Here is a 72,089-nt window from a genome sequence, read left to right as displayed (position 1 = left end):
GAATTTGTTATGTGGGACATGGAAGAGCAGAATAACTCTGTGGCATCTTCCTGCCTAATCCAAGTTGGCATCTAAAATCATTCATGGCCTCTTCCTGTCTCTGAGAAATTAACTTGCGGGAACTATTTCCCACCAGAAACTGGTCTGAGATCAAATCTGTTCATCGTCCAGCTCAGTCGAGAGGATTAATATAGGCTACCATCAATGGTCCACATAGTTGCCCAGGATGAGTCGCAAATTGCTCCGATCCATTCGTTTTCCCTAACCGCTATTGGAGATGTCACACAGGTTGGAATTGGGAATGTCAGAGCTTCCAATCCTTTTCCACATTGGACTGGAACTGAATGAAGCCAGATCCAAATGCGGTTTCCTGCATTCTCCTCACTCCATAACACTGCCACTGTAGCAGCAGCTTTTTTTAAAAAAATTAACCCAACATGAAATGAGGCATCCTGTACCTTGCATACAGGTGGGAGTATTTCACAGAAGTACCGAGCTAGTATCTCTCCTGTGCGCTACGTATAAATTAGTTCTCAATCTGGCTGTAAAGAAACAACATACGATGTTATTAGTAGTAGTACACAGATGAAATCTTCCCCCATTGTACACTGATTTAAGAGGGGGAAATTAATTAGTAGTTGGGAACATCAATGTTTTGTAAACTGCCTTAAGCAAAGTAATGTTGGATTTGTATAATAAGTCCTCGCAGGAAGAGAAGTATAAAAGGGTAGAGTTTCAAAATTTGAAGATGAAAGGAAAGGATCCAGTGCATGAAAGATTGATCTTCAAAGGAGTTTCATATTTTGCTGCCTCACTGAAGCAAATTGAAATTCCTAACTTATGATCTTTTGATTTTTGAACTAGAGCCTCTGGATAAAGAGATATCTGATCCCAAGCTCAGTATTGCATCATGCTATTCCCATTGTGCATGGCTTGGTGATCGCCAGATATTAGCGGTGGCTCAGTTAGGAGCTTTCTTGCCTCAGAATTAATAGGTGAAAATCACGTCCAAGACTTGAACGTGTGGCATTATCACACATGAAGGTAATGTAAGGGTTAATGAACTGGATGCAGATAGCCACTAGAGGGATCAATCCTCGAAGTATATAAGGGATGATGCTGAGCCTTCTAGGACAGAAGATTGGAGGAGGTGGTAGGAGCAGGAGCTGGCTAGGAGCACTCAAGATAGTGAGAGACCAAGAGAGCAGTGAATGAGTTAGTGAGTTAGTTGTTCGATGAGTATAGTTTAATGTGTGTTTAATCAACTGTTAGCTCTTAGGGATAAGTGTTGAATCTAATTGTAGCGTTAAATCAATAGTTTTGTTAGTTTACAAGACTCATTGTTCTCTGATCAACACTACACATCAAAGCCATCTAGTTAGAGCAAGGCAGAGAACAACACAGAACGCAGATTACAATTTTGTCAAGTATTGAGGAAATGCTGCACTGTTCAAGTTGCCCTCTTTCAAGTGAGATGTCTGCCTTCTCAGGTGGGCATAAAAGAACCAATGGCACTATTCGAAAGAAGAGTTGGGAGCACCTCGTCAATAACTAGTCCTTAAACAACACTGCTGAAATAAATTACCGAGTCATCGTCACATTGCTGTTGCGGCAGCTCATGTGCAAATGGACTGTTGTGTTTTCTACATTAGGACAACAACTTTGTACTCCAAAAAAAAATCTTCATTGGCTGGAAAGTGCTTCGGGACACCTAAATGCCACAAAAGACATTTTTCAAAATGTCGACTAGAAACTGAAAATGCTGGAAAATTTCAGCAGGTCCAGCAGAGTCCGTGCAGAGAAAAGGATCATTAATGTTTCGAGTCCAATAGGGCTCTTCATCAGAACTGCAGAGAGGTAGAAATGTGATGATTTTCATGTTTATGAAAAAGGACGGAGGCGCAGGTGGAGCAAAGTAGAAGGTCAGGGATAGGTTGGTCAAGAGAGATTATGGGCGGGATCCTCTAGTCCCCCAGCCGCTTGTTTCCAAGCAATGCGCCATTCGCGGGAGGCACGCCTCTCTACTTCTGCCACTTGTCAATGGGATTTCCCAGTGAAGCCACCCTACGCTGCGTGGAAACCCACAGGGAACTCTGTTCTTATGTGAGAAAGGCTTTTGGTCAATCTGGTGGAGTTGGATGCAAATGACAATTATACAGGCCTGATGCTGTGAGGGAATGCTACAGCTGAGAGGTCTGACTGAATATCTCTGCCAGAAGATCCTGCAAAGCTGTGAGAGAATGCTACAGCTGAGAGGTCTGACTGAATATCTGTGCCACAAGATCCTGCGATGCTGTGAGATAATGCTACAGCTGAGAGGTCTGACTGACTATGACTGCCAGAAGATCCTGTTGGCAATCTAACCAGTGGTTCTAACCACTCTGCACCCTGGGAGGACAGCCTGCTGCTGCAAAGACTTCAACATCCGAAGCGAGGACACTCATTTTTCCATCTTCTATTAATCCTCTTATTATTTTTCCTCTCCCCCTCCCTCTGTGTGTGTCTGTCTTGTGTGTGTTTGGGTAAAGTGTGGGGGACGGTAAAAGAGGGGAGTAGTAGATTTGCTGGCCGTTATTCGATTACAAGTATTGCACGTCTTATCTCCATTTTTGTTATAAAATAAACAGTTGTTGTGTTTCACTTACAAATCTGGTGCCTGTAAGTCATTGGAGCAATCAAGGGCCAAAGATCTCAGAAACGTTATACAAATTATTGGCTAATTCCCTTGTGTTGTGACTCTGGGGTCTGTGGGGCTCGAATTGACCGTGCACTAATCCAGGGCGTTGTAACAAGAGCATATGTATTTCAATTTGTTTAACCTTTCCAACATTTGCGGCTTGTGCTGTACTTTTCTTTGTTCTTTTTTGTTCTTTACATGTCAACCAGGTGTTTATTCTTCCACCAAACCACAAGATTAGGAGGCTAAGTACCCAATGTTTCCTTATGTCCTTAATAAATCTGATAATGAACAGTGCAAGGCAAATAAAATTTGTAAGAACAAATTGCATTGAAGTGCAAAGTAATTTCAAAATATTGTTTGCTGCAGAATATGTTAAGTAAGCAGCCAGTAATTCTCATGCTAAAATGAAATGTCAAATCTCTGTTTTTTATAAATTATGCATCAGGATATGGATAGAAGGAACAAGAAAATCAGAACACAAATTACCTTAGGAAACGAATTGGTGTTTTGCCTGGGGTCCCAGACACACTTTGTTGCGTTGCTAAATTAAATCATGAATGAATGCCTCCTTGCTGAAATGATTATCACAGGAGAGAAATTTGGTTTAGTATTCAGTTCATATCTCACATCTGAACTGTGACATAGTCGGTGTGGTTTTGCACTCTCAATGAAAAGAAAGCCTGATGCAAGCCTTCTGCCATCATATGAGTTAATCCTGAGACAAGTTCTCAGCCCATGTCTACAGTGTCGGCTCTCAGCCTTTCCACACAACAGATTGAAAATTGGCTTGACAGTGACGTTTCAATTTATTATTGAAGGCAAAATACTGCAGTCGCAAATGGTTCCTTCCTTCATGAGTTGGCACAAAACATCATGGTGGGTACGCTTCCTTAATGACAAGAATCAAATAAGAGCATCAGTCAAATCTTTGCAATGCACCTTGCACAGCTACAAGAATAATGGTCAATTCTGTTGTACAGCTGATCTGAATAGTAAATTGGAAAAAATCCTAACCAACACTTACAGAGTCACAAACAGATTACATAAAGGAAACCTACTTTTCAGTCGGATTACTGAAATGTGTACAGGAGCACTCCCGCAATACTGCTGAAGGAGCTCAGGCCGACATCAAAACAGATCATGGAGGTTTTAGTAGATCTGACACTCAACATGTCCGACCACTGCAAAGCAAAAGAACAATGAACAAAGCAAATGGAATGATGGACTATGTACGTAAAACTAGAGAGTGCACGACTGAGGAATTCATGTTCAGACTGTGACTAGTGCTATGACTAGTTCTACTCACTGAAACAAAGGAAATAGAGAGTTTGCCTATGCATGCAGCAAGCAATTCAGAAGGAAAGTGGTGTGGTATGTTTTGTAAGACTTGCTGCAATTATGTAGGGATTTGCAGGGACTGTACTGGATGTAATGGCCACAGTTTTGGTTTCCTTACTTAAGGAAGGGTATATGTGCCATAGAAAGGGTGCAAGCAAACATTTTCACTTGATTTATTCCTTTGATGAGAAGGTTGCCCTTTGAGGAGATATTAAGTAGAATGGGTCTCTTCTCTGGAGTATAAAAGAATGTATGGTGATCTCTTCTAAAAATATAAAACAACGAAGGAGCTTGACAGGTATGGTGTTCTTTGTGTTACTAATATTCAGGATGGATTTGAAGTGCACACAAAGACCACTAAAAGCTAAGTCAAATAAACATAACTAAAATGTATTACACTACTTATTATACAGTTTGATCACTATTTCTAAAACAAGCAATATTATAACTAAACTACAATCTGATGTGTTGGGTATTCTTGATCTGTGGAGACTGCGTTTACCTTAGCAGTAACATAGACAGGCTACCAACACTTCTAATAGTACAACTCTATTTTATTTAACTAAGAGCTGTTAAACATACTTGCACTGTGGATCGACACTATGTTAGATTGACTGAAGACCTATGCCTAACCTGACCAGCCTATACTGCTAGCACATGGTGGATGTTTGTGCTACTGACTGTGGGCTCTGTCTGTCTCAGAGGCTGCATCCCGAATGAACGGGAAAACTAGTGCCCTCTGGCTTTATAGTGTCCGTGCCCTAACTGGTGATTGGCTGCTGTGTTGTGTGTGTTGATTGGTCTTGCAGTGTGTCAGTCAATGTGTGCCTCTGCACCATCATATACTGATGTGTATATTATGCACAATCTATACTATACGAATACCTGTCTCATACACACTATCTTAAATTGTTCTCTACCCTGCTCCTAGTCTCTCTCGCCTTCTCCTGCCTTCTCTACACACTCTCCAGAAGCCTGAGAGGCATTCCTTTTTGTAGGTCTGCTCCAAACTCCAACCAGTGGTTGCCTAGAGTATTACGTTAACCCTTAATGTGCTCGACATTATACATAATGTCACGACTGGGTACATGCTCTTTCCCACATCTGTAGAATCTACACCGAGGCCTCATAGGCTCAGGATAAGGGGTTTGTGATTTAGGATTATGGGGAGGGGAAATGTCTTTGCTCATGGAGTTCTGGAAGGCTGTTCAAGTGCACTCAATCAGGATAAAGACTAAGACCAATTGCTTTTTAGGCACAACAGAAATGAAGGAGTATGAGGCTGAATATGACAGGTGTGGACAGATGGCTGTGGGTGGCCTAACCAACGGCTGAGTGGGGTTTCTGCCGCTCACTGGGGAGGAAGTGGAGAAGGAAGAAGGCCCGGGAACCCCCAGAATTCTTGGATATTAGGTACGGAGAGTTTAGGCAAGTTGTGGGGGTGGGTATGGGCTTGAGATTTTGGTGGATAGGAAGAAAGGATAGCTCCATCCTAGAGGGCCCCAATCGGCAGCGGAAAGTCCCTGAAGATAGAACCCACTCCCCTTCCTTCCTGACCATTGAAAAGATTATTTTAAAAATCTGCCTGCCTACTCCTACCTGACATGTTATAGCATAGGCATGATGTGGAGATGCCAGTGCTGGACTGGGTTGAGCACAGTAAGAAATCTCACAACACCAGGTTAAAGTCCAACAGGTTTGTTTGAAATCACTAGCTTTCGGAGCGCTGCTCCTTCTTCAGGTAAAGTGTAGGCAGGTTCACAATCACAGCATATATAGGAGAGGCACAATTGCAAGATAATTACAGATTGGAATGTGAGGAATGGTTGGGATATGTGTCTCTACAGGTAAACAAGTCTTTACAGGAACAAACGGTGTGAATGGAGTGAGTGACAATCACAGTTAATTGAGGTGTGAATCCTACTAACTGGCTGAAGACAATTCATGCCTCGTGACCTTGATAGCCACCGTGAGTGGGAATCCTCCCCCATATCCTGCAGATATGCTGTACCGTCCCCCTGCTCAGCCAGAGTCTTCGGTGGCATGCCCAATCTGACAGGTCCTCGAAGGGCAGTCGCTGCCTGTACACATGAGGCCTCATGTAGCCTTCCCACCTCCTCCTTGACCTGTTGGGGACTGGCTCCCCATTCTCACTGGCTGGCTCCTGTTCCTCTGGAGCAGGCTCTGCTGCTACAGGGTCTGCCTGAGCAGCTCCTGCTTGTACAGCTTCAGGGCACCCCCCCCCCCCCCAGAGCTGCAGAGACCAGGATGAAGGCCACGGTTGGATTCTGATAGCCATTGCCTGCAGGGGGTGAAAGGCAGACATGTTAGCATGGTGTGTGCCCCCGTGCCCAACCAGGTGAAACGGGCTACACGGCGGACCCGACCGCCGCAGCAGCCCCGACCGCCACAGTAGTCCCAGCCCCTGTGTAACCACCCTCCCCCCCCACAAAAACCCTGCTTCCCTGCTTCCCCCATCCCAACACCAACCACTGCTCGCTCCCTCTGGCACTCTGCCATCCGCACTGCACCCCTGGCCCCGGCGCCCATCCCTGCTGACAGGCACGCATCCCTGCCAGCAGGGTACTGGTGGCTGGTCCTAACCATGCCAATGGTATATTCTGTACCGCATCTGCCGCCCGCCTGGAGGGGCTACTGTGGGAATTGTCATTAGGTGAGCCGGGTGATGCTGTGCCTGCGGGTGGCACCCTGTTTGGAGGGTGTGGAAGGGAAATTAAAGAGTTGCCAACTTAGAAGCATGCTGGGAAATCTTTGACGATAGTTCAACACTGCTTTTGAACTAAAATAAGTAGGTCAGGTAACATAAACGAAATACTGCTTAATATTTTGGTCTTGGTCTTATTACAAAAACACATTGTCCTCCAAAAGATAACAAAATGTGTACTCGAGTTGTTTTTAGCCAAGGGCAAGAACATATGTACTACGTATTTCATCTTACATACTTTCCAAGGTGTATTTAATATAAACATGGCTATTTATTTCAAGCTGTTATTTCAGACTATAAAAAGATGCTTTCTTCAATCAAATCTCAGAGTGCGGTGCCCTGGTTATGCAGCCGGAACACTCTCCGGAACAATTTTCTTATATCGAACTTCAAGGAATTTGTCTTTATTACAATTTCCACGACAGAGGGGTAGGTGTTGGTGTGGCGGTGCAGGGGTGGTGGGGTGCAGGGTGGGGGGGTGGAATGTGGGGGTTGTGGGTGCAGGGTGGGGGGTGAAGTGCAGGATGGTGGGGCGAGGGCACCCACATGGCCGGTGTCACTCTGTGCAAGCTCGGGCCACGGTGGGCAGTCAGTGGGGTGCGCAGCAAAATAGCTGCGTTGCAGGCCACGGCCATTGCGGTCCATCCCTGGACACATTGTTTCAGACGAGTCACCCGACCCCATGCCCTATCCCCTGATCACCCCTTTCTGCCCCGGCTACTGCCCCTGGCCCTGTTGGAACCCAAACTGAATCTCCATGAGCAGGTTATTGCTGAGTAAGTGTCGTTTGATAGCACACTTGATGACTCCTTCCATCACTTTGCTAATGATGGAGAGTAGACTAATAGGGTGGTAATTGGCTGGGTTGCATTTGACCTGTTTCTTGTGTACAGGACACATTGTTGGGTATATGCCAATGTGAAATGAAATGAAAATCGCTTATTGTCACGAGTAGGCTTCAATGAAGTTACTGTGAAAAGCCCCTAGTCGCCACATTCCGGCGCCTGTCCGGGGAGGCTGGTACGGGAATCGAACCGTGCTGCTGGCCTGCTTGGTCTGCTTTAAAAGCCAGCGATTTAGCCTGGTGAGCTAAACCAGCCCCTGTAGTAACTATACTGAAAGAGCTTGGCCAGGGCATGGCAAGTTCTGGAGCACAAGTCTTCAGGACTATTGCCGGGATATTGTCTTTGCAGTATCTAATGCCTTCAGCCATTTCTTGATATCATGTGAAGTGAATCATATTGGCTGAAGGCTGACATCTATGATGTTGGGGACCTCTGGAGGAGACCGAGATGGATCATCCACTCGGCAGTTCTGGCTCAAGATTGTTGCGAATGCTTCAGCCTTGTCTTTTGCTCAGATGTTCTGGGCACCTCCATCATTGAGGATGGGGATATTTGTGGAGCCTCCTCCTCCAGTGAGTTAGAACAAAGAACAAAGAAAAGTTCAGCAAAGGAACAGGCCCATTTGTCCTCCAAGCCTGCGCCAAACATGCTGCCCATCTAACCTAAAAACTTCTGCACTTCCGGGGTCCGTATCCCTCTATTCCCATTCTATTCATCTATTTGTCAAGAAGCCCCTTCAATATCACTGTCATACCTGCTCCCGCCACCTCCTCCAGCAGCGAGTTCCAAGCACCCATTACTCTCTGTGTTTAAAAAAAACTTGCCTCGCACATCTCCTCTAAACTTTGCCCTGCACACCTTAAACGAATGTCCCCGAGTAATTGACTCTTCCATCCTGTGAAAACGTTTCTGAACAACTCTGTCCATGCCCCTCATAATTTTGTAGACTTCTATCAGGTCGCCCCTCAACATCCATCGTTCCAGTGAGAACAAACCAAGATCACCCAACCTCTCCTCATAGTTAATGCCTTCCATACCAGGCAACATCCTGGTAAAACTTTTCTGTACTCTCTCCAAAGTCTCCAGCTCCAGAATTAAACATGATTATCCAAGTGTGGCCTAACTAAGGTTCTGTACAGCTGCAGCATGTTTTATATACTCAATGCCCCGGCTGATGAAGGCAATCCTGCCGTATGCCTTCTTGACTACCTTCTCCACTTGCATTGCCACTTTCAGTAACCTGTGGACCTGTTCACCCAGATCCCTTTTCCTGTCGGTACTCTTAAGGGCTCTGCCATTCACAGTATATTTCCCACCTGTATTAGACCTTTCAAATTGCAAGACCTCATATTTGTCCGGATTAAACTCCATCTTCCATCTCTCTGCCCAATTCTCCAACCGATCAATATCCTGCTGTATCCTCTGATAGTCCTCATCGCTATCTGCAATCCCACGAACCATAGGGCATCACAGTAGCACACGTGGCTAGCACTGTGGCTTCACAACGCCAGGGCCCTAGGTTCGATTCCCGGCTTGGGTCATTGTCTGTGTGGAGTCTGCATGTTCTCCCCGTGTCTGCGTGGGTTTCCTCCCGGTGCTCCGGTTTCCACCCACAGTCCAAAGACATGCAGGTTGGGTGGTTTGCCATGCTAAATTGCCCTCAGTGTTCAAAAAGGTTAGGAGGGGTTATTGGGTTTTGGGGATAGGGTGGAAATGAGGGCTTAAGTGGGTTGGTGCAGACTCGATGGGCCGAATGGCCTCCTTCTGCACTGTATGTTCTATGTATCTATGAACCCTTGTGTTATCCACAAACTTACTAATCAGACCAGTTACGTTTTCCTCTGAATCACCTATAAATACTATGAACAGCAAAGATCCCAGGACCGATCACCGTGGAACATGTTGTGGGAGCGGCGTTTTCAGAACCTCAAAACGTATCATGGAGTTCAACCAACCTCTCCCTTTAATGGATTGTTGCTTTTGAAGCACACGGCTTGGTCTCCAGGTGTAGTATTACAAGTATGGACACGTGGGTTTTTAAACATAAAACAATGTTTATTCCATGAATTCAACTTAACCTTTTTAAATAAACATTGGATCCCTTAACACCCCTTACTTCAAAGATAACCCCGAAAATAATACAACACTAAATAATCTCTCAAAATGTTCCTTCAAACCTCCAAAAGACTTAACACCTTTAAACAGAAATACATCAGGTTAAAGACATTACTATTTTCATAGAATTTACAGTGCAGAAGGAGGTCATTCGGCCCATCGAGTCTGAACCGGCTCTTGGAAAGAGCACCCTACCCAGGGTCAACACCTCCACCCTATCCCCATAACCCAGTAACACCACCCAACGCTAAGGGCAATTTTGGACACTATGGGCAATTTATCATGGCCAATCCACCTAACCTGCACATCTTTGGACTGTGGGAGGAAACCGGAGCACCCGGAGGAAACCTACGCACACACGGGGAGAACGTGCAGACTCCACACAGACAGTGACCCAAGCCGGGATTCGAACCTGGGACCCTGGAGCTGTGAAGCATTTGTGCTATCCACAATGCTACCGTGCTGCCCACAATTATGAGTTTAAATCACCCAAATGATTCAGAGATAGTCTTTCCTGGCATAGACCACAGCAGATCCAGCTTACTGCAAACACAGACACAACAAAGCTCTTTTCCTCAAAACTGGCTTTCTCCTTTTAAACAACTCACAGCGAACCAGCCAGGCACTTTTTAGCTGTTCTCTCAAACTCAAACCAAAAGCCCCAAAAAGCAGAAGTGAGCTCAGCTCAGCTACCCCCACCCTCTGACATCACTTCAGTAATATGAGCTGCTGCATTTCTTAAAGGTACATTGCTTAAACATCTATTTCTTAAAGGTACTCTCACATGACAAACACCACTAGTCACAGCCCTCCATTCAGCCCTTCATAGCCTCTCCAGTATTAGTGACTACTTTTACTGTTGAGGTCAGCAACTTTAGGGGTTGGTACATTTGTTTATACCTAACTGACACCCCCCACCCCCAGCCACCTTTATTTTTAGTGACCGGCCATTTACTACCACCACGATGGGGCTACCTTTCCCTCTTCCACATTGTTTAAGGCAGTGTTTTTAAAACTTTTTTTTCCCGGGACTCACTTTTGCCAACCGGCCAATCTTCGCGACCCACGCCGACCAACCTTTGCAACACGCCACCTTCACTTACCTTTAAGGCGAAAGGGGAGCCTACTTGGTTCTCATGATCTCACTCCGAATCAAGCAGGTTCACAGGAGGAGAGGGCACTCCACATCGCAGGTCTAGACTTCAACCAGTTCCTTTGTGCCATCTTCATTTTTGTGAAAATGGAAAATCCAACCTTCCACATGGAGGTCATCATGAAGGACAATAGAAATGAAATATTTGTTTTACTCATCACTGGATACTCCTGGGACATGCTACTCCAGAATACTGACAGCTCATGGACCGTTGGTGCGTTTTTAATGTGGCGTTACAGTTCAGGTACTGTAGCGTAGACTTTTCATTCGGAGTCAACTGTAAGTGAATAACTGACTGCGGGGTCTTAACCTCAAACGGAATTTTTCACCCACCACTTCTCTTTCAAAATCTGAAACTTCTCTCATTTGCCAGTGCTTCCCTGCATATAACACACATGGGCTTTGCATCCTTATTTGCATTGGCACAATTGATAAAACCATAACTCAACAAATTATTTTTACACTGCATTCTTCCCAAGTTAGGTTTCTTCTTTGTAGGCTGTTAACCAAAGGCCCTGGAGCTCTGTACAGAGATAATATTAGCACTGCCCTGTCATTCCCTGGACTCTCTTGAGCAGCGCTCTCCAGCAAATTCAGTTGTGAGATCCTGCCCAGTAGGTATACTGCCTATTTGTGTCTCTGTCCATCTCCTCCTTGTAAGGAAACCATTCATCTTCACAGTCCTCTTACCTTGCTTGCCAACAGCTAGAAAATGGAAGAGGTTCTGCTCCGTGATTTGATGCCAAAAGCAGATACATAGAGGGCCATTGATGTCTTGTGTACATGCAGGGCGCGTGACCTGCTCATAGCTGCTGCTTCAGGCCGGAAGACTGCATACAACCTAATTTCTTCTCATTTAAAAGGCAATAGCAGCTGCCATTCTCAATAAAAATGCCGGTTAACAGCCGTAGGGTGCTTCCCCCGCAATCGGGACCACCGCGGTAACGCTGCGACCAATCGCTCCGCGAACCTCTCAACACCTGCCTGCGGTGGGTCACAACCTGCACTTTGAAAAACAGGACTCACTTTTGCCAACCGGCCAACCTTCGCGACCCATGCCAACCAATCTTCGCGACCCAGGAACAATTGGCAACTACTAGTCAGTATGTATAACAAATTATAATGGTTTATTTCCAAACGATATTTCCAGAGTCTTTCATGATGTTATTTTAGCCATCTAAGATGGCCACCTGCAGAGGACCATGGGAATTATGGCCAACCCAGGACTCAGACAGATACAGAGCCCGTGTGTATTTGAAACACGAAACACAGGTAACCAGACCTGATTGAAACCCCCTGCTCATTTGCATTTTAATGACCCATTTTTCCAGGACAATAGCACTCCAATCAAGCAATCTGTAAAGGCACAGACTAATCGGCGCCACTCCCCTTACTCAGAAAGCCCAACTGCCAAGGTCAATGACCACTAAGGACCCGCCCAGCTACCAAGGCACCCACCACTTTATTGGCCGAAATCAAAGATAGTGATCAGAGCCCTGTCGAACTATTGGGTCCAAGGTTAAGGACCGCCCCAAAGAGTGCAAAATCCCAGAGGGATAAAAGGGGACAGAGCCATGTGTTGTTTCTCTTTTGAATCCAGCCTGTGCCAACTCAATCATAGCAGGAACAGCCAGCCAGGTTCAAGAACAATGATCGCTACCTGACGGATGAGCCCAGCAGAGACAGAGCCACTTTCTTCGAACCAGCCAAGTGAAATCCAGACAAAGACCTTTATCCATTTACACAGTGCCGGTCGCCCTGAAGTTAAGTACAGGTTATTGTAGCTGATAGGTGTAGTTTAACTGGTAGTAGATATTATGTTTGCATGTCGAGATAACTCTTGTGTATGTAAATAAACCATCTTTTGAAGTAACTAACTGGTTGTGTGGTCATTTGATCGATATAAGGGAAGGCTTGTGGTTCAGCAACATTATTAATAGAGCAACATTATCACTACTCGCTCTAGGACCGACTCTGCTTGCAAAAGCCCTGGCAACAGCCTCTGCTCTGCAACAAGACTCCCGCGCTCATTTCCTATTGGGTGATTATGATGTACACCCCTTAAGGGGGCCGGCTACTACAGTCATTCAGGCTCTTGTGGCACTACATCCAACTCTTCCAGCACTGACTTCCTTTGCCACTTCAATCCAGACTTTCATACTCCGGTGAAGGTGTCTCCTCTTCCCATTCTATGGTATGAGAATCTCCCAACATTTGGTCACTGTCTGGAGCAAGACACACAGAGTTATAGTCAAACTGTGGGGCTGCCCGGCTTCTCGCCTCCTTCATTGCTCCTGGCGGGGGGGGGGGGGGGGGGGGGGGGTTGCCCTCGAGGAGCTGTTGTTGGTTCTACTCTCCTTACCTGGAGATGCCAGAGATTGCAGCAGAAGAATGAGTTGCCAAACCAACGCTGCATGATCTGCCCTAGACCTTCCACCTCCCACTCATCGCTTTGAATTCATCCCCCACCATCTGGCCTGGGCTTGCAAAATCCTGCCAACTGTCCTGGCTTGAGACAATTCACACCTTTTTAACCTGGGGTTACCCCTATCTCTGGATCTGTAAAGACTCAATTACCTGCAAATGCTTGCATTCTAAGCATTGTCTGGCATCTTTGACTTTGTCTATATATATGTTTCTGGAACATACCTCTTCATTCACTGAGGAAGGAGCAGTGCTCCGAAAGCTAGTGTGAACATTAGTGTGACGGCAGAACAGTCTGGAATCCAACTGGCATCCCAAGGTTGACACCAGGCGAGCTCAGGCGAGTGCATCACTCAAAGCGGGAGAGGGTCATCCATAGGCAGTGCTCCCTGGGGAAAGTGGGGTTAGTAAAAAGGTTCCAACTTTGAACATAGAACATAGACATTACAGTGCAGTACAGGCCCTTCGTCCCTCGATGTTGCGGCGACATGTGAAACCACTCTAAAGCCCATCTACACTATTCCCTTATCGTCCATATGCCTATCCAATGACCATTTGAATGCCCTTAGTGTTGGCGAGTCCACTACTGTTGCAGGCAGGGCATTCCACGCCCTTACTACTCTCTGAGTAAAGAACCTACCTCTGACATCTGTCCTATATCTATCTCCCCTCAATTTAAAACTATGTCCCCTCGTGCTAGACATCACCATCCGAGGAAAAAGGCTCTCACTGTCCACCCTATCTAATCCTCTGATCATCTTGTATGTCACCTCTTAACCTTCTTCTCTCTAACGAAAACAGCCTCAAGTCCCTCAGTCTTCCCTCATAAGATCTTCCCTCCATACCAGGCAACATTCTGGTAAATCTCCTCTGTACCCTTTCCAATGCTTCCACATCCTTCCTGTAATGCGGCGACCAGAATTGCACGCAATACTCCAAATGCGGCTGCACCAGAATTTTGTACAGCTGCAACATGACCTCATGACTTCGAAACTCAATCCCTCTACCAATAAAAGCTAACACACCATACACCTTCTTAATAACCCTCTCAACCTGGGTAGCAGCTTTCAGGGATCTATGTACATGGACACCGAGATCTCACTGCTCATCCACACTACCAAGAATCTTACCATTAGCCCAGTACTCTGTCTTCCTGTTATTTCTTCCAAAATTAATCACCTCACACTTTTCTGCATTGAACTCCATTTGCCACCTCTCAGCCCAGCTCTGCAGCTTATCTATGTCCCTCTGTAACTTGTAACATCCTTCCGCACTGTCCACAACTCCACCGACCTTAGTGTCATCTGCAAGTTTACTCACCCATCCTTCCACGACCTCCTCCAGGTCATTTATAAAAATGACAAACAGCAGTGGCCCCAAAACAAATCCTTGTGGTACACCACTAGTAACTGGACTCCAGTCTGACCATTTCCCATCAACCACCGCCCTTTGTCTTCTTCCAGCTAGCCAATTTCTGATCCAAACGGCTAAATCACCCTGAATCCCATGCCTCCGTATTTTCTGCAATAGCCTACCGTGGGGAACCTTATCAAACGCTTTACTGAAATCCATATACACCACATCAACTACTTTACCCTCATCCACCTGTGCGGTCACCTTCTCAAAGAACTCAATAAGGTTTGTGAGGCACGACTTACCCTTCACAAAACCGTGTTGACTATCACTAATCAAATTATTACTTCTTTGCACTGGGTTGGCCTCCAGTTGCTGGTGAGGCAGGTGATTCAGAGGCCACCCTGACAGAGATACGCCATGGGACCCGCCCCTTGATCTCTTTTTCCCAAGTCCTGCACCATACAGCAGAGAAAGCTGCCATTGATTGAACGCCATTTACCTGCTTGCTATCGGCCTTTGCCGATTTCTGGAAAAGTCTTTCCCCAAGTATCCTTTAAACAGAACCTGAACGCCTGTGTATCTTGTCACAGAGAAGGCATTCCATTGGATCAACCATTACCCCTGCAATGCTATACGTTGCACTGGGGAATGTAAAATTCCCAGTGTATACTCCTGTTGTCTCCAACATGAGAATTATTATTCTGTCAGTCTTATATTGAAAATCAAATCTCCTGTTTCATGATTCAAGGTGCCGGCAAAAACCTCAATACATCCCATTGCCAGGACTGATACTGCCATAAGAATGGGTAGTTGGCAATCATGCCAGTAAGGTGGACTGTTTCTCTGGGGTTACCACAGATTTTCCAGTAGTTTTACCCACTTGAATAAGTTGGGCAGAGAGGCGCAAAAATAAGGTACCGCTTCAGCAATTAGTTTCATGCATTGCCAGCTCAGTCACTACTTCTCCTTCACAATTTTCCATGGCCAGAAATGGACATTTCACCCCCAACCCCCCGCCCTGACTTCATCATGATTTACTTTGGGAGTAGGCAGGGCCTCAGAAGGGAAGTCTGCCTTTGTCCCAAGTAAGACTTTACCTTTCCTCCGTTTCCGGGTACTTAGTTCCAGGCAGATGCCTGCAATTCCTCTTCCGGCCACTGCAGCGCCGTCCCTGGAATGAGTGGTGAGCGACCAGCTGATCTAATCTCCTGCTGGAGGACAGAAGTCCTGCCTTCTGCTAATCAATGCTCATTATCATGTGAAACGGCATCCGGCTTACTGGAGTCAGGGGGAATGTAGTTGTACGGTGGGGGCCGAGCTCCCACCATCCTGAAAACTCTGGCCTACATTGATGAACAGAGCATTTGCATTCACTCTTTGGCAATCAGCAGAAGTCAAATTTCTGCCCTACTGATTAAAGTAAAGTCTAAAAGAATTAAAGTTTAAAAATTGACGAGCGGAAAGGAGTGAAATTCGGCTCGCACCATTAGAAGGGAGCATCAGTAGAAAGCCAACCAACCTTCCAGAAATGAATCTTGACCTTTTTTTGCAGCCTTGACAGCAGCTGTAAATGTTGTAAACCTAATGGTTTCAGAACACCAGAGAGAGAAGTTTGTTTCTCCTGCAGTAAAATTGCAAAATCTGTGATTATTGTCTTAATTTGGCCAAAATATAAGAAAGCATCCAGACTTAAGTCAAAAATAGGTGAAGCAACATAACTATACCGCCGTCAGCTGGTGGTAAATATCAGAATATTGCCATTATCAAAATAAAGGATGTGGAGATGCTGGCGTTGGACTGGGGTGAGCACTGTAAGAAGTCTTACAACACCAGGTTAAAGATGTTGGACTTTAACCTGGTGCTGTAAGACTTCTTACCAAAATAAAGGAATTCATATTGGGTGGCAAGGTAGCACAGTGGTTAGCACAGTTGCTTCACAGCTCCAGGGTCCCAGGTTCGATTCCCAGCTTGGGTCACTGTCTGTGCGGAGTCTGTGCACTTTCTCCCCGTGTCTACCTGGGGTTCCTCTAGGTGCTCCGGTTTCCTCCCACAGTCCAAAGGTGTGCAGGTTAGGTGGATTGTCCATGCTAAATTGCCCTTAGTGTCCAAAAGAAAAAGGTTAAGTGGGGTTACTGACTTGCGGGGATAGAGTGGAGGTGTGGGCTTGGGTGGGATGCTTTCTAAGACTTGATGGGCCGAATGGCCTCCTGCACTGTAAATTCTATGATCTAAAAGAACAGGGATTATAACATGCCAGTGCAATATTGAGAGGCATTGTAGTGAATGGAAATGATTATCAGGCGCATCATTTAATAGGTGTTTGGTGCCAAACTCACTATATCTCATCACTGCCCAAGGTAAAGTTGTATCTGCACAAGTACTGCTCAGCATGTGCCATTAGATGGTGAATCAGTAAATAACCCGGTATCCAGTTTGGCAGGAAGGGACTGCTTACATGATTCAAACTGCAGCGAAAGGTTTTGTTTGATATTGGAATGTTACGAACGAAGAAATATAGACCCAGTCTTCTGGTCTCCAGGTGGTTGTATCATGGACATATCCGGAAATATGGGTTAGGGGATTTTCTTGTTATGCTCTAAGTGTAGCATAAGCGGCTTCCTTGTGGTGCACTTGACAAAGGAAGGATCAGACGTGGAGATAACTTCAACACGTTTATTAAACTATATACACTTCTATAACTTGGGTTCAACACTACTGTTAATCCTATTATAGCTACTCAGACTGACTAACCAGACTGCTACAATCCATGTGGTGGGAGTGATATCAAATCAACCCTGTGTCTCTACTCACTGACTGTCTCCACTGGAGACAAATCATGTGTGTGGTGTCCTTTATATATGGGTCGGTGTAATGCCCTCCTATGGTCGTGTCACCTCTGTGTGTATCGTGAATGCCCATTGGTCGTGTCCTATCTAACTGTTCTATTGGATGAGTGCCTGTGTGTCATGTCTCTGGTGCTCCCTCTAGTGTCTAGCTAGTCTGCATGTATCTGCATTAACCCCTTGTGTATTTACAGTGATGCACATCACCACAGGGATCTCATGGAACTTGCAGGGCAAGGACTCCATGGAAATCCAGGATGTTTCAACTTACAGTGGGAACTTCCCATTGCATTCAGAACCTCTGAAAATGTATTGATATGGTCACCCAGTCAGCAGTCACCTCCTGTTGGTTGCACACGTGCACTCCAAATCATTATTTCCAAAGATCTTTTCAATTTTCTTTCCAAGGTGGACATTCATTCATATGAATGTTCTATTGGGAGTTGTACTATCCTATCAAAATCCACATTATGCTACAATCGGCCAATTGGACATCTAATTATTCTTCAATTTGTAGAGTCCACCTTGAAATAGAACACCTTTATTAACTTATTTTCCTTTTATTCACAGATTCCCAACAGTGCAGAAACAGGCCATTCGGCCCATCAGGTCTGCACCAACCCTCCCAGAGATCACCCCACATAGATCCACGCCCTATCCCCGGAACCCCACCTAACCTTTTGGACATTAAGGAGCTATTTAACATGGCTAATCCACCTAACCTGCACATCTTTGGATTGTGGGAGGAAAACAGAGCACCCGGAGGAAACCCACACAGACACGGCGAGAGCATGAAAACTCCATGCAAATGGTCACCGAAGGTCAGAATCAAACTGGGGTCCCTGTCACTGTTAGGCAGCAGTGCTAACCACTGTGCCACCGTATCGCCCTGGTCACACATTCTAGGATCAGCAAAATATTTAAATATTCGGAATCCCGTAAATTGCCTACTTCTTAAAAATTGTTGCTCATTTGATACTTGGACAGGAAAAACAAATCTAACTGAACTTCTTTACATTTCAAAAGAAGATAATCTTGGCATCTTCAATTAATGTCCGCTTGTGTCGGTTTCATAGAACATAGAACATAGAACAGTACAGCACAGAACAGGCCCTTTGGCCCTCGATGTTGTGCCGAGCAATGATCACCCTACTCAAACCCACGTATCTACCCTATAACCGTAACCCAACAACCCCTCCTTAACCTTACTTTTAGGACACTACGGGCAATTTAGCATGGCCAATCCACCTAAACTGCACATCTTTGGACTGTGGGAGGAAACCGGAGCACCCGGAGGAAACCCACGCACGCACAGGGAGGACGTGCAGACTCCGCACAGAGTGACCCAGCCGGGAACCGAACCTGGGAACCTGGAGCTGTGAAGCATTTATGCTAACCACCATGCTACCGTGCTGCCCCAATCATTTGCCCTCAACTCCGTGGGCTTCCACCTTGGTTAACAGTCTCTTTTGTGGGACTTCATCTCACATCATTTGAGTTAACCATGGTTGGGCTTTATAACCCCTGGAACAATATTGTTCCACTATGGCCAGGGGTTTTTTTTTTTGGATTGCGGGGTTTCCCTTCCTGCCATTCAGAGAGTTTACTGCCAAAACTGTCTGCCCCACGGTGTTTTCACATTCCAACGAGCGTTAATTGGCTACAGGCTGGGCTTCTCCCCCCTCCCCCACGCCTCTCACTCAGGAGGAAATCCTGTTTCAGAAAGCAGCGACCAGTCTGATTGGCCAGCGGCTCTCTAGTCCTTGCAGGGCCAGAAGCCTCAGTGGACAAGACTGAGACTGTGTGCACTCTCCGGAGCCTAAGTCCTGGGGTTTCAGGAAGAGGTAGGTTTTGTTGGTCTCGGGGACTGCAAATCACAAGTAAATAAAATAAATAATACCAGAGAGTGTACCCAAAGGCTAAGGAACCCTCTGGACAATCATTACCAAGGCAGTGGGAGGAGATAGCCGTCATGGTCAATGCCACCACTTTAGCTCCGAGAACCTGGATCCCAAAATGTTCAATGGTGGTGCAGTCCACAGCTGAGCAATGTCCTAGAGCTTCTCAAGGGAATTCTGCAAGACCATCCACTCAAAGTCAGCAGCTTTTAGCCTGTAATACCTCTGGAGCAGCAATGCATTGGAACACAAGGCCAAGAAGACACACCAATAAGGTGGTTACTAAGGGAACTTTCCTTTGGAACATTGGATGGTTGGTTTGGAATGGTTGACTTGTGGTGGTTTTTACTGCAAGAGGGCAGTAGCTGAACATGCTGATGTGTTTGGCTGTCATACAAATTGGGGAGTTGGAATGGTGTTCATTGAAATCATAGAATCGAGAGGGCTAGAATACAAGACCAGTGATGTACTTCTGAGGCTGTATAAGGCTCTGGTCAGACCCCATCTGGAGTATTGTAAGCAGTTTTGGGCCCTGTATCTGAGGAAGGATGTGCTGGCCTTGGAAAGGGTCCAGAGGAAGTTCACAAGAATGATCCCTGGAATGAAGAACTTGTCGTATGAGGAACGATTGAGGACTCTGGATCTGTACTCGTTGGAGTTTAGAAGGGTGAGGGAGGATCTTATTGAAACTGACAGGACACTGCAAGGCCTGGATAGAGTGTACGTGGAGAGGATGTTTCCACTTGTAGGAAAAACTAGAAGCAGAGGACACAATCTCAGACTGAAGGGACGATCCTTTAAAACAGAGATGAGGAGGAATTTGTTCAGCCAGAGGATGGCAAACCTGTGGAACGCTTTGCCGCAGAAGGCTGTGGAGGCCAAATCACTGAGTGTCTTTAAGACAGAGATAGATAGGTTCTTGATTAATAAGGGGATCAGGGCTTATGGGGAGATGGCAGGAGAATGGGGATGAGAAAAATATCAACTATGATTGAATGACGGAGCAGACTCGATGGGCCGAGTGGCCTAATGCTGCTCTGATGTCTTATGGTAATACATCTACACTCCTCCAGTGCTGTTAGAAAGGGAGTTTCAATATTTTGATGAAGCAAAGGAATGGGTATATATTTCCAAATCAGGGCGTTGAGTGGAATGGAGGGGAACATCTAGGTGGTGGTGGTATTCCCATGCATCGGCTGCCCTGATCCTATGGATGGTAGCAGTCGTGAATTTGGAAGGAGATGTACAAGGAGCTTTGCTGAGATGCTGCAATGCATCTTGGAAATGGGACACACTGCTGCTACTGTGTGTCAGTGATGGAAGGAGTGAATGTTTAAGGTGGTCAATGAGGTGCCAATCATGGAGGTTGCTTTGTCCTGGTCGGTGTCGAGCTCCTTGAGTGCTGTTGGAGCTGCAGTCATCCAGGCAACTGAGGAGTATTCCATCAGACTCCTGACTTGAGCCTTGTAGATAATGGACAGTCTTTGGGAGCCAAGAGATGAGTTTACTCACTGCAGAATTCCCTTTGACCTGCCCTTGTCGCCACAGTATTAATATATCTGTTCCAGTTCTATTTCTGGTAACCCCCAGGATGTTGCTTTTGGTGACTTAAATGTTGGTAATGCCACTGAATGTCAAGGGAGATGGTTAGATTCTCTCTCATTGCACATGGTCATTGACTGGCACTTGTTTGGCGTGAATGTTACTCGCCACCAGACAGCCTAAGCCTGAATGTTGTCCAGGTCTTGCAGCATACGGACACAGACTGCGCAGTACCTGAGGAGTTACAGAGAGGAATGCCACACACATCTGTTGTCAGCTAATATTGTCAACAGTAATTTCCAGCCTTCTATATCATGTAGGGCAGCACGGTAGCATGGTGGTTAGCATAAATGCTTCACAGCTCCAGGGTCCCAGGTTCAGTTCCCGGCTGGGTCACTGTCTGTGCGGAGTCTGCACGTCCTCCCCGTGTGTGCGTGGGTTTCCTCCGGGTGCTCCGGTTTCCTCCCACAGTCCAAAGATGTGCGGGTTAGGTGGATTGGCCATGCTAAATTGCCCGTAGTGTCCTAAAAAGTAAGGTTAAGGGGGGGGTTTGTTGGGTTACGGGTATAGGGTGGATACGTGGGTTTGAGTAGGGTGATCATTGCTCGGCACAACATCGAGGGCCGGAGGGCCTGTTCTGTGCTGTACTGTTCTATGTTCTTCTATGTTCTATGTTTATGAATAGTAAAAAGAGAGAATGAAAACAGAAAATATTCATTGCTTCACTGAAATAAAACACACATACACCACACACACATTTTCTCAGCAGTGCAGTTCACTTCGCCACATAAGCATACGAGTTTCATCTGTCTTTCAAAAACATTGCTTGAGAAATTTGACACCAGTTCAGACTGCGTGTAAGGTTGGCAGCTCCCCCTGCTGATTAGTGCTGGTATGAGGCCCAAACCAAACACAAGTTGGGCTTTATTTGAATGTCGCCAGCAAGCAACAGACGCAAAATAGGCCAGTTCTCGGATGCCCAGGAAATCATCCGCTGCATTGGTTGGCACATTGGAATTGGGAATGCCATGGGAATGAGCCCGAGAGGGTCCCTGAATAGGGCCAAACAGCAGGCTGGAGATTTCCTGGGGTAGAAGATCTCTGGGCTCATAAAAATGGATGAGCATTTCCTGGCTGGCAATTTGGAGTGGCCTCTGGCAGTGCTTTTTTTTTAAATTTAGAGTACCCAATTCATTTTCTCCAATTAAGGGGCAATTTAGCATAGCCAATAAACCTACCCTGCTCATCTTTGGACAGTGGGGGGGGGGCAAAACCCACGCAAACACGGGGAGAACGTGCAAACTCCATACGGACAGTGACCCAAAGCTGGGATCTAACCTGGGATCTCGGCACCGTGAGGCAGGAGTGCTAGCCACTGTGCCACAGTGCTGCCCTCTGGCAGTCACTGATACACTGACGCAGAGCGACGCACCAGGCATTACTAATTTATACCTAAATTTTACAATCAGGAACCCAAAACTGACAGGGGGGAATCCATGATCTGCACACTTAAACAGCGTTACTCCTGTTTCAGTGAGTGGGCGGTACGCTCGCTTGCAGGTTGTTTGAATATTGTAATAATTGGGCCTTGGCATCGAAGTTGCCCTCTGATTTCCAACTGCTGACTGCTTATTTTCCAGGCAGCAAACAGGTAGTCATGAGGCGCTGAATATTACTGCGGGTTTTGGAGCACTTTGACACTCCAGTTGACTTACTTAGAATTCCGCTGGTTTTATTGCCTGCTATTAAAAAAATTCTCCAGGTAAATCCATGTAAAATCCAGGGTAGGGATAGGGCAAACTGGCCAAGTCTGCGCAGTTTTGGCCTACCATGCAGGAATCTGGGCAGGCGAAAGCCGAAAATCGGAAGTTTAAATTTCCCGCTTAAATACCGGGAATGTGCGTGCTGTCAAGACTTTGTTAGGTCCTGTGAGTATCTTTCAGGGTACCTCCATTCTCTGGCTATCCGCAGACCGGACGATCTGAGTCCCTAAATTCCGCAGAGGTTTCCTCAGTCTTCAATTGGAATATGAACTGGCCAGCCGACAGCGAGGTGTAAATGAACACTTTCGGCTGCTGGCATGTTTTCCCTCAGGATTCCTGCCAGTGTCCTGTGGAGGAGAGTGTATTTCAGGACCCACAAGTAAAGTGTTAACGTGCTCAACACCCCCCCCCCCCCCCCACCCACCCACCACCACCACCACCACCAAAGGATACATAAAACAGGTCAACATTAATTGAATTCTAAGCACAAGGGGAAGATTTTCACAATTGGATCAGGATTATCCTTAGTTTAGGATTTCTGAATAATGGAACCAGAATTGAAGTGACTTGGTAGATTGAAATGTTATGCCTGGATTAAGTCTGAAACTACTGTATTCTGCTTGTGTGTGGAAATTATCCATGGATTGAGTAACAGTAGAGCCGGCAGTGAGTAAGCAGATGGTTTGGAGAATTTACTGCTTTCTGTGCCTTTGTTCAATATCAGTGCAGACGAGACTCATCTTAACCCATAAACAATATCCCTCTGTCAAATTTCTCTTGAATAATTCAGAATTCAATGAGTCACACTGATATTTGGCAGTAACACAGGCAGGCAATATCTGCTGTCAGCTACCCTATCATACGGATCACACCATTTTCCTGTCAGTTCTGCCACTAGCAATACATCACCGGCGGAATATATTTAAGCATGTTGTAAGTAAATTCAGGTAGCACCAACAGGGACTTTCACGTCATACTTGCACAGACTGAGTCAGACTTAATTTTGATTCTAACCATCACGGTAAAAAGGTGATGGTCTGTGTCATTTGCCCAAATGCAACTTGCTTCAACGAAAGACAGGATTCTAGGCTACTCAGTTGTAAGTAAAAGACATGACTGATTTGTGCAAGGGATGTCTGCCTTTGGGTATAGTTTAAGCCTTCCTTACCTGTTGACTGATGGCTCTGATTAATTGACAGTTCCTGGTGTCTGTTGGAAATAAAGAGCCACATTCATTTTAGCCGATGACAGCTGTCCAATATTTTATGTGAAATCGCTGTTCCTCACATGCTCAGACAGTTTGCTGTCTGAAGCAATACTGTGAAATAGTTTGCTATTGCAAGTTGATTTCCTGCTGTCTCGGGAATTTTTGAGATGCGTGCATCCATGTGTATGTGATTTGTGTGTACAGGGGAAAGGTCTGAACTGCTGATGATTACTGAAGATATGGCAGTTTTCCTGAATATATGGCCAACCTTCAGTTCCTATCTCTGGTTGATGCTCTCCAGATCCAGAGATTTATACATTGGGTGATTTTCTGATTGACTGCTCAATCAGAGGGTAAATGTGCATCTGATGGACATACCTCTGTCCTATTTATGCCTTGAGCGCAAGAGATACATGGCCATTCTAAATGAATGCAATGTCCCAACATCGCTAGAAATATAGGGCGACTTTTACCCCCACACAGATTACCACAGGAACATAATCTACTTTTTCAATTATGCCGGAACAACATTAAAGGCCACCACACTCAGCATTTCTCCCTTTCTCTGTACAGACCTGAGTGAAGATGGCTGTTCTAGACTATACCCAACCAAAACAAGCCACATAAAAAGCAGGAAGTGAGGAACAACAACAGAAAGCTGGGTTTGAGCTCGTGTTCCGGTGCAGACTCGATGGGCCAAATTGCCTCCTTCTGCACTGTAGGGATTCTATGATTCTATGAAGATGCATGGTCATCTCATTAAGAATAAAATCTCTGAGTTGCAGATATTTGAAAAAGGGATATCAAATTGCTGGCATAGCTGCTCAACAGATCACTTGAAAGCGCCACTCAGATGGATTTTCACACTTGACAGACCCAGGCTTGAACGAACTGATGACTTTTAGCAGTATGTCTTGTTTAGGCAAAATGTCATTAAGTTCCTTTGAATTGTATCATTTTTCGTCTTGCTCTGTGGCTCATCTGATGAGCCTCGTGTAAGTTGGACTATCAGGTTAGGGATGGAGCATGTATGGAGCATACAAGAGAAAGAATCAGATGATTGTTTGCAAATAAATAAATCGTTTGTGGTTTTGCCTGCATAACTGTCTCTGTGTTGTGTTATTGAAACCTAATTATAATGCAGCCCTGCTTCAAAGGGTCACAATATAAAGGTCAAAACCCTGCAGATGTAAGCCTCATAACGTTTTGAAATATTCTACTACCTATTGTCCCCTTTTATCCTGCGCGTCCTCCACTTTCATAAATATATTCATGCAAAGGCTGACTTCTTAATTCCACTTCAAAACACAAATTTAATTTCATTGCAAAAATGTCACAAATGGCAGTTTATTTCAAGTCCACAGAGAGCATTTTGGAACTACGATACAATTCAAAGGAACTTACATGACGTTCAGCCTAATTAAGACATAGTGCTAAAAGTCATCAGTTCGTTCAAGGTTGGGTCTGTCAAGTGCGAAAATCCTATAATAATCAGCACTGTATGAGCATGGAGCACAGTCATTTAGCTGGAAGGGAGATCAAAATTAACTTCCGTTGTCTCTCCTATTCAGGGAAACACGGATTTCCCATCAGATCATAAGGACCATGGATTCAACACCTGGAGGGATAGAGATGTGTGTAGGCTAAGCCATATGTTTAGTGGTGCTTCCTTGTCATCTTTTGAGCACAGTAAGAAATCTTAAAACACCAGGTTAAAGTCCAACAGGTTTGTTTCGAAACACTAGCTTTCGGAGCACTGCTCCTTCCTCAGGTGAGCTGTGCTCCGAAAGCTAGTGATTCGAAACAAACATGTTGGACTTTAACCTGGTGTTGTAAGACGTCTTACTGTGGTCGCCCCAGTCCAATGCCAGCATCTCCACATCATCTTTTGAGCAGATATCTCAGCAATTTGCTATCCCGAGACACTCCTCTTTCAAGTATCTGCAACTCAGAGACTTATCCTTCATGAGACAGCTATGCATCTTCACAGAATCCTTACAGTGCAGAAGCAGGCCATTCGGCACATCGAGTCAGCACTGGCCCTTGAAAAGAGCAATTCTACTTAAGCCTATGGCTCTACTCTATCCCCGTAACCCAGTAGCCCCATCCAACTTTTTGGACACTAAGGGACAATTTAGCATGGCCAATCCACGTAACCTGCGCATCTTTGAACTGTGGGAGGAAACCAGAGCATCCGGAGGAAACCAACACAGACACGAGGAGAAAGTACAAACTCCACTCAGAAAGTCAACCGAGGCTGGAATTGAACCCAGGTCCCTGAAACTGCGAGGCAGCAGTGCTCACCACTATGCCACTGTGCTGCCATGTATCTTGATGCTTCTGTCTCCCTGGTGGATGCAATCCTGATCTCTGCGAACCTAAGCAATTAATGTGCACCTCTTATGATACATTATGCGTGGGATTCTCTAATAATGGGGCTATGTCCCCATGCCAGTGTGAAAACTGGCGCCAACGACTCCGGCATCAACGGCCCCCAAAAGTGAGGATTTTTTTTTCATCCCCGCAGCTCCAGCCGGCGTGGAATGGCCGACGTGATTCGGCGCATGTGCCGGGGCTTCCTTCTCCGCGCAGCCCCCCGGGAAATATAGCAAAGCCTTACAGTGACCCAGCGTGGAGTAAAGTAGGCCCCCATGGAACTAGCCTGCCCGCCGATCGGTCGGGCCCGATCGCGGGCCAGGCCGCCGTTGGGACCCCCCCCCGAGGTTGGATCACCCCTGCCCCTCTCCAGGACAGGCCCCGCACACTCACCTTCCAGGTCCCGCCGTATGGGAGGTGAGTAATTCACGCCGGCGGGACTCGGCCCATCGGGCCCCGGAGAATCGCTGCGGGGGGGCCGCTGTCAATGGCCCCCGACCAGCTTGGTGGCGATCCCACCGGCGCCTGAGAAACAGCGCCGGAGAATGGGGAAGCCGGCGTCGGGGCGGCGGGGCTCGATTCTTGTCCCCCCGCGAGAATGACGCCACCGCGGCGCCTAATGACGTCAGCCGTGCATGCGCGGGTTGGACAGCTCAAACCCGCGCATGCGCGGTTGCCGTCTTTCCCCTCAGCCGCCCCGCAAGGCATGGCGGCTTGATCTTGCGGGGCGGCGGAGGGGAAAGAGTTCGTCCCCTTGAGACGCTGGCCCGACGATCGGTGGGCACCGATCGCGGGCCTGTCCCCTCCCGAACACGGTCGTGATGCTCGATCCCTGATCTGCCCCCCACATCCCCCACACTTACCTGGCGCGCCATGTTCACGACGGCAGCGACCAGGTGTGGTTGCCGCCATCGTGAACAGGTCGAGAACGGCAGGCCGCTCGGCACATTCGGGCTGGAGAATCGCGGGCCGCCGTGAAAAGCGGCGGCCTGCGTTTCTCCGAGCGGCGTGTCGCCAAACCGGACACGCCATTTTGGGGGGGGGGGGGGGTGGGAGAAAAGCGGGAGGTCCGCTCCCGCACCTCCTGCTATTCTCCCATCCATCGTGGTTGCGGAGAATCGCGCCCTAAGTCCCCAAGCCCGCAGGAAAACGGGGGAGAATCACTCCGGACTTTTTCCGTAAAGGTCCGAGGTGATTCTCCATTTTCCAGGGGGTTAGCAGTCCTGCAGCTCTGGCTGCCAGCGGGGACCTGCTGTACAGACCACTCGGTCGCGCATGCACACGGCAGCCGGAAGCGGGTCCACGCATGCGCGCGGCGGCCCATCTCGGCACAGGCACCGCTGACATGGTGAAGCCACACAGCAGGCCCACATAGAGGAAGGTAAGTCCCTCCCAGATCGCAATGGCCCGCCAATCGGTGGCCCCCGATTGCAGGCCTGGCCACCACTGAGGCCTTCCGGAGTCAGATACCACCCCCCCCAACCAAGACCACCACCGCTGCCATGGGTCCCAGCTCCCGCCAGGTGGTACCACATGTAAACTACGCCAGTTCGGCCGGTCGACCGCGGAGAATTGCCGAGGGGGCCTGTTCCAACGGCCCCCGACCGGCACCAGATCATCCGCGGGACTGGCGGGTCTGCGGTGAATCATGGAAGTGCCATCGCGCCTGATTTACGGCATGAACGGCTATTATCCGCCCCCGAGCCAGGCACGGTTCCGGCACGGTGGGTCAGAGAAGCCCACCCATAGGAACCCTATCTCAAAGTTTTGGTTCCGTTTTGTCTGAATTGCTCCTACAACGTTTTCTGTAAGTAATGTAGCACCACCTTGAATTTGCTACATGTGATCGTGTCTATCATATCACCATATTTTCATGGCTTTATCGTATCTACCCCATCCTCGAGCTTATCCGTGCATTGTTTTTCATTGTATAATCGGGAGCACCAAGTTTAATGATTAAAACTGAATCAATTGTGTTGGTTTCCTGCTGTCTTTTTCTATTCATGTATGCAGCAGCATTCATGTTGTACTGCACCAGTTTTGAGCATTTGTTGCATTATTTATAAAAATGGAAACACTCTAATAAAAATATATATTTTTAAAAGTCATTTGTTCTGCTCCACGATACAACATTATGCATAACTAAGATATAAAGGGGCGGCACGGTGATGCAGTGGTTAACACTGCTGCCCCACAGCGCCGAGGACCCGGGTTCAATCTCGGCACCAGCTCGCTGTCCGTGTGGAGTTTATGCATTCTCCCCATGTCTGTGTGTGTCTCATCCCCACAACCCAAAGATGTGCAGGGTAAGTCGATTGGCCACACTAAATTGCCCCTTAATTGGAAAAATAAAATAAGTAAAAATAAAATAACTTAGATATAAATACAAACTTTAAGTAGTAGGTATTCTACTACTTAACATTGGTTTGTTGTATACATGGGGTAAATCCCGAAAGTCCAGGCCTGTTTTGCATGGTCATAAAGGAAAATTGAGTGGGGAGGTCTTTGAAAGGAAGACCATCAAATTGTTGGTGAATTTCCTTTCTGCAGCTCAGGAGATCGAATAGGGAGAGGCACGCTGTGCAGTAGTTAGCACTGGGACTGAGGCGCTGTGGACCTGGGTTCAAATCCTGGTTCTGGATCACTGTCTGAGTGGAGTTTGCACATTCACCCCGTGTTTGCGTGGGTTTCACCCCCACAACCCAAAGATGTGCAGGGTAGGTGGATTGGCCACGCGAAATTGCCCCTTAATTGGAAAAACAAAATTAGTACTCTAAATTTATAGAAAAAAAAAGGAGATCGAATAGGCCAAGGCACAGGATCAGGAAAAGTAACCCCAATTTACTGACAGTATTAAAGCATGGTTGAGTGACTTCAGTAAGTGAAATTAACACTTGATAATGTTTAAAGGTGGCACCTTGATTAATTCACCTTCATTTCATCTACTCCTAATAATTTGCTCAGTTGCTGAGTTTAAATGGGCAATTTAACGTTGATGTTAAGACCGCTGAAATGATTATTGATGCCAATTCTATTACTTTCCTAAGAGGGTCAACATTGAAGTCAGTGCAAAGTTAAGGATGCATTAATCTATGGCAATATGTCATGTTCGTGGCTCTTGTCCTAAAATTCCTCTATCTCGTATTCCAGGCTAAAATGTTGGCGCATAATGTTTTTGGTAATTAAGAGTGAACGTGCAAATATGCTCATGCTCACCTTCCAGCTAAGATGTGTTAATCCCGAAAGTGAACCCCCCCCCCCCCCCCCCCCCCAACCAGACTCTCCACTGCACTAGCCCTGAATGCGCCTCTCTCTCCACTTTCACAACTCCCCGCATACGCTATCCAAGCTGGTTTCTTCCGTCAGACCCACCTCTATACATTCTATTAAGTAACAGTGAAACGACTGACCACCTCATTTCCCTTTCTGGCCATGTTGGCTTGCATTGCAAATAGTTATTGTTTTTCAGTTATTGTCCCTGTCCCTTTCAAAGATCAGCATAACAATTGTCCTAAAAACAAATACATCCTTGACCCTTTTGACATTGCTAATTACCATCCTCTAACACTGCAAAGCCCTTGGGGTCTAAGTTAAATAATACCCAAACAGCGTTGCAGCGACCATGTTGTACGATTGACTCCCACTACAGAGCAGGGAGCACACTTAATTGGTGCTGTCTTTTTTTTTAATGATTGCTGAATGTAGCTAGTACTCCCTGCACTTTAGTGACTGACCCCTCCACCCTGGGAAAGAGTGCCTGCCCATTTTCTGTATCCATGCCTCTCATAATCTTGGCATCTGACTGAATTCAAGCCAGACACCGGAGCTGATGTCTCAGTGTTATCTGACAGAGTTTCTTGGCCGAATAAAATAATACTATTGTGACAGAGTAATGTCACAATCATGGGGCGTAACCAGGGATACAAACCTATGTCCAGGTGAAATCGCAAATTTCCAGTAGTCAATCAATCAATTGTCTTCATCAGCGGCACTATATCAATATCGGTTGTTGTCAGGTAGCAGAGTGAGTTAGTGAAGATCTTGCATAGAGAAGTACATGATGAAACTTTTTCAATCAAAATGTATGCGAGTGCTTCAGCAAGCTTAAGAATCCGAAACACAATGGTCCCGATTTTCCGTCAGTGGGGGAGCTGGCCATTGGCTGCCACCGGAATCTTCCAGTTCCGCCGATGTGTACGGCATTTTGCATGACCTCCAAAACGCTGTAGACATCTGCGGATCTGAAAGATCCTGGCTGTTCACTCATCCCACCGCTGAGGGACCCACCTTCGGTGGGACCGGATGTTCCTGCCAACAGGAAGGACCAGACAATCCTGTCCATTGGAGGAAGAATTGGAGCAGCATAAAAGGGATGTGCCAATGGAGTTGAACTATTAGGAGATATGAACATTCATGGCAACAATTATACAAATACCACTTATCTCAAATTGGCAGAAGAACAAAGTTTAAAAAGGCCATGGTCGGAATTTTAGGTTTCGGGGTCAGACACGTGGCAATGCGAACGAGCGCGGAATTGTGCAAGAGTACATCAGGCAGGCATCACAGCGTCATGAAAGCATTGCCTGATGTTGTGGTTGGCAAGCTTACACAGAAGTCAGAAAGCTGGACCCGCCGACAATTAATTGAGTAATTCAGCCACAAATAAATACCCAGCTGTTACAATTTCACATTGCCCAATGCAATTTAGCAGTCGGAGCACGAGCAACAGCGGTAGGCGGCCATCCCGTTTTTATTGATTCAGGGCATGATAAAAGTCGGATGGTAGTTAGGAGTTTAGGTGAGAGTTTGATTGCAGTGTTTTTTGGAGGATTCTTTGCTTGTGCAGCTTTTTTTCTTCAGGACTCTTTGTCTTCCAAACTTGGAGGCTTTCTACCCAGTGCACCCTTCAATGTATGAGACAGTGCCATCTGCATTTCCACACATGGGGATTGTATACTCCACTGGTGGGACCTCCTCTGAAGAGACCGAGAGGGCCCGAATGGAGAGGAGACCAGGTATCCACAGGCAGCATCCCAGACAGTGACCCGGAGGAAGAGGGGCCAGTCATAGGGATATGGGGTCAACAGGAAGTGCAAGGTAAAAGAGTCCACAGAAGACAGCGCCATGATCTAAAGTCAGTGCTCCAGCTACTTCAGCATGTCTGATTTGCAGTAGCTAAGAAGGCTCCATCTCAAGGGAATCTATGATATTACCAAAATTCACTAGACTCTGGGGAGGTCCCGGTGGATTGGAAATTAGCAAACGTGACACCACTGTTTAAAAAAGGAGGTAGGCAGAGAGCAGGAAATCATAGGCCAGTGAGCTTAACTTCGGTAGTAGGGAAGATGCTGGAATCTATCATCAAGGAAGAAATAGCGAGGCATCTGGATAGAAATTGTCCCATTGGGCAAACGCAGCATGGGTTCATAAAGGGCAGGTCGTGCCTAACTAATTTAGTGGAATTTTTTTGAGGACATTACCAGTGCAGTAGATAACGGGGAGCCAATGGATGAGGTATATCTGGATTTCCAGAAAGCCTTTGACAAGGTGCCACACAAAAGGTTGCTGCATAAGATAAAGATGCATGGCATTAAGGGTAAAGTAGTAGCATGGATAGAGGATTGGTTAATTAATAGAAAGCAAAGAGTGGGGATTAATGGGTGTTTCTCTGGTTGGCAATCAGTAGCTAGTGGTGTCCCTCAGGGATCCGTGTTGGGCCCACAATTGTTCACAATTTACATAGATGATTTTGAGTTGGGAACCAAGGGCAATGTGTCCAAGTTTGCAGATGACACTAAGATGAGTGGTAAAGCGAAAAGTGCAGAGGATACTGGAAGTCTGCAGAGGGATTTGGATGGGTTAAGTGAATGGGCTAGGGTCTGGCAGATGGAATACAATGTTGACAAATGTGAGGTTATCCATTTTGGTAGGAATAACAGCAAACGGGATTATTATTTAAACGATAAAATATTAAAGCACGCCGCTGTGCAGAGAGACCTGGGTGTGCTAGTGCATGAGTCACAGAAAGTTGGTTTACAGGTGCAACAGGTGATTAAGAAGGCAAATGAAATTTTGTCCTTCATTGCTAGAGGGATGGAATTTAAGACTAGGGAGGTTATGTTGCAATTGTATAAGGTGTTAGTGAGGCCACACCTGGAGTATTGTGTTCAGTTTTGGTCTCCTTACTTGAGAAAGGACGTACTGGCACTGGAGGGTGTGCAGAGGAGATTCACTAGGTTAATCTCCTAGTGGGGCCTCACGGTAGCATGGTGGTTAGCATCAATGCTTCACAGCTCCAGGGTCCCAGGTTCGATTCCCGGCTGGGTCACTGTCTGTGTGGAGTCTGCACGTCCTCCCCGTGTGTGCGTGGGTTTCCTCCGGGTGCTCCGGTTTCCTCCCACAGTCCAAAGATGTGCGGGTTAGGTGGATTGGCCATGCTAAATTGCCCGTAGTGTAAGGTTAATGGGGGGATTGTTGGGTTACGGGTATACGGGTTACGTGGGTTTAAGTAGGGTGATCATTGCTCGGCACAACATCGAGGGCCGAAGGGCCTGTTCTGTGCTGTACTGTTCTATGTTCTATGTTCTAATCCCAGAGCTGAAGGGGTTGGATTATGAGGAGAGGTTGAGTAGACTGGGACTGTACTCGTTGGAATTTAGAAGGATGAGGGGGATCTTATAGAAACATTTAAAATTATGAAGGGAATAGATAGGATAGATGCGGGCAGGTTATTTCCACTGGCGGGTGAAAGCAGAACTAGGGGACATAGCCTCAAAATAAGGGGAAGTAGATTTAGGACTGAGTTTAGGAGGAACTCCTTCACCCAAAGGGTTGTGAATCTATGGAATTCCTTGCCCAGTGAAGCAGTTGACGCTCCTTCATTAAATGTTTTTAAGGTAAAGATAGATAGTTTTTTGAAGAATAAAGGGATTAAGGGTTATGGTGTTCGGGCCGGAAAGTGGAGCTGAGTCCACAAAAGATCAGCCATGATCTCATTGAATTGCGGAGCAGGCTCGAGGGGCCAGATGGCCTACTCCTGCTCCTAGTTCTTATGTTCTTATATGTCAGATGATTGGGCCGGAGATTTACTCCAACTATTTAGGTGACCACCTTACACCAGTGGCTCTAAAGGTCACTGCAGCTCTCAACTTTTTGCATCAGATTTTTTCCAGAGGTCAGTAGGGGATCGATGTGATGCTTCCCAATCTGCTGCCCACAGTTGCATAAAACTGGTCACTGATGCTCTCTTCAGATGGATCATAACCGTCATTCATTTCCAGACCAACGAAGCCAGTCAGGCTGAGTGAGCCAGAGTAATATCAGACAATGGGTTCTCCAGCATCTAGAATATCACAGACTGTACTCCTGTGGCTATCGTGACAGCAGCAGGTGAGCCGGGTGCCTTCAAGGTCAGAATGGGGTTTCCCTCCATGAACATGCAGATAGTCTGCGATCACAAGACACAGATTTTGCAAGTCTCTGCAAAGTATCCTGAAAGCTCCCATGATTCATACATCCTGTGACTTTCCCAGGTGTTCGAAGGCTGCTCGTCGTCACTCTAGCTCGCTTGGATGATATGTTCCTGGGTGACAAAGGCTATCTCTTGAACAAGTGGTTCATGATGCCACTCTGGCACCCACAGATAAGAGCAGAGGAGGTACAACAGAAGTCATGCCCCCCACAAGGCTGGTGATTGAGAGGACCATGGGGTTGCTGAAGATGAGGTTCAGATGCCTGGACGAATCAGGGGGAACACTGCAATATCCTTCGGAGTATGTGTTGCTTATAGTCGTTCTATGCGGCACTCTGCACAATCTGGCTCTGGCAGATGAAGACAGTGAGGCCGCTCCGCAGGCTGCTGAGGCTGACTCAAGTGATTGTTCTGATGAGGAGCGAGGGGAAGCACAGGATGAGGACGTGGTTGCTGACACGAGAAACCTTCTGGCAGAGACACCAGGGACGCCTTGATTCTGCATATGTTCAGCTCGGCATCCAAGGCATGGCTTGAAACTTAGGCCAGGGGTGGTGCCTCCTTACAATACATTCCTGATGAAGCCATCCTTTGACTCCTATTATCGAATCATAACCTCTGAAATAAAGTTTGCTGCCCCTCTGTCTATCACAAGCCACTGTTGTGCCCTTCACCAATGAAAAAATAAAGCACAGTCAGGCAATGAAAAGAAAATAAATATTTTTGTCTCATTGATTTTGACACGAATGAAATTACCTCCTGTGAACACCCCAACTTGTGCTTACGGTGCCTGAAACTTGCATTTGCAAGTGCTGTGTCTTGGTGCCCTCCCCTCACTGGCAGTGACATTGGAAGCGACCTCCGAACTCTGCTTTACTGTCAGCCCTGATGACTTTAATGCCCTTCCTTCGGCAAGTGCAGTCTGTGCAGGAACCACCTGGGAGGAGTGTGATGAAATACACAGATGTTACCTGTGAGGGTATCCCAACTTAAAACACCATTTCCTGGGTGTGTATACGTTTTGTTTTTTTATTGGTGTGAGGAGCCCAGGGAGGATAAGTAACCCAGTCATTGTGTAACAATTATTAAAGACTATTTATTACAGTAAAGCCAAATACACATGAGTGGGACTACTCAACAAGTATGATATATGAATTACTAAATATGCACATTCAGTTGATAGAGAACATATCCCTTATTCCAAAATATATCTATGATGTCTGAATTCCTTAAGACCTCCCCTGTTCCCCAAACAACATCCAAATTAAATAAATCTATCAGTTAAAAAAACAGCTTATAGCTGGCACACACCACAGGGATGATAATCAAGACTAGAAAACATCCTTTCCTGGTCTAGCAAAGATATTTGATCTGCCTTTTTGAAGGTTTTCAACACAGCCTTGGCTCTAAGACTTAAAGAATGTTAGTTGGAAACTGGCATGTCTGCTTCTGCCTGCCAGATGCTAACTGGCTGTCTTGCTTCTGACGATCCAGCTAATTATACCTTTGCTCCACTATTATGTTGTGTCTTGATGAAAAATAATAGTTGAATGTACAGTTTGTACTTGAATTAACTCTGATGTGCTACTGCTCTGCAATGTATCATTTGAAAGAACAAGAGTAGAATCTTCCTGAGAGCTCTGTTAATGGTGTGTTTTCGATTTAACTGCCGATCCATCTATCTGGTGCCAACAGTGTGATGAAATTGTTACATGTTACAGTTTATATTCTGGTGCAGTAATGTTATTTAAAATTCTGATTTAAAATACATACAGGCAGTATGTCTGCTAAAGCTATAATTAAGGAGTCATAAAAGGGGAGGTCAAGATTCATTACAACCACTTACTTGATTACAGATAAAGGTCAAATGGAATATAGTTATGATCGCTGGGGATTCCCCGGAGAGTAGATAATTTATGAGGGAGTGCAATTTAGTCCTCGCTAAACAGGTCATGTGACACCTTAGTGGGATGCAGATGATGTAATTACTGAGGGGAGCCAGGTCTGTCAGTACATAGAACAGTACAGCACAGAACAGGCCCTTCAGCCCTCAATGGTGTGCCGAGCCATGATCACCCTACTCAAACCCACGTATCCATCCTATACCCGTAACCCAACAACCCCCCCCCATTAACCTTACTTTTTTTTTTAGGACACTACGGGCAATTTAGCATGGCCAATCCACCTAACCCACACATCTTTGGACTGTGGGAGGAAACCGGAGCACCCGGAGGAAACCCACGCACACAGGGGGAGGATGTGCAGACTCCTCACAGACAGTGACCCAGCCGGGAATCGAACCTGGGACCCTGGAGCTGTGAAGCATTTATGCTAACCACCATGCTACCCTGCTGCCCTATAAATGCAGTAGTTTTGCAGTTCACCATAGGATTTGAGTTTGATAACACAGAAGGATTTTAAGTTGAACAACAGTTTTGCCAAATGTGGCTAGGTTGAGTAGACGTGATTTGGTCCTGCTTTTGAAAGGAACTCTCTCCATAAGTCTTTACATGGCTGAGCAAGAAACCTGTTTTCTTAACTTTATATATATGTGGCATTTAAACTGTATTGGGTTGCTTAATTGGAATTAGTAGCAGTAATAGATAGTAAACATTCCCTTGTATTTCAGAGCTGTTTGACTTTCTTTGATGTTAATATGGTTAATTCTTTGTTTAAATTCAAATTTGTTTTAACAAAAAACATATTGATCAGAGTCATCACTCCTGGGGTAAAGTATCCTTTCCTCAGAGTTTTACACATTAAATTTTTTTTTTTACATTCTGATCCAGTATCCTAACAAATGCTGGGGTCTGGTCCGGTATCCTAACAACAGTGATTATTTGTGTGTGTCGCAAATGACTCCTTGCATTTTAAGGCCTTGCTTTCTCTTGTTAGATGTTCAAAAACATATACAGGCAAGGGACTGGCATTGAAAGATATACAAACTTGCATTTATATCGCACCTTTCACAACTTCAGCACTTTCTAGGGTACTTTACAGCCAATGGAATATCTTTGAAGTGTATTGACTGTTGTAATGTAGGATGCTTGACCGTCTAGTTGTGCACAATAAGATCTCTCAAGCAGCCACTTATCTGTATGCCCAAATGTTCTATTTGGCAGCTGAATCTTTCTTTTGGTATTGATCCTGGCAAATGCAAATCTATTGCATCATCATAAGAATTCTGAAAGTCACCGCTTATGGCTCCCTGGAGTTGGTCTCTGAGTATGCTGACGCTGATTGCTTTTGTGCCTTCGATTTTAGACTCCAAAGTCTCTGCTGTAAGAATGAAGGCATTCCTCTGAGATACTTCAACTGTGTACTTGAGACTTCCCCTGCAAACACTACTAATGTTTCATGTTTTCAGAGTATAAAAGCTTTTCTGTACAGTGCTACTCAGCTGACCAGCAAATGCTGTCAACCTATAATTTGTATCATGCTCTGTTGGCTACTGCATTTATTCCTTCCACTGAATTAACTACTATTTCACAACCAGATCCATATGGTCTTAATCACAGAGCAACTCAGGTAATCATTATAGAAGTGCTGGGTTCCTAAAGAAGGACAACCAAGGAATTGTAACAAAGAATACTTTATTTACTGGCTGAGCAGCAACTCCATGTGAACTCCCGTGCTCCCGTCATGTGAACTTTTTAATAGCCGTGTCATCACGTGATCATGCGACCCCTCAATCTACATCTTCCCCATTTAACTTGGGAGAACCAATGGCATTGAGATGAAATAGTGTGTGCGCAAACAGTAATTGTGCATGAACAGATATTTTGTAATACAGATGGAACAGGCTAACAACACATAACTATTTACATATGATGAAACATGGATTATGCTCTTGCAGCTGGTGTACAGCCCATTGGTCCCCCCCCCCCCCCAAGTTTGTTGCATAGTCCTAGAACATGTGTTTGGTTTGATTACACACCCTGAGCATGTGATTGAGCCAATTGGAGGTGCTGTTGTTTTTCTCGGGTAGGTGTCCTCAGTGTGGGTGACCTGGTGCGTTCCGTCAGTGTGCTCAGTGGGTGCAGCGCTCACTACATAGGCTGCTGGAGGAGCCTCCATGTCCACAGGTGTGCGGGGCCTGTATTGTCGGGTGGATTACTGGGGAGCTGTGGTGTCTGTTGGTGATGGTTCCAATACCTGTAGTAGGTGATGGTGTTTTCACACATATTGGACACTGTCTGAGGCCACCACATAATGTTTCAGCTGTGGGGCATGGCTGTTGGGTGTAGTATTTAGGAAAAGCTGTACGGATGTCGAATCGCTGGCCACGCATTGTCAGTCCATCCTGTCGGGTTAGTTCATTGCTGATATCGAAGAATGTGCTGAGCTTGTGGGGAAGCTCCATTGAGAACTCTGGCCAGCCCCTCATGATGATGCTGTGCAGTTGTCTGCATGTGATGTCCACCTGTAAGCCATCGGGCGGCACGGTAGCACAGTGGTTAGAACTGTTGCTTCACAGCGCTAGGGACCCGTGTTCTATTCCCAGCTTGGGTCACTGTCTATGCAGAGTCTGTCCATTCTCCCGTGTCTGCGTGGATTTCCTCTGGGTGCTCCGGTTTCCTCCCACAAATTCCAAAAAACGTGCTTGTTAGGTGAATTGGACATTCTGAATTCTCCCTCAATGTACGACTACAGGCGTCGTAGTGTGACTACTAGGGGCTTTTCTCAGCAACTTCATGTTAATATAAGCCTACTTGTGACACTAATAAAGAATATGATTATTATCCGTGAGTTCGTATACAACAACAGCACCTCCAGTGTCATGGTGTCTATGTCTTCTTCACGGCCTGCCTGGTATGCATTGGGTAGGATGGGTAGGAATGCTCTGGAAAGGCCATCAGCCAAGTACAACTCCTTACCACATTTGTAAACAATGCTGAGATTGTAGCGTTGTAGCTTTAACATCATGTGCAGACTCACTGTGAAGAGGTTTTTTATAATGGTTATGAGTGGCTGATGATCAGTATCAACAGTTGCAGGATGATCACATATGAATGTCTGACAGACAAAGACGAGAGCGAAGAGTTCCTTTTCAAGCTGAACATAACGTGTCTCAGTGTCAGTGAGGGCCCTTGAGGCAAAGGTCCACCATTCTGGATATAGACTGTGCCAAGTCCACGCTGGGAAGTATCAGCTGATACGAGTGCAGGTGCTCAAAGTCAAAGCATGGTCACACCGGTGGGACTGAGAGTGCCTTTTGAGTGTGCTGAAGACAACAGTGTGGTGTTCCTGCCAACACCATTCAACATCCTGGTGGAGGAGCTGATGAAGAAGTCCAATAGCCTCACTGTGACACAGGAAGAACCTAAAAAGATCATTTATCATAACAAAGAAGCATTTATAATGCATCCTTGTCCACGGTGTTGACCATCTGTCATGTAGCCTTTGTCTTCTCTGGATCTGACTTCACACCATCGGCTGTGTGTAAGTGGTTCACATAAGGAACCTGATTGACCCTAAATCTGTATTTCACAGTGTTGAGGTTCAGCTGTATGATGCTGATTCTGCTGGGGACGAGATGAAAATGTGCATCATGATCTTGCCTACTATGATACCGAACCAGGACGTCACCGATGATGATTTCACAGGGATGGCCTACAATGAGTTGCTCCATGCATTGCAAGTAAACCTCGCTGCTAGTGGAGATACTGGAGGGCATACTAAGAAGACATGAATATGGTAAGTTTCGAGGATTCTTCATCTAGTGCGATCTGTCAAAATCTGCATTTCACATCCAGAATGTTGAAGGCATTGGATACAAGACAATGACATAGAAACAGAAACAGTCCATTCACCCATTAGATCTAAGATGCCATGCAATAAGATTATGATTGATCTTACATGATAATCCTCAACTCCACTTTCCAGCCTTATCTCCATAATCCTTGATTCTCTTACTGATTGAAAATTTGTCTATTGAAGCTTTTAACATACTTAATGTTTCAGCCTCTACAGCTTTCTGCAGTAAGGTATTCCACAGATTCACTGCCCTCTGAGAGCAGAAATTCCTCCTCATCTCTGTCTTAAATGGGTGACCCTTTATCTGAGATTATAGCCTCTAATCCTAGACTCTCCCACAAGGGGAAACAACTTCTCAGCATCTACCCTGTCAAGCCTCCTGATAATTCTATATGTCTCAATAAAGTTGCCTATCATCCTTCCAAACTCTAATGAGTACAGACCGAACCTACTCAATTTCTCTTCATAAAAAAATCTCTCCATACCCAGAAACAGCCTAGTTAACCTTCTCTAGACTGCCTCCAATGCCAGTGCATCTTGCCTCAGATAAGAGGATCAAAATTGTTCACAGTATTCCAGGTGTGGTCAAACTTGTGCTTGTATAGTTTTTGCAAGCTGTCCCTATTTCTATACTCCATTCCCTTTGAATTAAAGGTCAACATTCCATGTGCCTTCCCCATTACCTGCTGAACTTGCATGCTAGCCTTTTGTGATTTAAACATGAGGACCCCCAAATCCTCCAGAACTGCAGCTTTCTGCAGTCTTTCTCCATTTAAACAATATTCAGCTCCTTTATTCTTCCTACCAAAGTGGCTAAATTCACATTTTCCGATATTATATTCTATCTGCCACATTTTTGCCCACTCTCTAAACCAGTAATCCTTCTGCAGACTTTTTGTGTCGTCCTCACCACTTGCCTTCCCATCTCTTTTTATGGCATCCGCAAACTTGGCAATAGTACATTTGCTTCCCTCATCCAACATTAACATATATTGTAGATAATGTGATCCCTGTGACACTCCACTAGTTACAGGTTGCCATCCTAAAAATGCCCCTCTTATCCCAACTCTCTGTCTTTTATTAGTTAGCCAATCCTCTATCCATGCTAATTACACTTTGCTCGAGTGTTAATATACCACCCCTAACACCATGGTGTCTTATCTTATTAAGTTGCCTTATGTGCGGTACCTTATCGAATGCTTTTTGGAAATCCAAGGATATTACATCTACTGGTCTCCCTTTATCCATCCTGCTCGTTATCAAAAAAGTATAATAAATTTGTCAGGAATGATTTCCCCTTCATGAAGTCAGGCTACCTCTGATCATATTATTTATTTCTAATTGCTCTGCTATTTATAATGGACTCTTAACATTTTCCCAATGACAGATGTTATGCTAACTTGCCTATAGTTACCTTTTTTTTGTCTCCCTCCATTTTTAAACATTGTCAGTTTTCAATCATGTCTGATATCACCTGTTCCACTGCCTTCCCAGGGTGATGAGATCTGAACAGCGCCTTGTTCAAGTGCACTGAGTCAATACACACCCTGACCATGCCATCTTTTTTTACTATGGCACCATTGGTGAAAACCATACTGTGGCCTCATCTATGGGAGTTATGACACCTATCCGATGCAGCTCATTGACTATTTTCTGCTTCATGGCCATTGGAGCCAAACTGCTGGTGATAATGTGGGATCTAGTCTCAGGAGGTATGTTATGGCTAGCTTATCAAAGATGTCGCAGTTGAAGAGGTCTTTGTACTCTCTCATTTATGGGGCCTGGTTTTGCAGAGCGTGCACCTCTGAACCAAGTTGGATGAGTCCCAATGTGATGCTGTCTTGAAGTGCAGTGGCCTTACATTCTGGTCAACTATATGAAACTTGAAACTACCCTATATGCAGTGGAAAGTGGCCACACCCCAAGAAAGGATGGTTTGTCCACCTGGGTATTGGGGTCCGGTGCTATATTTGGGTCTACTTACTGTACCAGTCAGCTGGGCAACATATTACACTCTGCTCGAGTGTTAATCTTTACCTTCAGTTTTGCGTTGCTGCAAATCATGTTCAGGGTGGTGAAGATCTCACTCTTTTCACTTCGAGCCACTTTGTGATCCGGGTAAGAGTTAACCTTGTGTGTGCAGGCTCTTGAATCTGGAAGTGAAAATTCTATTACAGCATTCCATCGGATTGCACGTTTCCAGTGTAAACTCGGCCCCTGCTTGCTGAAGGCAAGGGCCTCTCCTGTTCTCAGGTAAGTTAAGATGGTGGATTGCAGGAATACATCAGGCATGCTGAAGACCTCCCATCATTTTAACTTTCCCCATCTGTACCAAACCTGCCTAACAGAGAGTTAAAATCTGCCGTCTGATGCACTTAGTCACATGGTGACACTCATTCCCATAATGAGGCCCAGCTTTCTGCTCCAATAACAAGCAAGAAAAGACAGGCAACAAGTTCATGTGCACAGTCGGTCCTATTGGTTGTTGCAGAAAGCATACTCAGCAAATCTCATTGTGTGGCCCATTCATTGCTTCACACCTGTTGAAACATAAATACATCAATTGAACAAACAGGAGGATGTTCCTGTCAAAACATCAACTTATGTGCCTTCCATCCACTGACTACTTTGAAGAGGACTCAACCTGCTGACTCACTCCTGCCATCTGCAGTCAGTGCCTTATTTTGTGTGCTGTCATTTCTTTGTGAAATATTTTTTGTCAGCAAAACATTGCACAAATCCATCACACACAGCATGTTGACATGTAAAGTGCATCCAGCGTTGATTCTCCAAGATGATACCAGGGTGATATAGCCATCGGGGGGACAAATTTGAGAAACAAATACAATTTACATAGAAGACGTGAGGTAGCCAGAGGACAACCAGTCATAAATATCTCCCAAAGACACTGACTATTAAGACCAGCAGTTGGCCTCTACCATCAAAGCCTGACTGTCTGGATCAATACAGGAGCACATATTGGTGGATCCTCCTGAAGATGGCATAGGTGGTAATCTTCATGCGTTACTGGGCCACAAGCTAGGGGAACCTATGTATATCTCCAGTGGATCCTACGATGATCCAGAGTTGTAGAAATTTGGCAGTGACCTGCAACAGCACTGGCATTAGTTGGCCACCATTTCCCATGGTACTCAGCTCATCTTCCATCACGGCATTCGGCTAATAGTCTCCCTGGAGAGGGGCAGGCACTCAACAACACTGCTGCTTTGACATTAAAAGGCTCATTCAGTAAACCAAATGTGGTGAGTGACCTCTTCTTTGCACACAAAGCTGGCCTCATGTCCTTCTGCACATTTTTCCTCCATTCCCCTTGAGACAAGGACCGCTGTTTCCCCGATGGTTTCTATTGCTTTTCTAACTGTGACTAAGGCTCCATTTCCGATTCTGCACCTCACTGGAAGAACTAAAACCTGAGTTAATGAGTCCCAAGGCAGATAGACGGGCTCAGTCTTTGGACCTCTTAGCCCAGTCCCACCCCACTTTGCACACACAAGTGTCAAGTCAAGATGGCATGCTGGTGGTATGCCCCTACAGTGCGGTCAACTTTGCTCTCTTGCCCGACTGACACAGTCAATGCCTGTGTTGTTCCACCCTCCCTGTCAAGCCACAGTAATGGATGACATTTACACCAGCACTGAAGCCCCGTGGTTCCTGTTCACTGGTAAAATTGAAGTTAATTGCCCGTCTAATAGACCTATTAACATTCGTGCCCTGTATAAGCATGGGGACCTCCCGCCAATAGGGTTGCCCTTCGAAATATATAATTTGCAACAGAAAGATGTCGGGCTTCACCCCGACACTGTCCGACCTGATATTGTGCTCCCCACCCCTACAACATTCAACCTGTGCATTCAAAAGGATTAAGGAACTAGAATGGCCGATCCTATCACATTTTGCATTTTAATTGGCGCATAAGAGGAGTAAAAGAGGTAAGAGGCTCTGAGAATGAGTCATCACAACAGAGGGCATGAGGCCCACTCATTATTATCCTAATCTCCAACCCCAATAGTGTGTAAATAATATAGATCATACAAGATCATATGAAGGTGCTATGTGGCAGTGTGTTGCAATTCCATGATTCTATTACAGCCTCCCATGTTTGCTCTATTACCATTGGGGCTGGTTTAGCACAGTGAGCTAAACAGCTGGCTTGTAATTCAGAACAATGCCAGCAGCACGGGTTCAATTCCTGTACCGGCCTCCCCGAACAGGCATGGGAATGTGGCGACTAGGGGCTTTTCACAGTAACTTCATTGAAGTCTACTTGTGACAATAAGTGACTATTATTATATGCACCTCATGAAGGAAGCCAGCAGTCATCCGGATGGATTCTCAGGAAGACCTCAAGCTACATTAATCTTCTTGCAGAGCATTGCTAGTCATGCTGAAGGCTATCATGGGCCTGAATTTCTATGTTTCCCAATTCTTCCACTCAACCATGGGGGTCATCTGTGCAATATAAGACAGGGAGCAGTAGGGGCCTGAATTGTGCCCGACATCCTTATCTGGAGGCCATCTGACTTCAACAGGCAACAACATGAGAAACGGTGGGCGCGATTCTCCCATATGGGGAGAAATCGTAAGGCTGGCGTCAAATCTGGGTGGGTTTGACGCCAGCCCCCCCCTTCCCGACCGGGAACCGATTCTGGTCCCCGGTCGGGGCTAGCATCCCGACGCCGTAAACTCCGGCATCGCGGGCTTAACGAATTTCGTTAAGCCCGCTTGCCAGAGTTAGCGCCGGCTGACGCGTCATATGACGTCAGCCGCGCATGCGCGGATTGGAAGACTCCAACCCGCGCATGCGCGGATGACGCCATCGCGCATGCGCGTGAAACCCGCGCATGCGCGGGCCGGGATGCCCCTCAGCCGCCCCGCGAATGGATACTGCGGGGCGGCGGAAGGACAAAGAGTGCGCGGGCATCGGGCCCGCTGCCCGCGATCGGTGCCCACCGATCGCGGGCCCATGGCACCCTTGGCACGGCCGTGGTACTGCCGTGCCAATCGGTGCCATGGTTTTAAAAATCGACAGTTTACGACCGTTTTTACGAACGGCCAGACCAGGTGTGTTTGCCGTTCGTAAAAACAGCCGTAAAGGCCTGGGAACTCGGCCCATCCATCAGCTGAGAATCGCTGCCGGCCGTAAAAAAACGGCGGCAGCGATTCGAATTGGGAGGTGGGGGGGGGAGAATAGCGGGAGGGCGTCGGAACAGCGTGGCCGTAAAATTTTACGAGCCACGCTATTCCCCGCACCATCGGGAGTGCGGAGAATCGCGCCCGGTGGATCCGGCCGACAGAGAATCCACCCCGCGGAATTTTTTCAAAAATGTAAATACTTGGATGGCACATGTTCTTCACGTTTATTGTGTACTGCTCATGTTTCCTCAGGATCCTATTAATGATGTTTCATTTGTCTTTGCTTTATACAGGTTTTACTGTTCCAATAAATAACATGGGTATTTTGGGCAAAATCATGCCAATAGGTTCAGTGGGATCAAAAACATTCACGTCTTATATCCTCACCCTAACTGCTTCAACAAGGTTAACCAAAGCTTACTCAAAGTCTCCTGTCACAAACAGAACAAATCCAATGACATCTAATAATAATAGAAAAAGAAAGAATCAGACTGAGTTCAACTAATATGGTTTACATCTGGAGTATATCTGTGTATTGCATAAAATACTGACAAATGATGATCTCTTGCATTTATAGGGTCACTTCCGCTTTCATTTTCCCCTCACCCTCGAAAATATGGAAATATGCATCATTTTGATTTTAATTCCCATATCTATCATACTACAGGAAGCAAATTAAGTAGGTATTGATGATTATGTGTGCTGGTACAATTTGCAACCCAGTTAATACTGTACAAATATTCATTGCTGTCTTTCACGCTATGCTTATCTTCAAAGTGAAAACAAGAGTGAAATTAGCAAACTGTGAGTGGTGGCTCGAGACACAATCTGGATGTTTCCAGTTGTTAACAAAGGGATTTATTGGTGTAAGGCAAAGGCAGTTAAGGAACAGGCATCGAACACAGGTCTCAACACCTCAGCTCCAGGATCCACACAGTCTGGGTTCCTGCTCCCCAGGCCCCGGGCAAAATCCCTGTTGGCTGGGGTTCACGTGCTCCTGCACTATTGGCCCCGCGCTGGACATATGGGCCAGGATTCTCCCCTACCGGGCGGGGTGTCCCAGCGGGACGGTGGCATGAACCACTCCGGCGTCGGACCGCCCCAAAGGTGCGGATTTCTCCGCACCTTGAGGGGCCAAGCCCTAACCTTGAGGGGCTAGGCCTGCACCGGAGTGGTTGGCGCCATGCTGGCCGGCGGGAAAGGCCTTTGGCATCACGCGAGCCGGGGCCAAAGGGACTTCGCCGGCCGACGGATGTCCGCACATGCGCCGGAGCCTCAGCGGCTGCTGACGTCATCCCCATGCATGCGCAGGGGAGGGGGTCACTTCCGCGTCCGCCATCGTGAAGACTATGGCGAACGCGGAAGGAAAAGAGTGCCCCCATGGCACAGGCCCGCCCGCCGATCAGTGGGCCCCGATCGCAGGCCAGGCCACCATGGGGGCAAACCCCAGGGCCAGATCACCCCGCGCCCCCTCCCCCAGGACCCCGGAGCCCGCCCGCGCCGCCAGTCCCTCCGGTAATGTAGATGGCTTGATTCCCGCCGCCGGGACCAGCATGACAGCGGCGGGACTTCGGCCCATCGCGGGCCGGAGAATCGCCGGGGGGGGCCACCAACAGGCGCAGCGCGATTCCTGCCCCCACCGAATCTCTGGTGTCGGAGACTTCAGGAGAGGGTGGGGATGGGATTCCCGCCAGCTCCCAGCGATTCTCCGACCCGGCAGGGGGTCAGAGAATCCAGCCCATGGTCTGTCAAGCCCGTCCCCTTAAAGGGAGCACGCTACCACACTGTGAGGAACTGACAATGGTGCACACCAAGTGTTCAACAAATGGTAAATCATGTTACAGTGCTCGTTTGGAAGCATAATCTGTTATCTCTGGTATTGAGAAATGAAGCTGTAATGTTGAGGGAAGCTATCTCTTGCAGTTTCAGGTCAGTCAAGGTCATCTGACTTAAAAATGGCATTGGTCTGAGGAGTATTAACTCCACCAACCCAAATAGACAGCCTTTGTAGAGGCCACAGGATCAAGAGCATAAATCAAGCATTTTCACTCCTTACTCGAGTCGAAAGTACATTAATACTGATAAAGAAGGGCTTCACTAAAAATTATCACAGGTAGAAATAGGTAGTTATTCTAAATAAATCAATTAAAATTAAATTTATTTATTTGAATGTTAATTGATTTTTTGAAAAATATTTGTAATATATAGTTTAATATATGAATTGTGTTAGCGGTGTGATAATCTATTGATGCATTTTTATCATCCATTTGTTGTGTTGCCTCTGGAAACTTAACAACACAACATTTTACAGCATACGCTTGTGCATCTACCAAAGCTTTACTTTTCATTGTCCGAAAACCCATGGTTTCAGCAGAGGTAAAGGCAGCCTGCTCAGATGCTGAGATGATCTTGATTGATGTCTTCTGGGTTTTGAAGCCCATGAGTGCCCTGCAACTTTGATTGAATGCCTGACTTGCTAAGCAGGGCAGCATTTGTTTTCATATTCTAGCATTCGCAGTATTTTGCTTTTGCAAAAATGTTCCTACATGTTGGCATACTTATATTGGCAACCTTGCATGGATCTTTTTTTTTTAAATCCCTCTTTTGCTCCCAGGTCAGGGTCATATGTCACTCGGTCACCTCCATCCATGCAGGTGTGAGGCCTTTTCTCAAAATAGAGCCATCCTCGGTTGGAAGATTTCCTGAAGCAGGGTCTCCAGTTGAATGGGCCATTCTGTCGTCAGCCAATTATTCTGCAAAACATTAATAGGTCGCTTAATTCAATTGTGGTTTAAAAGCAGGTGACAATCAAACTCCAACTTCCGCATCCTCCCAGCACATCCCATCTCCATTTCATGCACAGGGCCTGATATCACTGAGTTGGGGCTCCAGCAACGATCCCAATAGTAACTCCTGCAGGCCAACAAATACGGAGGAGCAAAGACATTGAAATCATGGGGGAGGGTGGAAACATTCTAGAGAAATGGTACAAAGGCAGAAACCACAATCAGGAAACAATGCTCCCTTATCCTGTCGCACACGTCTAGTTAATGGCAGACTCCCAAGGACAACACTGTAAGAAGGACTGGAGATTAGCTTTACTTTGTTAAGAAATTGGAACCAGGACAAGACATGTGAAAGTAAAGGAAGAAAAGTAGGGGAGAGAAAAACAGATGTATGGCTACATTGGGAGGGAATTTACCAAAGTATAATGAGGTCATTGTTACCTGAACACCTAACAATTAATGACGCATTCATTTTTTCCAACAATTTCAGTCATCAGCATCTGTTAAGGTATCACAGAGGCTACAAGTGTTCTGCACGGAAAATTCTGCAGTAATCTGTTGTTAAATAATGTTTCCCTTCAAAATATATCATGCAAAGTTCACCTTGAAGTGCTGACCTTGCTGGGTATTATTCATTTGCCTTAAGAAGCCAACTAAAATATTGTCTTGCTGAGGCACAAAAAGCATTTTGAGCAGAACACAGCAATTACAGTATTGTTAGAGGGCACATCATTGCTGACTGTACTGTGCATATTTCTCATTTTCAAATAAAGCTAAGGACCATAATGAGGTCCTAGAGGCCAGAAAATGGTCATAAAGTTTAAACAAAATGATGCCAATGCTATTTCTATCAATCTGGGCGACATTTTCCAATTCTCCCAGCAAATTTGTAATTACATTAAAGAATGTGATGGACACCTGAGAGTACTATTTAGATCTTGCCATAATTTACTGACTACTTAACCAAGTACAGTATGCAACTGGCTCTATAAGGTTGGCAGGCACATCAGCCAATCTATTCCCCCTTCAGTCCTGCATTCCTAAACTTGAGCACAGTGGCACGGTGGTTAGCACTGCTGCCTCTCAGCACCAGGGACCCGGTTCAATTCCAACCTTGGGTCACTGTGTGGAGTTTGCACATTCTCCCCGTCTCTGTAGGGGTTTCCTCACAGTCTCCGGTTTCCTCCCAAATTCCAAAGGTATGCAGGTTAGGTAGATTGGCTATGCTAAATTGTCCCTTAGTATTTAAAAAAAAGACGTGTGTGTTAGGTTAAGGGGTTATTGGGATCAGGCCGGAAAATGAGCTTAGGTGGAATGCACTTTCAGAGGGCTGGTGCAGAATTGATGGGCCAAATGGTCTCCTTCTGAACTTTAGGATTTCTATAATTCAACGGGGATGATTTTAATTGCTGGAAATCGAGTGGGAATGATGTTAAAATTCCTTGCATTTCTAACCCACTGTGAAGGAACCTGCTGACATTGATTTTTTACTTGGGTTTCTGCCCAAAGACAGCAGGGTCCTTCATTAAATATATAGTTCAGGGTTTAATGAATTGAGCATCAACTGAGATTTTAACTCAAGCCTCAGTCGGGGAAATCGACAGCTCCAGCCTGAGGCAAGTATCTACCCATCAGGAAGAGGTTCAGACACCTTTCACTCTCCTTTGTGCAGTTAGTGGGGTGGGGGGAGGGGGGGGGTAGTATGAATTTCCCCCTCTAGCCCCCATGGAAAACTGCAGCCTCCCCTGTGCCACACCAACCCACCCCAGCCCCCATCCCCCTCCCCGCGAGACTCCAGTAGAAGCTTCTTCCCCAAACGTAGCTTTGAACTTACAGTCACCCAATTTTCCAGAGCCCAGGAATGATTTTCCACCCACTTCTACACACTCTAAGTAGAAGTAGACCAGAAGCATGTTACTGAGGCCCAAAAGATAAAATAGTTTTGATCTAAAATTTCCTCCAGCAAACACTTTGTGCGTGCCATTGATAAAATGTTTTCCGACTGCCTGCAATTAGAGTAAATGGGACGCGATTCTCTGGAAATGCGGAGAATCGTAAAGGCTGCCGTGGGACAGGCCGTGACCCACGGCAGCCTTCACGGCAACTTCCGGGACCGATTCTCCCTCCAGGTGAGGCTAGGAATGCAGCCCCGTGCATCACGGTGGCGCGGCCTTGACGATGGTCCTCAAGGCCGCACGTCAAGCATCACGGCGGCTGACGCGGCTGATGCGCAGGTTGGACAACGCCAACCCGCGCATGCGCAGTTGGCGTCTTTCTCCTCAGCCGCCCGGCAAGACGTGGCAGCTTGATCTTGCCGGGCGGCGGAGAGGAAAGAGTGTGTCTCTTTTGGACGCTGGCCCGACGATCGATGGGCACCGATCGTGGGCCTTTCCCCTCCCGAGCAGAGTCGTGGTGCTCCCGTGCCAATCGGGCCTCCAGATGCCCCAAACGGGCATCTGGCGCCCGTTTCACGATGGCAGCGAGCAGGTGTGTTTGCTGCCGTGTTGAAACGGGCGTGAAGGGCGTGACGGGCGTAAAAAACGGCGAGCGGCGATTCGTGGCGTGGTTCGGGCGTGGGGGGGGGGGAGAATAGCGGGAGGGCATGAAAAATGTCGGGAGGTCCTCCCGCTATTCTCCCACCCAGCGTGGGGGGCGGAGAATCGCGCCCATGGGACTCCAATGCAGGCCAAGTGGTATTTATTTTTTCTTCAGCAGAAGAGAGTCTTCAAAACTGTGACTGTTTGCTTGACAACCTCAGCCTCTTGTTGCCCCACTGTTCATGTTCTCTCATCCCCCATCTCAGTGGATTCTCCACAACATCTCTGAGACCACAATACCCTTGTTGTTTCCCCTTATCGTCTTCCAAGCCCTGATCTGCCACCTCAGCTTTCGGATTTATGTATAACAATGTTTATTTATTCAAACATCAGCGCACTTCCTTCAAATATGGCAGGCCAGCCAACCTACTGCTCCATTAAATTTGATATCTGATGTTATAGAGTCGTAGAGTCCTGGCACAATGTAATAAATGTCTTTAAGTCTGTATAAGCCAGTAGGGGAAACCACATAACTCATCAAATAAGTGCAGGCATTCAAAAAACACAAATCAAATGAGGTTGAAGAGTCTCTAAATGTGTCAATGTATAAATACCAACGTGAAAATTCTCAGGATTCTGTTCCACTGACGGAATAGTCACCTGGCCTTGCCCAACACTGGGGGAAAATTCTGGGGAAAGAGTCATTTGCCGAACTAGAACTAATTGGCATCTACAAGGTGCAGTAGCAGGAGCCATCTTGATCTGAGCTGATCCACCCTTTGAGGATTCGTGACAAGCAGCGCTAGGCAAGCCCAAGTGGTCCAACAGTTTCATTTTGAAAACTCTGGCTCGCTCTGATGCCACCTCGCCAGCTGGAGAAGTTGGTAAATCCACCCTGGGTTTGGAGTCCTGAGGGATCCTCACAGGTACCCACCTCAGTTTCCAGCTGGACTTAATTTTGATTTGCAGGGGGAGAAAGAATTTCTCAGCAACCTTGAATCTGTACCCAACCTGCCTCCTTGACTGGGGGAGGAGCATACAGTAATTCCACCCTTGACCTTAGTTTAAGAACCCGATCAGACGGAGCAGAATCTCAGCAATGCGGGATGTAGGTCACATTCCACCCACCCAAAAAGCCACCACAATATAAATGCTCAGGAATTTCAGGCCACCACCACCATGTGCAGGTTCTGAGTTAAGGTGCAAAACTGAAATACATCACAAGCCATCTCTCTGATTAAACCGACCGACAGAACGCAGTGTAAGCACCAGCTTACATGGAAGTTGAAACCTTCACTGAGGCAATGCTTCCAAACAGCAAAAGTCCAAGGAAATCAAGAACAGTCAGAATTTCTCACAAACCCTGGAGCATCTGTGTGAAATAGTACAAAGAAATAAGCATTCACAGGATTAAAACTTAAATTATAGCAACAAGCAAGACTGAAAGAGTCTAAAGAAAGATGGCTGCAGCTAAAACATAAACAATGTGTATTGTAGATAGAGAAATAATGGGCAGACTTACCTGGGAGGTGGTCTGGGAGACAGGGGGTCCACTTAATGGGGTGGAAATGCATGGGGTGCAGAGCCCATCGCTTTTCCCATTCCCACAATTAAGACTGGGATGGGGAATGTCGAGAAGGGCCTTTGCTCCCGGAGACTGGAGTATAACCAGGGAAGAGAGAGAGGGGAGTAAATTCTCAGGGGTATTTGGAAAAAATACTCGAGACAGATATTTTAATGGGACACAAGAACTATGATCGGTCCATTTTGAAATCCTCTCTCTGCTAAACGTTCACACGAACTTAATGCAGTAAGTTAAACAGTTCAATGTTTTGGAGCTGTTTCAGTATCTTGAAAATTCATGGGATCTAATTAATGGCAACATTTTCGCCATGAAGGTCAATGTATTTTCCAAGTTTGAATTTCTTCAATTCTAATTCTTCATAATGTCATCAATTTAATCTGTCATTGTACTGGATCACAGTGGAATTCTAAAACAGTTTATAATACTTAGAACTGTTAAAGATTCCCACTTTAATACATTAAATAAACTAACCCCAGTCTCATTGCAGTGAAGTTGAATTAAGGCCTCAATGTCAAACTTGAAAGGTGACAGGGATCTTTGGGATTCTTATTAAATGCTACCATCAGTACAGAAGATGAATCAAGTCATAATAGCTGGGATTTTGAGGTCAATAGTGAAGTGATGGTGCTCACTTCTAACTTTGGTGTAAACTTCCAGCAAAGATCTGGCAAGCTCGGTGAGGTGGATTTCATGTTTCCTGACATTCGTTTAATTCAGGTACCACCTACAGGGAATCCCTGGATTCCAACAACAGCAATGTAATCAAGCACCAGCCTCCCCGGACAGGCGCCAGAATGTGGCGACTAGGGGCTTTTCACAGTAACTTCATTGAAGCCTACTCCTGACAATAAGCGATTTTCATTTCATTTCATTTTCAAGCAGTCTAAGTAGCCAATAGCATTGACGAATTTTCACAGACAGAAAAACAGGAAGTAACAAGTAGATTTCATCATTTACTTATTGTAATCTTACATAAAATATCAGGGACTAAGGTAGAAACTAAAATATCACACAATTTTCAAAGATAATGGCCCGTAACTTTCTTGGAGTGACAATCACTCCTCCAGATTGCCACTCCAGAGGCATTTATCTTCACTCAGATTCTAAAGGCCCCATCTCACCTGACCTTCCTCACTCAGGTTGGGTGAGACAGGAGCAAAAGCAGCAATATGTGCACTTGGCTGAATCGGCATGGAAATAATGGAGCACAGCGAGGAAAGACATGTCTCTTTCTTACAGCACAACTGGTTGGACTGGGCTGGGGTGCTTGGTTGGGTGGGAGGGGGGTTTGTGGGGATCCCCTTAAGGGTCAGGGTGGTGTGCAGGGTGCCCTGGTGCGGTGAGGGGGGGGGAGGAGGGGGGGGAGGAGGTGGGGGGGGCTGGGGGGGGAGTATGAGGGGTGTCCCATACGACGCACAATCTGGGTCTTTAAAATTGTTACTCTGGTGTAAGGAGTGTTTTTATTCCTTCTATCTCTTCCAGAGTAACTATGAGGGTAAAACTGGCAGAAACCTTCAAAGTTAGTGATTTAAATCATTTTACTGGATGGTCCCCAGGGGTAGGTAGCCCCCTCTGGACAACTGCGGGATGAACCCTTAAGTGGTAACTTCTTCCAGGGATTCCCCAGTGCCCCATTGGGGTACCCCCTAAATGAGAAGTTCGGGAATTAGCAAGTTATGGCCCAATCATTTTAATTATTTTAAGAATCTAAGAATTTTTATCAGAGAATGGAAAAGCGTAACTTCCCACGATGATGGCATTAGAGAGGTTTCTCAACAATAACTGACTTTGTGTTAGCGAGAAAATAATATATATATATTAATAAAACGTTGTTCTAGGTTAAAAGCAGCACATGGGGAGTAGGAAACCAGTCGGCAAAGGGTTAAATTGTTGGATCAGCCAGAAACCTTAAGAAAACCTGCACTCAGGATAATTTAATCATCTTACTTGCAGGACATTATAATAATAATGGGGAACCCACGTCACAAGACTGGCCCCAGCTTGTCTGCAGGACATTCATTGGTCTACCCAGAGCAGGGAATCCAAAGCCTCATCAAGGACTAACGGCATTATTTCAGGTTAAGGGGAACATTCTGAACATGATCTGGTAACTTGTAAAACCCATTGTATGAGTAAATCGGTTTCCCATTAAAGGGCTCAGGAAACATCGCTACCAATACATACTGATCAGATTGTATTGTATGAAATTGATCGATGAAATCAATGCTTATCTGCAACTGTGAGCAAACTTAAAATATATATGCATGAAATCCCTGTAAAAATCGGAACAGACTCATGCTAGCTGAAGGCAGAAGCATCTTCTGGTTCTCCTGTTGTGCACACGGCCATTTTTCGAATACACAAAAGTTTTACCAACACCATGTGGTCACAAACGGACTCTGAGCATTTCTTCCCTCCAACACATTGGTAAAATGTTAAAAACCCAGAAATATCTCAATCAACAAGGCATGACTTTTGCAAGAGTTTTCACAGCAAGAATAATAGTGTACAAAATGGAGGTTCATGGCAACGCTGTGGTTTCTAACTGATTTTCAACAGTGAGGTCTTCACACCTTGTAGTGGAGCAGGGAATTTCTAGCAGCAACCTTTGATTCAACTGTGCAGGTCAAAAGTTACTGCGAATATCACAGAGCGATGTCAGTGCATCATCATCACTGCAATCTCAAAATATAGACCAATATGACAATAACGTGAAACGATGCAAACCTACATTGAGCCTATCGATAGCCCCATTTTAAATGCACTATTGGTATGAACATACATTGACATTTAACATGTGCCTATTGGTAATGCATTTGAAAAGTGGGTTAGTAAAAATATCGTTGTGCCTTATTTATCGAAAACCTGAGAATCATTAAAGCTTCCAGGAGCAGACCATCTGTTCCATCATTTCTGTGCTGTTGCCTATGCTCAGAAATGTGAAATTAAACCAACTGTTCAGCCTCTCTCCATAGCACTTTATCTTCTTCCACTTCAAATGTTTATTCATTTTTCGCTTAAAAATGCAATGATCCCCACATCAACTACTCCCCGTGGCAAAGCATTCCATGCTCCAACAATCTTTTGCACAGAGAAATTCATCCTAACCTCCGCCTGCACAATCTCAATGACAATATCTATTAATGACTCCTCATTACAAACTGCCCAACCAGGAGAATTAGTCCATCCCTGTTCATCTTCTGAAAGTACAGCCATTGTCGCATCTAATAGCTGTTGGACATGAGCAGGAGCATTGGAAGGCATTTGCATACTTCAAAGATGAAATTTGATGCATCACCCAGTCAATATGGCACAATTAAAGATATGCTAGGGCTGGTAATGAAGAGTGTGTCAGCACTTCAGCACCAGCTACTTCATCATGGTCCGACTATTATCCTATAACCAGGTTTTATTTAAATAATTTATTTTAATAACTAAGAAACGAAACCAGCTGGCAAAATGGGATTTTTTTTTTTCTTTATTTGTTCATGGGATGTGGGCGTTGCTGGCTGGACCAGCATTTGTTGCCCATCCGGAGGGCATTTACGAGTCAACCATATTGTTGTGAGCCAGACCACGTAAGGGTGGCGGATTTCCTTCCCTGAAGGGACATTAGTGAATCAGATGGGGTTTTTACAATTATTTTATTGGTCGTCATTAGACATTTAATTTTAGATTTTTGCATTAAATTCAAATTCCACCATCTGCCTGCTGGGATTCGAACCCAGGCTCCCAAAGCAGTGCCCTGAGTCTCTGGATTACTAGTCCGGTGACAATAGCACTACGCCACTGCCTCCCCACGGACTAAGATGGTGGAATTTAGTGTAGCATGCTAGAGCAACCTAATAGCAGAGAATCGCGTAGGAGGACACGATTTAGTATGCGGTGGATAAAGCAGTTTTGCATAGAGATCACAGGGTTTAATAGTAGCTCTCGAATTTTCCATGATTTGCATGGGTTTCCCGTGCCCCAGAAACCTGCCGTTTTTAAAAGCATTCGCTGGCTCACTGTGAAGTGTGGATCTAATTTCCAGGACAGTGAGTTCAAGGGCAGAGGTCAGATGGCTGCAAATTTCTTCTGAGCAGAGAGAGGGGCAGAGTGAGAGGATGAGGGACAGAACCTTACAGGGGCAACGGGGCCACGAGCAACAGAGGGCAATGTATCTCAAAGTTTGCCTGTAATCAGAATGGGAATCAACCAAATCAAGCTGCATCACAGATTGTGCAGGGGATGCTCAATGACGCAGGCACCGTATTGCAAACCTCCCCCCCCCCACCTCATTTGCCACCACCCCACGAGCAGCACTCACAGGAGGCCGCACAAGACCAGGAGGCCGAGCAGCAGGGAGAGGCAAATGGAGATTCCTAGCACATCCCAAAGTCCATCAGTCAGGGATGAATTGCCTGAAGATGTCAGTGAAGGATTGCCAGTGGAGACTACCCCTCCCCAAGGAGATTATTACAAACTTCTTAGCCTTAAATATAGGATGGCCTGTGCCAAAGGGGATACGGTGGCCACCTGATGCCAGCAGCAATTAAAGGTCACCGCAACTCACAATTTCTGCATCTTGGGATCATTCCAGGGTTTAGTCAGAGGCATGTATGGCGTCTCCCAATCAACCATTTATCACTGCATAAAGGGATTCTATGATCCTATGGTTTAGCTTTGCCCCAATTTGTTATTTTATTATTGGGCAGCCAATACTGAGAAAGTGTTGGGGTGGCTTAGCGATCCGCGTGCTGTATGGGGACTAATGGAGGTGAGTTCCTGTAAGGTGCTCCAGTTTAGGAGCATTAGTAACTGCCTCGCTTCCGTTCTCTCCTGCGAGATTGTCTTTGAATTCGGTGATGGTGTCCACTCTGAGAATCTGGAAGCAGTTCAGACAGCACTTTAAATTTAGTTCCATGTGGTTGTTGGCCCTTATCTGTAGCAATCACCTCTTTGTGCTGGCAGACTTAGATTCGATATTTAGGTAATGAGAGGGGACTTGTTTGCGGAGGGAATGTTTGTTAGTTTCGAGGAGCTGTTGGGAAACTTTCAGCTCCCTGGAACCTAGTTGTTTAGGTATTCCCAGATTCTCGATTTTCTGTGGAAAACCTTGCCTTAATTTCCTCTGGCCCACCATCCTCCCTGTTGAAAAGGACTTTACCTTTGGCCGGGTCTGGTGGGGGACGTATTTTGTGTATTTATGTTCGGATCTTATCAGCAGAGTTGGCTTTGTTGAATGAGGTTAAGGAGAAATGGGAGGGTGAGTTAACTCCTATTCTGGATGAGGAGGTGTAGACCGAGGCGCTTTGCAGGGTCAATGCTACGTCCTCCTGTGCCCAGCTTGGTTTAATCCAGTTCATGGTGGTGCACAGAGCTCATCTGACCAAGGTGAGAATTAGTGCTTTTTTTTTGGGGGGGGGGGGGGGGGGGGGTGAACAACAGATGTGAGCAGTGTTCTTGGGGGCTGGCTAACCATACCCATATGTTTTTATCTTGTCCCAAATTGTTAAACATTTGGGTCTCCTTCTTCAAAACCATGTCAGAGATTCTCAATGTCGAACTCGAGCCTTGTGCGCTGGTGGCCATTTTAGAGATATCGGACTCCCTGGTGCTGCAGAAGGGGAATGTCCTCACCTTTGCCTCATTCATAGCCCGGAGGCTAGTTCTGCTTTGGTGGAAGAATCCTGCTCCGCATAGTGCCTCAGCCTGGTTGGGTGACGTCGTGGAGTTTCTATATTTGAAGAAGGTTAAATATACCGTTAGCGGGTCGGTAGAAGGATCCTACCTAAGATGGCAGCCATTCATTTCCTTTTTAAAAGAGTTAGTTAAGGGTTTTTTCTTTAGTTTTTATTTTGTGTTTTCTGATTGCGTTCTTTGGATATTGAAACTTGAAGCATCTGTTTCGTATTTTATTATTCTGTCATTTTGTTCAAATGAAAAGGTTTTCAATAAAATTATTTAAAAATAAATAATGTACTTTGGTCCTTTGATGCGAAAACAGAAAATGCTGGAAAACCTGAGTGTGATGTTCTTTGTGTTGCTTATTTCAGGATGGTTGGCGTAGTGTTCACAAAGACCACAAAATAGCTTGAACTTAAACAAAGCTATAAATTTATTCACATGACTAACTTGGATTCGATCCGTACTCCTTAAGAATATACAGTTGATTAATAACATCTAAACTACACTCATCTACAGCTAATCGCACTACTGGTTCAGACTATGATCTACACTCACTTGCACTATCAGCTCTTATGACCTTCACTAGCTAACTCCCACATACACTCCTTCCCTAAGGTCCAGCATCACTGCCTTATATAGTTGTAATTGTAGCTCCCTCTAGTGGATACTCTTGACACTACATTAACTCTTGCAATGCTGATAATACCACACTCAGCAGTCTGACAGCATCTGTGTAGATTGAACAGAGCTAACGTTTCGAGTCTGGATTACACTTCGGATGGAGAATCATCCAGACTTGAAACGTTAACTCTGCTCTTTCTCTCCACAGGTGCAGTCAGGCGTGCTAAGGTTTCCACCATTTTCTGCTTTTGTTTCAGATTCCAGCAAATGCAGGAATTTGCTTTTACCTTGGTCTGTTAAAGCCTTGATTGAATGTTTAACCGACTGTACAAATCGCTCGGCCAATCCATCAGTGGAAGGATGGTACAGAGCCGACTTGATGTGCTGTGGACCATTTCCTTTAAAATAGAATTCAAGCTCCTTGGAAGTGAACTACGTTCCATTGTCATTTATGGTCTACCAAATCTTGCATATCATCCAACTTCCCAATAGTTTGTTCTGTTGTCGTGGATTTCATAATCACAACTTCCGCACATTTTGAATGTGCATCTACAATCACTAGGAACATATGTCCCTCCACTGGACCAACGTCATCCATGTGTATTCTTCGCCATGGCTGCATTGCTGCATCAGTCATTCTAATTGATATAAGCATTGCAATGAATGAAGAACAAACAAGAGTACAGCACAGGAACAGGCCCCCCAAGCCTGCAGCAACCATACTGCCCATCTAACCTAACACCTTACACGCTTCCAGTCTGAATCCCTCTATTCTCATCCTATTCCTGTCTTTGTCATGACGCCCCTTAAACATCACGATCGTACCTGCTTCCACCACCTCCTCCTCTGCCAGTGAGTTCTGGACACCCACTACCCTTTGTGTAAAAACTTTCCCTCGTTGATGGGAGTTTTCCATGTTTGGAGGATTTGGAGGAGGGGTTTGAACTGCCAGGAGGGGATGGGTATCGTTATCTGCAGGTGAGGGCCTTTGTACGGAAGCAGGTTTCAACCTTTCTGCTTCTACCGCCCCGGGGGATACAGGATAAGGTAGTTTCGAAAATGGGAGTGGGCGAGGGGAAGGTCTCAGCAATTTATAAAGAGCTCATGGCGTGGGAGGGAACCCGGATAAGGGAGGTAAAACCTAAGTGGGAAGATGAATTGGGAAAGGAACGAGAGGCAGGTCTGTGGGAGAATGCTTTAAGTAGTCAGCACGTCCTCATCATGAGCCAGGCTCAGCCTGATACAATTCAAGGTGGGTCACCGAGCACACATGACGGTGGCCCAGATGAGCAGGTTTTTTGAAGGGGTGGAGGACAGGTGTGGGCGATGGGCGGGAGGGCCCACAAACCATGTCCATATGTTTTGGGCATGTCCGAAGCTTTGGAGATTTGGGCAGGGATTTGCCGACGTGATGTCCACGGTACTAAAAATAAGGGTGGCACCGAGTCCAGAGGTGGCGATTTGTGGAGTGTCGGAAGACCCAGGAGTCCAGGGGGCGAGAGAGGTTGACGTTTTGGCCTTTCCCTCCCTGGTAGCCCAGAGACAGACGTTATTAGCGTGGAGGAATTCAGAGCCTCTGAAATCGTGGGTGTGGGTTAGTGACAAGGCCGGGTTTCTCAGGCTTGAGAAAATCAAATTCGCCCTGAGAGGATCGACGTTAGAGTTCGTCCGGAGGTGGAAGCCATTTATCGACTTCTTTGGGGGAAATTAAACTGTTAGCAGATACAATAAGGGGGGAGGGGGGAGGGTTAGGGAGGGAGGGGGTTTGGAGGGAGATAGTTTAGGCGGGATCAGTGAGTAGAGGAGGAGGGACTGGGGAACTGTGTGTGTAAGCCATGTTGGCTGGGTATGGTTGTTGGCTGGTGGGGGGGGGGTTATTTATTGAGTTGTTATAATTGTTGTTATAAAATCATAAATGTCGTAATAAAATATTTTCCAAAAACAAAACTTGCCTTGCACATCTCCTCTAAACTTTGCCCCTCGCGCCTTAAACCAATGTCCCCTAGTAATTGACTCTTCCACCCTGGGAAAAAGTTTCTGACTATCTATTCTGTCCATTCTTCTCATAATTTTGTAGACCTCTATCAGGTTGCCCCTCAACCTCCGCCATTCCAGTGAGAAATAAACAAGTTTTTCTAACGCTGCCACATTCTTCTGATAGTACGACAACCAGAATTGAACACTATATTCCAACTATGGCCTAATTAAGGTTCTATACAGCTGCATCATGACTTGCCAATTTTTATACTTAATGCCCTCGCTGATGAAGGCAAGCATGCTGTATGCCTTCTTGACTACCTTCTCCATCTGTGTTGCCAGTTTCAGTGCCCTGTGGACGTGTACACCCAGATCCTTCTGCCTGTCAATACTCTTATGGATTCGGCCATTTAGTGTATATTTCCCACCTGTATTAGACCTTCCAAAATGCATTACCTCACATTTGTCCGGATGAAACTCCATCTGCCATCTTTCTGCCCAATTCTCCAAATGATCTATATCTTGCTGAATCCTCTGACAGCCCTCATCGCTATCCACAATTCCACCAACCTTTGCGTCATCCGCAAACTTACTAATCAGACCAATGATTTGCCTCCAAATCATTTATATATACTACAAACAGCAAAGGTCCCAGCACTGATCCCTCTGGAACACCACTAGTCGCAGCCCTCCATTCAGAAAAGCACCTTTCTATTGCTACCCTCTGTCTTCTATGACCAAGTCAGTGGTGGGGTGTTTCTTAGTTTTGCACAGGACTGACGTTGCCCCACTTTCTTTTCGATTTGTGCATCTAATCCTGGCCACCAAAAATAACTGCGTGCCAGTCCCGTCATCCTCACTACGCCAGGATGTCCCTCATGTAGTTAGTTAAGGAATTTATCATGCAAGCATGGAGGGCTAATTATAATTACTTGAATTCTTGCTGTAGAATTTGCAGCATCTGTGGGGTATTTTTAAGTTTGGGTATGATCAGGAGAAATGTACACCAGGTAACTGATCCAATATTGGTGATTCTAAATTATTGTCCAAATTCAAAAACACACAAGTGATCTGTAAAACTAACGTTCCACGTTTCATAATAGCCATTTTTACAGGAAGTCTGCTGCATGAACAGATGGGATTGTCTTACTTGCCTTCCATGTGCTTCACAGGCCACTTACTTGCAGTTCACAATGCTGATTAAAATAATTACTGCACTTTCTTTCTTGATTGGCTGGCCCACCGTCGAGATAGAAGGCAACTCTCAACTAAAAACAGCAACGTTGCCAGTAAACTCTCCCACAAACTTCCAGTAATCCGCAGTAAATCTCAAATGATGCACCAAAAACAATTTATAGGTCAGATGGTCAAACAGCATTTCAGACAGTGAAGTTCACAGAATTCGGCCTGGTCAAAAACTCAGTTACGCACTCTATAGTGGTCCTTTCTGCTGTATTAAAATTATGTCTCTGCACTGTTACAGTTGGCCTAGAGTGCAGGTTTAAACAATGTTGCGCCTCCAGATTGTAGATTTGGCAACATCGCTGTCAGTAATCAGTTGACATGCTGAAAAGACAATGTTTTGTGTGTTGCTCCTGGTGTTGTAGGAGTTGTCCTTGATGTTGTTAATGTTGTGTCACTTGCTGCAGACATTGTTGATGTTGTATTGCTTGTTAGTGCAGCCGTTTCTGTTGTCTCGCTGGTTAGTAATGTTGCTGGTGCTGTTGATTTTTTCTGTGTTCCCCAGCTCGGGGAACACAGCTGTCCCCCCCCCCCCCCCCCCCCCCCACACACACACACACACACACACACATACATACATTGTCCAGGGAGGGGAAACACATAATTTACAGAACTGAATGGGTCCACTTCTCCTTCCTTAACACCGATGCACTTAGAACAAGAGGGGGCAACACTTACCAGCCATCATAATCGGTGATTTGACTGGTGTATATGCGGGGAACTCAGAATGAACAGCTGTAGAAGGTCTTAGAAGAGCTAAAGAAAGCCAGCAAGTCAAGTGTGAAAGTCCGGGTTAGCCTGCAGATATATTCATTCCTCACTCGGGAAATCACTTAGAAAATGAGAGGTCTTAGACACCCACACAATCCAACTGTTCAAAGCGGAAGCAGCATGTCAAAACATACTGATCCATTTACAAAATCAATCAACTTATTCAACTGTGCTGAGCAATTCATTGTGATTGTGCAGAGGGACCACCGTGAAAGATGGAAAATGAAAGCAGTAAACAGTTTGCTTAAGGCATTTGTGGTCAATTTGTTTGGTGCATGTGGATGTACAGGCTCGCTGAAGGGGCAGCTCGTGTACTTAGCAAAGTGGATCTTGTATTATCCCTGAGAGACCCAGTGCTTTAGGCTGCACAAACATTTCAGGAGCTAACTCCTCCATCTATAATGACTCAGCTCCTGAGTGTTATGTTCTTCCTCAAGGTTAGCCCTCTTTGTCAGACAAAGTGATAGATTATGAACCACATGATCCTGACCGGGTTGGGAGGCAGGAGCCCTTGCCAGGTTATGAAGTTACACACCCTCACACATTATTACCTTATTTCCATGAGTATCCAAAAAGTTGTTGATTGTTGGCTTGAATAAATTCAATGATTTAAACATCCACTTTTCCCTGTGGTCGAGAATTCCAAAGATTCTCAACTCTTTGATGAAAGAAATTTCTCCTCAAATCATACCGAAATAGTCGACTCCTAATTTCTGAGGCTGTGACCCATAGATCTAGACTCCCCAGCTTGAGGAAATATCCACCAGGCATTTGGCCTGTCTCATCCTTCAAGAATTATGTATATTTGATTGAGCTCACCTCGTATTCTTCTACACTCTTGGGAACATAGGCCTAATCTACTCAATAGCATGATGGCATAGTGGTTAGCACAGTTGCTTCACAGCTACAGGTTCCTATGTTCGATATCCGGCTTGGGTCACTGTCTGTGCGGAGTCAGCATGTTCTCCCCGTGTGTGCGTGGGTTTCCTCCAGGGTGCTCCGGTTTACTCCCACAGCCTAAAGATGTGCAAGTTAGGGGGACTGGCTATTTTAAATTGCCCTTAGTGTTCAAAAAGGCTGGGTTACGGGGATAAAGGGGATGGGGTGGAGATGTGGGGCTTAGGTAGGGTGCTCTTTCCAAGGGTCGGTGCAGACTCGATGGGCCGAATGGCCTCCTTCTGCACTGTCATTCTATGAAGGTTAAGGAAAATATATATTCTCTTATGTACAGACACCAAAAATGTACACAGTACTCCAGAGGTGCTCTCACCAAGGCCTGATACAATTGCAACAAGGCTTCTTTACTGATCTACTCAAATTCCTTTACAATAGAGTCAAACATGCCATTCCAGTACCTGCATGTTAACTTGCTGTGGTTTGTGTACAAGGATGTACCGATCCCTCTGAATACCAACCTTTCCCAATCTCTCACCATGTAAAAATAATCTGCTTTTCTATTTTACTATACCATAGTGGGTGACGTCACACTTCCCCACACTATATCCCATCTGCCACATTCTTACCCACTCATTTGGATATCTAATTCCTTTTCCAGCCTCCATGCATGCCCCTTACTGCTGGCCTCCCAATTCTATCATTCTATCAGCAGCAAACTTATTCTCCTCATCAAAGTCATCGATATAGATTGTAAACAGCTGAGGTTCAAACACTGCTCCTTGCAGTACCCAGCTTCTTACAGCCTGTCAAACCTAAAAATGATTCATTCATTCTTACCCTGTCCATTAACCATTCTGGGATGGATGGGGTGCCAATCAAGTGGGCTTCTTTGCTGTGGATTGTGTTGAGGGTCTTGAGTATGGTTGGAGCTGTACTCATCCAGGCAAGTGGAGAGTATTCCGTTACTCTCCTGACTTGTGCCTTGTAGATGGGGGACAGGCTTTAGGGAGTCAGGAGGTGAGTTACTCACGACAGAATTCCCAGCTTCTGACCTGCTCTTGTATCCACAGTATTTATATGGATAGTCCAGTTCAGTTTCTGGTCAATGTTAACACCAGGATAGTGGGGATTCAGTGGTGATAATGCCACTGAATGTCATGGGGAGATTCTATCTTGTTGGAGATGGCACTTGTGTGGCACTAATGTTATTTGCCACTGATCAGCTCAAGCTTGAACATTGTCCAGGTCCTGCCGCATATGATTCTGAACAATTACATAAGAACATAAGAACATAAGAACTAGGAGCAGGAGTAGGCCATCTGGCCCCTCGAGCCTGCTCCGCCATTCAATTAAATCATGGCTGATCTTTTGTGGACTCAGCTCCACTTTCCGGCCCGAACACCATAACCCTTAATCCCTTTATTCTTCAAAAAACTATCTATCTTTACCTTAAAAACATGTAATGAAGGAGCCTCAACTGCTTCACTGGGCAAGGAATTCCATAGATTCACAACCCTTTGGGTGAAGAAGTTCCTCCTAAACTCAGTCCTAAATCTACTTCCCCTTATTTTGAGGCTATGCCCCCTAGTTCTGCTGTCACCCGCCAGTGGAAACAACCTGCCCGCATCTATCCTATCTATTCCCTTCATAATTTTAAATGTTTCTATAAGATCCCCCCTCATCCTTCTAAATTCCAACGAGTACAGTCCCAGTCTACTCAACCTCTCCTCATAATCCAACCCCTTCAGCTCTGGGATTAACCTAGTGAATCTCCTCTGCACACCCTCCAGCGCCAGTACGTCCTTTCTCAAGTAAGGAGACCAAAACTGAACACAATACTCCAGGTGTGGCCGCACTAACACCTTATACAATTGCAACATAACCTCCCTAGTCTTAAACTTTGCACAATTAACATACCCACTTCGGCCTACTGATGGGGAGAAGGTCATTACAGACCAGCTGAAGATGGTTGGGTGTCGGACACTACTCCGAGGAACTCCAGCAGTGATGTCCTTGGAGTGAGATGATTGACCTCCAACAACCACAGCCATCTTCCTTTGTGCTGGGTATAACTCCAAGCAGTGAAGAGTTTCCTCTCAGATTCTCAATTATTTCAATTTTGGTGCGCTCTTTGATGCTGCACTAAGTGCCTTTATGTCAAGGGGAGTCACTATCACCTCACCTCTGGAGTTTAGCTCTTTTGTCCATGTTCAGACCAAGGCTGTAGTGAGGTCAGGAGCTGAGTGGCCCTGGCAGGACCCAAACTGAGCAACAGTAGTATTATAGGACAGGGTTTAGAGAACAACAAAGTATATCATGGAGTTCACCTGATCTACAACTTTTAATAGATTTTGGTTATGGGGAGCACAAGGGTCCACTCTCCAGGTATTATGCAACAGAGACCTTCAGTACTTTTAAAACAAAACAATGTTTATTCTATGAATTCAGTTAACACTTTATAAACACACAGTAAACAATTTATCAACTAACAATACTGATAATCCCCACAGATACAATACTCTATAGGTAACCCTTAATAACTTTCCTAACAACATCCATAAATCAAAATACCCTTTTCAACAAAGACAGAAGGTTTAAAATCTCAACAGAAAGCAAGTATCACTTTTAAATTATCAAATGATCTGAACACCTTTTTAACATACAGAGAGAGAGACTCCAACATCCTTATAGTCTGAATACAACTTTCAACTGAAAACAAAACTAAGACGCACTACAGCTCCCGAAAACGAAAGTAAAAGACAGAATCACATTCCAGCTCCACCCACACAATTACTTCACTGCAGCCATTTGATCAAACCCACTTCTCTTAAAGGTACTCTCACATGACAGTAGGCAGGTTATTGCTGAGCAAATGCCACTTGATAGCACTGTTGACGACCCCTTCCATTACTTTTCTGAAGATAGAGAATAGACTGACTGGGCGGTCCTTGGCCGGGTGCCATTGAAAGTTCATGGAGTACTGGCGGTAATGCCAGATTGTCCACTCTCGCTGACAACGGGTCCCAACATGGATGAGATTGGAGAATCCTGGCCATCATCTATAAGGTATGATTCGATGAGTGTGACTATGCCAGGATGTTGCTTGATCAAGCTGTAGGACAGATCTCCCAATTTTGACACCAGCCCCCAGATGGGGGGACTTTACACGGTTGTTTCAAGTGCCTCGGTCAATGTTGGTGGTTGATCCCTTTTAGACCTTGTAGCTGTTTGATACAAGTGGCTTGCTGGGTCATTTAAAAATCAACCACATTACTTTGAGTCCGGAGCCACGCATAGGCCAGACCGGGTAAGGGTGACAGATGTATTCCCCTAACTGACATTAGTGAAGCAAGAGTATTTGTCTCACAATCAACAATGGTCACCCTTAGATCAGCTTTTAATTCCAGATTTACTAATTTAATTTAAATTCCACCAGCTGCTATGGTGGGATTTGAAACCGCACCCTCCCGAGTATTAGGCCAGGCCTATAGATTACTAATCCATTGACATTAATATCATAACACCAGCTCCGTGGCAATGAACACCCTGAGTTGTTCACAATTGACTTAAAGGTGAGGATGGAGGAAGCAAGATTGGGAAATTGAAGGCAGTGGCCTTGTCTTGATCATCCCAGATGATTCTGGAGGTATTGGAGGATTTACCTACAGAGGAAGAAACAGTAGTCTTTGTGGTGATAAACCATATTTTCTGGTCCATTCTCAGCCCAGTTATGTGCCATGCGTGCTCAAGCGTAACTTGATCATCAGATGGGGTGTACAGTGGGCTGCTGATCCTACATCACTGTTATCGCTGTTAAAGATGTGCAGATTAGGTGGATTGATCGTGCTAAAATTACCCCTTAGTGTCCAATGATGTGCAGGTTAGGTGGGGTTACAGGGAAAGGATGGGGTTGTGGGCATGGCTCTTTCAGACAGTCAGTGCAGACCCGATGGGCCAAATGGCCTCATTCTGCACTGTAGGAATTCTATGTTTTTGTGGCATCGTCCATATTAGATTTTACCCCATATGGTCACTAAATGATGAAAGTTACCTAGTGCAAAGATGCAGCAAATTCAATAAACAAATCCTTGAAAGTGGAAGTTGATAAAGCTGTGAAAAAAATTCATTTCAGAGCCGCGATTTTGTGGACAGTGGCTTCAAATACAAATGTAAAGAGATAATGTTGAACTGAGATGAATCATTGGTGCTGTCAGTACGTTAACTGGGACAATAAGGAGTGCAAATGAGAACAGGAAGTGGGATGAACTGCAGCAAATCGAATATAACGGGTGGGATTTTCCAGCCGGTCCTGATCTCCCGGTCCCACCGATGGCGATGCCCCGCTGCAGCTTCTCAGGCAGCAGAGTGTATGAGCAACAGGAAGCCCCGTTGACAACTTCAGACTGGAGGATCCCGCCATTGGCCATTGTCAGGCCGTCTCCACCGCTGTGAAACACGCCGCGGGAAGACTCCCGCACCTTGTGCGGAGGTATGAAGTCATCCATATTGGATCCAAGAAAGGTAACTCAAGAATTTCTTTCCAAATGGTGAGAAACTAGGGTCTGTAGAGGAGTAAAGCTTTGGGAGTTCACATACACAAATCATCAAAAGATGGCCAGGTAACAATGCAAAGATTTCTTAAGTAAGGGTATCAAGCTATATGGAATAAAAGCATGAAATTGGAGTTCAGATGCAGGTCAGCCAAGACTTAACTGAATGGTGCAGCGAGCTTGAAGAGCTGATTCACCTCTTTCTACTCATCACATTTCTACGTACTTAAAATTAGGAGTTTTCAGAAGGACAAATCAAGAGAAACTATTTCCATTGGTTAGTGAGTCAGTAATTGGAGATGATACAAAGGTTTAGTTTCGGAACTTCTTTCAATGCAGAGCCTTGTTTGGACAGGGGAATCCCCTAACAGAAAGAATGGTAGAAGCAGAATCTATAACAGCGGTAAATGGAGAAACGTATTTCAAAACAAAAAGTGTAAAAGGATATGAAGAGCAAGGGAATGTGATTAAGCAGATATAACTCTTTCAGTGAGCTGCTGCACACACAATTGGCCACATGGTTTCGTTCTATGCCACCAAGGTCACCGATTCTATGAAATTGGTACGTCAACTTGGGAGCGAAACAGTGGTAAAGTCAGGATGAATAGTTAGTAGCAGAGGAGACGGGTTCTGAAATGTAATAGGGACATAGGAGTGGGCTATTTGGTCCTTTGATCCTGTTCCGCCATTCAATAAGATTATGGCTGATCTGGTGGTTTCAACTCCACTTTTCCTGTCTTGCCCCCTCTGTAACCCTGCACTCCCTTGCCTGACATAAATCTGTCGAACTCCGCCTTGAATGAAGTCAATGGGCCGGCCTTCCCTGCTTTCTGGGAAAGAGACTTTCACAGAGTGGCGGCCCACTGAGAGTAAAGATTGTCCTCCTCCCAGTCTTATTCTTCTATTCTTCAACTGTGCCTCCCAGTTAAATTCTCCCCCAACAGATGGAAACCATCCCGTGGCATCTACCCAGTCAAGTCCCCTCAAGATCCTCAGGAATGACTCCTTAAAGTGTAGTGTTACTTTATGTGAGTAAGTGCAAGCGCTTTGATTTAATCAATGATGGATTAAAATATGATATTTTGAGGTGTAGCAGGGTATGTGGCACGAGGGACCAATAAAGACATGCTGATGAAGCTGTTTAAGTTCCAAATTACCTTTTGCTGATGAGCCTCTCCAGTGCAGCATGATGAATAGCATGAGGGCTTATTATCAAACCGGAGCCATTATTCTTCTTAGTTTTTACCTTTTCAGCAAATCTTAGTTATTCTGTCCCCCTGCCTGCTATGTCCTCAAAACGCGAACGATCAAATTATTAACCTTCATTATTATGACCATCTGATGCACCACCGCAAGGAAACACTGAAGCATTTTCAACAGTACAGTTTGCTCTTGGGTCACTAAAATCTGCTCAATAATGTTGTGCAACCCAATGAATAGGTTTTAAGATTCAGCATTTTTTAGGTTAAACTGATTTCAGTAAGATTAATTCAATTACAATACCTGCATCGCAGCAGAACAGAGAAGGTTAAGTGATCGCTTCATTTAGCAGAACTGGAATAATATATTATGCGAGCTGTGTTCCTGAAGTGCATTATTCTTATTCCATGACCATATAGTTAATCATTAAGTCCCTGAAGGATAAGATGCATAAGAGGCAGCAGTTTACACACTGTCAACAGAGGTTCAAATTAATGCAATTCAAGCATGGTGACCTTCACACCAGCTGTCACTAATGAACAGGACATGATACAGTGCACAAGTTAGACATTCTTTGTAGCGAGTATTGTAGGACTCAGACCCAGGAGGCACTGATCATTATATTTTCAAGTTCCAAAGCCATTTCCTTACGTTTGCAATCAAAATAAAGGCAAAAGCAACCCAAGCAACAGCATTTTAGCACTGGAAAAGGTGCAAAATTTATAAAGCATGAACAGGCATGAAGTAGGTGATGAGAACTCGAGAACATACTGCAAATAGAATGGATTTTCTTTCTGAAGAAAGTAAATTGCTGAAGCAAAATAAAACTTTGTTGAATTTTCATTTGAGATTAAAAACAAAGTGTTAGTGTTGGAAACCTAAAGTCAAATAAACAGACGAGACAGGAGGCACACATTGGGTAAGTCAGCATCTAGTCAGAGAAGGATATGCTTTGGTGGACCAAGTACGAACAAGGATCACAGATCAAACATTAACCTAACTTTTCTATTTCAGATTTTTAAAAATTTGACAAATAGGATGTGAGCATTGTTAGCATGTCCAACATTTGCTGCCCATCCTTAATTGCACTTGAGAAGGTGGTGTTGCCTTCTTGAACTAGTGCAGTTCATGTGGTGTAAGTACACCCACAGTGCTGTTAGGGAAGGAGCTCCAGGATTTTGACCGGGTGACAGGTGAAGGACCAGCGATATAGTTCCACATCGGGATAGTGCGTGTTATGGAAGGGAACTGGTACTTGCATATGGTGGTGCTCCCTTTCATCTGCTGCTGGAGGAGATTTTGTGACATAGTAACTAACTCTGCCTCTGAGGCTGAAGGTCTGATTTCAAGTCCCATCCGAGGATCTGATGACCAGGTAATGTGCCTTGATGACATGTGTTTCAATCAGGAGAGGAGGCGTTGACTGGCTCCTCTCTTCTCCATCCCCTCGTTCGGCCAAGCACGTTGTTTGTTGTTGAACGGTAGCACGGTAGCATAGTGGTTAGCACAATTGCGTCACAGCTCCAGGGTCCCAGGTTCGATTCCCGGCTTGGGTCACTGTCTGTGCGGAGTTTGCACATTCTCCCCGTGTGTGCGTGGGTTTCCTCCGGGTGCTCCGGTTTCCTCCCACAGTCCAAAGATGTGCAGGTTAGGTGAATTGGCCATGCTAAATTGCCCTGAGTGTCCAAAATTGCCCTTAGTGTTGGGTGGGGTTACTGGTTTATGGGGATAGGGTGGAGATGTGGACCTTGGGTAGGGTGCTCTTTCCAAGAACCGGTGCAGACTCGATGGGCCGAAAGGCCTCCTTCTGCACTGTAAATTCTATGATTCTATGACTTGCCAATTAAATTAATACTTAGCTGTTTACAGGTTGTCTTGCGTTTTAACAAAGAAAAAATGATAGCTTTTATTGTACTTAACCAGGTCTAAATAAAAGAAGAATGTTTTGTCTGATTTTTGCACACACACACTCAAAGTTTGTATTAATAGATTACTGTTTGGGGAAGGATAGATTAAGTTAGGGTAAAGTAAAATTAAAGGGGTTTACGGCTTGAGGAGCTGGTGACTTTGCTGGCTTCTGGCATTATTTAGTCCTGCTGCTTTCACTCAGCGGTCCGGCGTTGAGGCAATTTACAGATACAGATGGACGATGTATCTGTTTTTCTGGAGACAATAACGCTGGGTTAACTTCTTTCACGAACTCTGCCTGCGGCACCTGGAGTAGTCACAATCAGCAGACAAAGTTGAGAAACATTGGATGGAGGGAGAAAGCGAAAATGGTACCCACTCTGGGTCCTGTTCCTTAACCACTGTGCCACCGTGCCTTCCCTTGTCCAAATGGTTACGTCTAATGATTTGTCTCTCCACAGTTTAGTACCCGAGTGAAATTCTTCCATCACACACCAATAACAGGTGGTAAGAGCAGGAGAGATTCCTGGTCAGCCATGTGATAAAAGGAACATTGGAGCCTGAACCATCTCTGTCCATCGCTTCAACTACAACATGCGTGTAAAACTGCATGTTACCACAGCAATCTGGACTCCCTGAGTGCTGTGTAGCACACCACCACACTGTACTGCTAGAGGGAAGTACAAGAACAGTGTTTTTCTTACATATAGCAGCATATTCTTGAGCCAACCAGACAGTAGTCTATTTGAGACCTGGTGATGTGCAAGGATTAATTCAAGACCCCACAGTAAAGGAATCTTTAGGTAGTCATGATTGTAACCTGATTGAATTTCCCATTCAGTATGAGGTTGAGAAATGTGGGTCTAAGGCTAGTGTTTTGAAGTTATATAAAGGCAATGTTACAACTGGTGAGGATAAGTGTCAGGACCTGCCCTTTCTTTCACACTCCTTGCTTGACTGTAACAGGGTTTGATGTAGTTTCGAAGGATAAAGGTCTAACTTCAATGTTTGTGTTTAGCCACTTATGTGATATTGCAAAAAAAGGTCTGACAGGTTTTCTTTAATTTAAAACACAAAGGAGTTTGCTTTATTGAGCAAAAAAACACCCAGATAAAGACAAAGATATTTAAACAGGGAAACCCATGTTCCCACAGTCGCAACATACACACACACATACACAAAGCATATACGGTAGGAGGTTACGTTTTGGGCCAATTGATCAAAGACAAAAAATAGAGAGCTCACCTTGTATGAGTCCTTTGTTGGTTCCCATGGCTGCGGCAGAATGTTTGTAGTCTTAAAATTCCAGTGGGGTTGGCATTGATATAAACTGCAATTTCTGAAGACAATCTCTTTCGTTAATATGTAATCCTTGATTTCCAAAACTCAATACTTTTTGTACCTGACGTTTCTTTTGTTTGGAAAATTCTCTATCTCTGTGATAGACTGTAACAGAACCTGAGAGAAAGTGTTGCTGCTCGTGTGACGGAATTCTTCCAGGCTCCTGTTTTTAGTAGCTTAGGCGTTATACTAAAAAATTGTTATTCAAGTCACGTGACCTCTATCTCCATGATGATGTCGGTTACCGTTATGATGGTGGTGATTATTTTCTTTAATGTCCCATCCATTATCTCCTGACGATCCTCCATCTTGACAAGCTAGGAAGAACAGCTATATACCCATTGTCCTGGTAGATGT

General features: G+C 45.6%; 2 long non-coding RNA genes across 2 annotated transcripts; one reads left to right on the top strand and one right to left on the bottom strand.

The window, feature by feature from the left end:
- The first annotated feature begins 15,906 nt into the window (after nucleotides 1-15,906).
- Nucleotides 15,907-18,507, top strand: LOC119972962. The gene is made up of 2 exons (XR_005462197.1): nucleotides 15,907-16,055; nucleotides 18,050-18,507. It is a non-coding gene; the product is annotated as an uncharacterized LOC119972962 (long non-coding RNA).
- LOC119972963 lies at nucleotides 16,171-41,634 on the bottom strand. The gene is made up of 3 exons (XR_005462198.1): nucleotides 41,531-41,634; nucleotides 22,635-23,029; nucleotides 16,171-16,257 (listed from the first exon to the last, which is right to left on the bottom strand). It is a non-coding gene; the product is annotated as an uncharacterized LOC119972963 (long non-coding RNA).
- Nucleotides 41,635-72,089: the final 30,455 nt, after the last annotated feature.

The sequence above is a fragment of the Scyliorhinus canicula genome, chromosome 10 (genome assembly GCF_902713615.1).
Source record: "Scyliorhinus canicula chromosome 10, sScyCan1.1, whole genome shotgun sequence".
Taxonomy (NCBI): Eukaryota; Metazoa; Chordata; class Chondrichthyes; order Carcharhiniformes; family Scyliorhinidae; genus Scyliorhinus; species Scyliorhinus canicula.
Note: the sequence above shows the minus strand (reverse complement) of the source record. Positions and strands in the feature narration are given on the sequence as shown.